Source organism: Leopardus geoffroyi, chromosome C3 (genome assembly GCF_018350155.1).
Source record: "Leopardus geoffroyi isolate Oge1 chromosome C3, O.geoffroyi_Oge1_pat1.0, whole genome shotgun sequence".
NCBI classification, from domain to species: domain Eukaryota; kingdom Metazoa; phylum Chordata; class Mammalia; order Carnivora; family Felidae; genus Leopardus; species Leopardus geoffroyi.
The window spans coordinates 147,363,154-147,424,101 of NC_059338.1; the positions used below are offsets into that span (position 1 = coordinate 147,363,154).

The 60,948-nt window shown below is 40.2% G+C and overlaps 3 protein-coding genes across 4 annotated transcripts in view; 1 reads left to right on the forward strand and 2 right to left on the reverse strand.

The window, feature by feature from the left end:
* The window catches only part of LOC123586281 (cytochrome b-c1 complex subunit 10-like), a 1,240-nt gene extending 165 nt beyond the window's left edge, over positions 1-1,075 (reverse strand). The window contains exon 1 of the mRNA XM_045455310.1: positions 1-1,075. This exon is cut by the window's left edge and continues 165 nt beyond it. Within this exon, the coding sequence (XP_045311266.1) occupies positions 559-729 (171 nt within the window). The 5' untranslated portion in view covers positions 730-1,075 and the 3' untranslated portion in view covers positions 1-558.
* Positions 1-6,986, reverse strand: part of MRPL15 (mitochondrial ribosomal protein L15) — a 9,442-nt gene extending 2,456 nt beyond the window's left edge. The window contains exons 1-3 of the mRNA XM_045455306.1: positions 6,790-6,986; positions 5,747-5,901; positions 4,983-5,148 (exon numbers count right to left, since the gene is read on the reverse strand). Of these exons, the coding sequence (XP_045311262.1) occupies positions 4,983-5,148; positions 5,747-5,901; positions 6,790-6,897 (429 nt within the window). The 5' untranslated portion in view covers positions 6,898-6,986. The remainder of the gene's footprint in view (positions 1-4,982; positions 5,149-5,746; positions 5,902-6,789) is intronic.
* A 15,381-nt stretch (positions 6,987-22,367) lies between these two features.
* Positions 22,368-54,319, forward strand: LYPLA1 (lysophospholipase 1). 2 transcript variants are annotated; one of them, XM_045455308.1, is made up of 9 exons: positions 22,368-22,513; positions 24,004-24,035; positions 39,056-39,121; positions 40,900-40,947; positions 42,198-42,268; positions 45,245-45,318; positions 47,466-47,567; positions 48,936-49,112; positions 52,606-54,319. In XM_045455308.1, the coding sequence occupies exons 4-9, from the start codon at positions 40,907-40,909 to the stop codon at positions 52,657-52,659; spliced, it is 519 nt and encodes a 172-aa protein (XP_045311264.1). In that variant the 5' UTR covers positions 22,368-22,513; positions 24,004-24,035; positions 39,056-39,121; positions 40,900-40,906; the 3' UTR covers positions 52,660-54,319. The 2 variants fall into 2 exon arrangements, with proteins under 2 accessions (XP_045311264.1, XP_045311263.1); XM_045455307.1 differs by lacking the exon at positions 22,368-22,513 and adding an exon at positions 22,799-23,051.
* The last annotated feature ends 6,629 nt before the right edge of the window (positions 54,320-60,948 follow it).

A 60,948-nucleotide genomic window follows, 5' to 3' on the forward strand; every position in this document is an offset into this window, starting at 1 on the left:
CAAAATGCCTACAATGTTACAGTAATTCCAACTCTAAATACCTCTGCTTCCAGGTCCTACCAAACAACATTCATTTCTTTTACGTTTGTTTAGGCTATCTTGTTTTACCAACTTTCATTCTCCGTAAGCAAGGACGACTACGTTTTCATCCTACATATTTAGTAGACAGCAACACAAGCATCCATTCCCGGTATTTCATTAATAGTGGACTGTTTAATCCCGACAACCCCATGACAAAATTATTGCTACACCAACTTCATAGATGGGGACACAAAGCACACAGAGGTTAAGCAACTTGTCAAGATCACACAGCTAGGATTCTAACCCAGGGAGTCCAGTCACAGCACGTGTTTTGTTTTGTTCTTTTTCAGAGCAAGGTTTAATGCTGTGTGTATCCAAACATGAAAGCCATTTTCACAAACATGGAGTCCTAAGTCATGCTGTAGATATCCCTGGGGCCTTTCCTGAGGGCAGGGGCTGTTCCAGCTACAGCAGGAGCTAACATGGAAGGAGGCAATACCAGCAGACATCAGAGGGATCCAAGAAGGGTCAGTTTACCTAATCATCCTTCTTAAACTTGCCATCAGTATAGGGCACCCAGCCCAGAATCAGCTGGCAGCCCATGGCCCATACCAGCCCTACCGTGCCCACAGTGCCCCACATGCCTGCTGTAGGAATCCAGGCTGTGGCCAGCTCGTGGTAGCACAGGCCCAGGAACGTGCCCAGCATCGCAGTGCGGGCCACAGCTCAGGGTGACGCCTGTATTTGTGTTCTTACACACAACATTCTACCACACTGAGATGGATAGAAATTTCTCTTCTTTATCCCTAAGTCAGCAAGAGGCCAAGAAATTTTTAATGATGGGATGAGTGGGCTGGAACCAGTGGAAAAATAAAAATCTGACAACAGAGGGGCCTGGCTGGCTCAGTCAGTAGAGCATGCAACTCTTCATCTTGGGGCTATATCTGAGCCCCCTGTTGTGTGTAGATTAAAAAATAAAATCTTAAAAAAAAAAAATCTGGAGCACCTGGGTGGCTCCGTCAGTTAAATGACTTTTTTTTTTTTTAATGTTTATTTATTTTTGAGAGAGACAGAGACAGAATGCAAGTGGGTTAGGGGCAGAGAGAGAGAGGGAGACACAGAATCGGAAACAGGCTCCAGGCTCTGAGCTGTCAGCACAGAGCCCGATGCGGGGCTCGAACTCACGAGCCATGAGGTCATGACCTGAGCCGAGGTCAGACGCTCAACCGACTGAGCCACCCAGGAGCCCCTAAATGTCTGACTCTTGATTTTGGCTCAGGTCATGATCTCCCAGTTCATGGGTTCGAGCTCCACATCGGGCTCTGTGCTAACAACGCAGAGCCTGCTTGGGATTCTCATGCTCTCTGCCCCTCTGCCCCCATCTCTCTCTCAATAAATAAATAAACCTAAAAAATTAATTAATTAGTTAATTAATTTTTAAAATTCTGACAATATCTGATCTTGGAGGGATCAGCTGCCTCTTAGACAAAAGATTCATTCTGCTTTTACTACTGATTTTATCACAGCCTCTAAAAGGACAAAAAAAGTAAGAACTTTTCCCTAGAATAATCAACGCTAAAAAAGGTAGACTTGAACTTCCTAAAGTTCTGGTTTTGGTCATTTTAATTAGGCTGTACTACATTTTACTCTAATTTCAAAACAGATTCTGAATTAAAAGATGGTAGTATTACTATTTTGTGGTAATAGAATTTTTTTTTGCTATTTTGGTGTGGTTGAATCAGGCTGGCTCCCAATCAAGTTCCTTTTATTAATTATGAAGCTTTAATGTACTTCAAAAACACTCCTTTGGGGTGCCTGGGTGGTTCAGTCAGTTAAGTGTCTGACTCTTGGTTTTGGCTCAGGTCATGATCTCACATGGGATCATGGGATCCCAGGGCTCGTCTGTGGGATTGAGCCCTGCTCTGTCAGTGAAGAACCGGTTTGGGATTCTCTCTCTCCCTCTGTGTCCCTTCCCCACTCACACTTGCTCTGCCTCTCTCTCAAAATAAATAAACATTAAAAAAAATAGATTCCGGGGCGCCTGGGTGGCTCGGTCGGTTGAGCGTCCGACTTCAGCTCAGGTCACGATCTCACGGTTCGTGAGTTCGAGCCCCGCGTCAGGCTCTGGGCTGATGGCTCAGAGCCTGGAGCCTGCTTCCGATTCTGTGTCTCCCTCTCTCTCTGCCCCTCCCCCATTCATGCTCTGTCTCTCTCTGTCTCAAAAATAAATAAACATTTAAAAAAAAAAAAATTAGGGGCGCCTGGGTGGCGCAGTCGGTTAAGCGTCCGACTTCAGCCAGGTCACGATCTCGCGGTCCGTGAGTTCGAGCCCCGCGTCGGGCTCTGGGCTGATGGCTCGGAGCCTGGAGCCTGTTTCCGATTCTGTGTCTCCCCTCTCTCTCTCTGCCCCTCCCCCGTTCACGCTCTGTCTCTCTCTGTCCCAAAAATAAATAAACGTTGAAAAAAAAAAAATTAAAAAAAAAAATTAAAAAAAAAAAAAAGATTCCACCCATTCCATCAAGTAAGACAAATATTCCACCAAATAAGATGCATATTCTCACATTTTTTTCCATCTATGATACTGGTCTGCATTTTATTAATCAATGGCACCTCTGACTCAATAAAATAAGGTCTTGGGGCGCCTGGGTGGCTCAGTCAGTTAAGCGTCCAACTTCAGCTCAGGTCATGATCTCACAGTTCACGAGTTCAAGTCCCATGTCAGGCTCTGTGCTTACAGCTCAGGGCCTGGAGCCTGCTTCAGATTCTGTCTCTCTCTCAAAAACAAATAAATTTAAATAAATAAATAAACAAATAAAGTCTTGCCATATTATTTGTGAATTTTAATTACTATTCCAAATTGTCCAACTATTTCCTTTTCTTGGGCATTAGAGTTAATTCTGGTGTTTTCAGTATTATAAATACTATTTTTAGGAATGTCTTTATATCAGTTAAGTTTCTTTTTTTGTTATTCCTTGAAAACATATATTCTGAAATTGGTAATTTTGTGCTATGGATTAATTATTACCATTATTTATTGCAAATCTAAAATCCAGAAAAGGTCAACCAATTTACAGCTACAAATGACTGTAACTGTACCTACTCAGCTGTTGCCCTGGTGTAGTTTTCAGGATTATTTTCCTAGTTAATATAGATACATGCCTGAAAGCTGTTGGAATGTGCTGTTTACTGGCTGACAAGGTCACAGATTTTTCCATATTAATTTATATGTATATTCCCTTATATACCCAGAATAGAATACTGAGGCTTAACTGAGTATTTTGTATTTTATTTTCAAATCATTTTATTTGGAAAACTTTTATCCACAAGGTTCATTTTTTCAAAGGAACCTAAAAGATTTTTCCATAAACACATGCCTCCCTCTAGTGGACACTAAGTCACTTACATAGCTGTATTATTGACCTACAAGAAACAAAAGTATTAATAAAGAAATTTAACTGCTTATGAAACTCTTAGCCAATTTCTATAAATAGAAAAAGGTTTTGCTGCAGTTAGAATTAGACTTGATTCTGGGTGCCTGGGTGGCTCAGTCGACTGAGCATCTGACTTCAGCTCAGGTCATGATCTCACAGTTCGTGAGTTCAAGCCCCACATCAGGCTCCCTGCTGTTAGCACCGAGCCTGCTTCAGATCCTCTGTCTCCTTCTCTCTGCCCCTCACCACCCCCCTCAAAAATGAATACATATTTGGGGCGCCTGGGTGGCTCAGTCGGTTGGGCATCCGACTTCAGCTCAGGTCATGATCTCGCACTCCGTGAGTTCGAGCCCCGCATCGGGCTCTGTGCTGACCACTCAGAGCCTGGAGCCTGTTTCAGATTCTGTGTCTCCCTCTCTCTCTGACCCTCCCCGTTCATGCTCTGTCTCTCCCTTCCTCAAAAATAAATAAACGTTAAAAAAAAAATTTTTTTTTTTTTTAAAATGAATACATATTGAAAAAATGAGAAAAAAAAAAAAGAATTGGATTTGATTCATTCCTTGTCTCCATAAAACTATTATCAGCCAGTATTTCCAATACTGAAAATATAGCAATGAACTAAAGTACCTGTCATTACATTTAGACACAGAATTTACATTATAGTGTGAAGAAGAGTATGAAAAAATAAATGCATTACTTGGTAATAAAGGTCAGGTGTTTATACATTCAAAGAAAAATACTTTGCACAGGGTAAAGCAGACAAGAGTATGGGGGGGGGGAGGGAGGAGTTGTGAGTATTCTTTTATAAAAGGATGTCAGAAAAGATCTCCCAGATATGACATTTTGAGCAGAGAATCAAAGGGAGAGAGCCAGCTGAATCGATACACAGCAGAGCACCCCAGAACCAAGTACAAAGGCCATGCCAACTTCCTCAAACTACAACTGAGTATAACACAATGTAATGGTTATATGATAACTCAAAAGAAATAAAAATTGGGGGGGGGGGGTGCCTGGGTGGCTCAGCCAGTTAAGTGTCCAACTCTTGATTTCAGCTCAGGTCGTGATCTCGAGGTTCATGGGTTCAAGAGCCCAGCATTGGGCTCTTCGTTGACAGTGGGGGGCCTGCGTGGGATTCCATCTCCCCCTCTCTCTGCCCCTCTCCTGCCCTCTCTCTCTCAAAATAAATAACCATTTAAAAAAAAAGAAAGAAAGAAAGAAAGAAAAATTGGGGCACCTGGGCTGACTTCAGCTCAGGTCATGATCTCACTGTTCGTGAGTCCGAGCCCGGCTTCAGGTGACATCAAGCCCCACTCCGGGTAAGTTTGAGCCCTGCTCCAGGCTCTGCACACACTCACTCTCACTCTCTCTGTCTCTCTCTCTCTCTCCCTCTCTCTCTGCCCCTCGCTCACTTGCTCTCTCAAAAAATTTTAAATTAATTAAAGAAATAAAAATTAAAAAGGCAGAGTGTTGATTATATGGTAATCAGAAATAGCCGTCTAGGTGACACCAACAAATCTCATCCAGACTTACCTCCTCCACCAGCTGGACACCATAATCCCTTTTAAGTGGCTGGATGGTCACACCTCTCCCATTGACAAGCTGAGTTAAGTCAATAGGTTGAGTAGGATCCACTCGACCCAAATCAATAAGATACTGCAATCTATTCAGACTCAAAGGCTGATACTGGCGTCTGAAGCTACAAAACAAAGTAACAATTGGAACACTCAAACGGCTCTTCCCGGAAGTTCTTCCGATCAACTCAAAGCTTTGTCCTCTATTTTCCTCCCTCGATTTACATGATTTAACAAAAATAAAACCATCCTGAGTGCAACAAAATCACATAATATCGCTTGCTTTTTGGCAATGAAACAGAACCAGAACTTCATTTCACTAAAAATAATTTGCCTCTCTAAGCATTTACTTCACTCATTTAAACAAATTTGTCAAATGTGACTTATGCATTAACGGAGCTCAAAGTAACAAGAGGAGTTGTCACTTATTGGGTGACTACCCAGGTTTTTATATACATTATTGCTAAGCCTCTAACCAACCACAAGAGCTGATATTACCATCTCCTTTGCCAGGTCTGAGCATCAAGTCCGGGCTTTTTTCCCCTCCTAATCCAGGCCAAATTTCATTACCAAAAATGATTCAGAGAAACAGCAATAAAAGTTTACCTCAAAGTGAATTTAAATTTCTACCAAGCAATTGTTTTTTTTTTTGTTTTGTTTTTTTTTTTGGTGACTGTCAGTGAAAATTCGGGATTTTTACCTTAAAAAGCAAAGCAACCTTACCTATGACCTTCATTAAACCCATATTTTGGAATTCGAATGTAAAATGGAGTCTGGCCTCCCTCAAAACCCAATCTGGGCCGGGTTCCTCTCTGCCGCTCTCCCTTATGGCCTCTGCCACATTTTCGACCTCTTCTCTGACCTCTTCGCCGTCTTTCCTACAAGGAAAAGAAACGCCATTCATTTATCCAATCAACCAGTACTAACAGCTAACACTATGTGCCAAGCTCTGTTCTAACTGCTCTAACCTCCGCTTTTAAGTTAGCATCCTTGCCTCTGTAAATGTAGTGAATTCTTGTAACCAAAGTCCAAATTGTGTTTCAAAGGAAAACTTCCAAGAACGGAATGGAGGTAAGGACTCTAGGATAGGCTGGAAATGAAAAAAATCCTAGAGTCAAACATCCACAACAAACAAGGTTTACACGGTATTTAAGAACACTTATTTTGTAATTAAGTGTAAACACATAATCGTTACCCATGTGTATTATTTAAACCTTAATTTGTAAAGAAAGTATTTTTTTCCCAAATTAACTTCCTGTCACTTCGTGAAAACGAACCGATTCTTTAAATAATAGTGTGTTGGCGCTCAGTGCCGGGTTGTGAGTTCCAACCCCACGCTGGGTGGAAACAAAATATTTTTAAAGTTAAATAAATGACAGTATGTCAACTGACAGCTTTTCTAGCTGTATTCAGTGATTTGCAGAAAAGACAACTACCGTAATCAATTCAAATCTTTCCCACGAAAATAAAGTTAACGGGAAAGTAGCTCATCTTAAATCCAACTCTGAACGAGGCCATCATTTTGTGGCTCCTGCGACTTCACGCCTCCGCCGTAATTACAGAATCACGCTTTACCATATGAACCTTATTACGAATTGGGACCGTGTTACGAATTGGGTTCTCCGTGCAGTTGAGAACAAGGGCTCGGCAACCCTACGTTTATCCCAACACCCTCCGCAAAGAGTGCGGGAGAACGATGGCGAGGGACAGGCCGCTTCCATCGCCCCTTCCCCCTGCGCGTCCTCGCACCGCCACCAGCCATTTACCGGTTTCCTGGAGCCTGGATTCGGCTTTAGGTTTGCCAAGCTCACACGTGGAAGGGCCCGGAGCAGGTCCAGAGCCCCTGTCCCACCGCCCTGCAGGGGACCGGCCATGACCCGCACAGCCAAGGCCCTCCAAGGGCGCCCGGGGTCGCCTCGGAGCCCACGTGGTCTCCGGGCGCTGCTTTACGGCCGCGGTCCCGCCCCTGTCGTACCGCAGGAACTGCTGCGCTCTCGGCCGCTGGGCTCGCCGGTGTCTGGGAGAGAGCCCTGGTAGCGTCCGAAGTTTTGCAACTTAGTCTTTGCTGCTCTACCTCGTTTTCTGGGTTTTAGTTCGCTGGGGGTGTGAGCGTAGTTTGGGAGACCGTGCCTTGACCTCGTCCCTGAGCCTACGACGTTTTCCCCGGCTTTAGAAAAGCGCGCATTGAAAACGCCATGCGTTAGGGAATCTTGGGAGTCCGTGTTTGGCCTGGCACGTTTTGTCGTGTCTTGGCCTCTAGGAAGGAGACAGTGTCTTCCCCGAGCTCCGCGTGGAGCCCAGACCAAAGTAACGGGAGCGCTAAGCCTTAGCTTTGAGCTTCGCCTGGCTACACGCGGTGAGAGACAAAAATAATACCCGGGGTCCAGCTCTTAAAATGCCTGGCTCGTACCGACCTGTGAGTAAGACTCGAACTATGCGTTCTCATCCCGGTGTATCTACACTACATTGCTGTGCCTGAGCTGCTAACTGAGATAACTAATTTCGCTTATTGTTTAATGATGTTAGCGCTTGGTTATGTGTCAGGCACGTGTTAAGTCAGCCTTATTCGGTTTATCTAAACAACCAGTCGTAGAGATGTTTTTATTTTTTACAGACCAAGAAGGTAAGGCTTGGCAAGGTCGAGTAGCTGGACCAAGGTCTCACGATAAAAAGCAGAGCCAGGATTCAAACTTCTACTACCTCCTTACAAAGTAGTATTTTTTATCATATAAAATTGAGTATCTGCAGCACAAAATACATAAGGTTATTTTCATTCAAAAAATAGCAACTTCCCTATTTTTGCCTTGAGGGGATGTAATGTCAAAGACCATGTTCCCTCCTTTTGTTTTATTCTTTTTACATTTCACTGTCTTGCTGTGGAGTTGTTCTTCCTGGTTGCTATTAGTTATACAGTAGTGAAGTTGAGAAATTTGGGGAGGCGAACTACTTCTATGTTTGACAAAACCTTTCTGAAGTTATTTTGAATGAAATATAAAAGAAGGAAGATGCATCCATTTCTTTAAGCATATTTATGAGCACGTCACTAACTAACTTGTTACTGAGAAATATACAAAGATGAAATCAAATAGGATCTTGCTTCCAGGTTTTTTTGAAATCTACAACAGGAAATTTGTCAAAATTGAGGGTTTGTTTTTTTTTTAAGATTTTATTTCTTTTTTAAGATTTCCTTTTAAGATCATCTTTTTTTTCTTATGTTTATTTACTTCTTTTGAGAGAGAGAGAGTGAGCAAGCACACGAGCCGGTGAAGGAGAGGCTGAGAGAGGAGAGAGAGAATCCCAAGCAGGCTGCACACTGTCAGCATAGAGCCTACTGCAGGGCTCCAACTCAACCCTGAGATGACCTGAGATGGAATCAAGAGTTTGATGGTCAGCTGACTGAGCCCCCCAGGCACCCCTGAAGTCTTTATTTTTAAGTAATCCCTACACCCAGTGGGGCTCAAATCCACGCCCTGGAGATCAAGAATCGCTTGCTCCACCAACTGAGCCAGTCAGGAGCCCCAAAATTGAGTGTTTTTTAAAAAGTCAAAAAAAAAAAAAAAAAAAAAGTAGGTCTCTTGTAGACCTAACAGCACAAATAGAAGAAAAATACAACTATGAGCTCTCTAAAACAATATGAAATACTCTATTTGGAAGTACAAAAGAAAATACAGAAAACAATAGAAACTAGTTCCTGACTTTAAGGGTTTCAATTCGATATATTTCATCATCTTTTTGTTAGAAATTTCATACTTCTGGGAAGAAAATTGCAAAATATACTGCAGAAAGATTCACAACTTTTTTTTTCTCTACCTAGAAAATCGTTGCTTGAATTAAGTAGTGAATTTCTGGGTGAGTGTTAATACTAATAACATTTTTAAACATATGATAATTTTTTTTTTTTTTTAATTTTTTTTTTAACGTTTATTTATTTTTGGGACAGAGAGAGACAGAGCATGAACGGGGGAGGGACAGAGAGAGAGTGGGAGACACAGAATCGGAAACAGGCTCCAGGCTCGGAGCTATCAGCCCAGAGCCTGACGCGGGGCTCAAACTCACGGACCGCGAGATCGTGACCTGGGTGAAGTCGGACGCTTAACCGACTGCGCCACCCAGGCGCCCCTAAACATATGATAATTTTTATTGAATAAATGAGATACAGGAAATATAAAACAGTGTGCTGTACTTCCTGGAAGTAGATGTTTTTAGTCGTGTAGGTGATATAATGTTATTGGGGCACATTAGTTAATAACAGTGGAAATAATTGTCGTAAATTGTGGGCTATATGTTTGTTTATCCCATATCCAACATGTTGAGGAAGCATATAAAACTCTCAATTTGATGAGTATCATCGTGTTGTGAAAATGTAAATTAAGGTTGTGTAATAAATAGGTCATTAATCCTTAAGCCTGTGTAAGGTTTACATCATCATTATTGTATGATAGTATTTTTCAGCACCCACATGATTGGGGCATTGCAGTAATATATATTAAACACCCACAAGATTGAGGTGTTGCCCTATACCCTGTTTAAATCATTGAGAAGACTTTGTAATAAAATATTTCAGGGGGGTGTGGGTGGCTCAGTCAGTCAAGCCTCCGACTCTTGATTTTGGCTCAGGTCCTGATCTCGTGGTTCATGAGTTCAAGCCCCATGTTGGCCCCTGTGCTGGCAGTGAGGAGCCTGCTTGGGATTCTCTCTCCCTTTGCTCCTCCCCTGCTTGCGTACTGTCTCTCAAAATAAATAAATAAACTTTAAAAAAAAAAAAGTCTTGGGGCGCCTGGGTGGCGCAGTCGGTTAAGCGTCTGACTTCAGCCAGGTCACGATCTTGCGGTCCGTGAGTTCGAGCCCCGCGTCGGACTCTGGGCTGATGGCTCAGAGCCTGGAGCCTGTTTCTGATTCTGTGTCTCCCTCTCTCTCTGCCCCTCCCCCGTTCATGCTCTGTCTCTCTCTGTCCCAAAAATAAATAAACATTGAAAAAAAAATTAAAAAAAAAAAAAAAGTCTTCATAAAAAGAAAACATTTCAGTGACTGCTTAAGGTCCATCCTGATTCCAGTCCCAGTTAATAATGACTACTGCATCATTATATAAAAAGAATGAAATGAATCCTGTAAAGGTGGTATAATTTGAAATTCCTTGTGAAGTCCTCTTTCTCACACATTCCTAAATAATCTTTTGCCACTTATCCAAGGACCCTAACGGTCCATCAACATAGATTAATTCCTTTGAACTCATTTAAAATGAAAATTCTCGGGGTGCGGGGTAGCTCAGTCGGTTAAGCATCTGACTTCAGCTCAGGTCATGATCTCGCAGTTAGTGAGTTACAGCCCCGTGTCAGACTCTGTGCTGACAGCTCAGAGTGTGGAGCCTGCTTCAAATTCTGTGTCTCCCTCTCTCTGCTCCTCCCTTGCTCGTTCTCTCTTTCTCTCAAAAACAAACATTAAAAAAATTTTTTTTTTAATGAAAATTCTCAAAGTGGGTAGAGAATGAGAGTTGGGGACGTGAAAATAAAGGGATAATTTTATCAAATAAGGCAGTTTACATGAACCATAATAAAATACACTAGGAAGAGGCTAATCAACTTACCCCTCTGTTTCTGAGATTAAAAAGCAACAAAACAAAAACATGCACATAAACTCTCCTCCTAAATGAGATCACACATTAAAGAATATTTCGGCAGGGATGGGAACAAGAGGAAAAGAATTTCCGTTATTAGATTATTACTGACTTTTTCTGTGACCCAAGAACAAGTCATTTTTAGAGTGCAACCAAGAACAGGCTTATTTTGTTTATCAAAGTTGAGAATTGGAAAACAACTAGAGATGAGAGTTTCCTTAGTGAAAAGAGGAGGAGCCCAGGTGCAGGAGAGCAGTAAATCCCTTTGATACTGGGAAAAAACAATACCAAGAGGGCATGGGAAGGGGATGGAAATAAATGTCACCCTGATAAAACCTACCTAGTTTTATCAAAGGTTGGCCCTGACTTATAGGTCTTCATTTATACTTGAATAGTTTTTGTTTTAATTTTATTAAAGTATAGTAATGCATTCATTTGTTTGGAGAAAAATCAAATAGTACAGAAGAGTCTCATGAGAAACAGTTTTCCATAGGCAATCAACTTTTAACTTTCGTTTTTATTTCATCAGGTGAGTACCTCTATATTTATAAATTAAACTATCTCTACCACTAATTGTTTTATTAATTTTTGACATTGTATATTCACTTGTCTTAAGATAGATGAAGATTTAGATAATTTAAACTATTTCCTAGTATTTTAGTTTTCTCTATGGTAACTGTAATTCAAATAATGTGAGTACTTTAAATATCTATCTCTTGAATTGTCAATTGTCAAAAGCATACAGAAACTCCTCACTCTGTGTAAGATGAAGGCATTGACTCATCTAACCTCTCACACTTTTTGGCCCCTTCTACTTACAACATCTTTTAGCCATATATATATATATATATATATATATTTTTTTTTTTTTTAACATTGTCATGGATATAAATAAGAAGCTACAACAATTACTGTATCTGCTCTCTCTCTCTAGAGCAATTTTCAGTGTTTCTCTTTCCTGCCCATAAAGAACTAGCTGTCAGGCTAACAAGCTTTCTTTAAATTCAAGATCACAGGGGCGCCTGGGAGGCTCAGTCGGTTGAGCGTCCAACTTCGGCTCAGGTCATGATCTCATAGTCTGTGAGTTCGAGCCCCACATCGGGCTCTGTGCTGACAGCTCAGAGCCTGGAGCCTGTTTCGGATTCGTGTCTTCCTCTCTCTCTGACCTTCCCCCGTTCATGCTCTGTCTCTCTCTGTCTCAAAAATAAATAAACGTTAATAAAAAAAAAAACAAAAAAAATTTAAATTCAAGATCACAGACCCCAAATTGGTCATCCTATTCCAGTCTCCCAGAATACTTACTTTTTCACTCTCCACAATGACTACTTTGTATCTTCTTTCTCAGCCAATGATTTTCCTTTCTACTTTACAAAAAGAACTCATGAGCTCAGGCATTTTCCCACATCCCACCATTAAATGTACAATCCTTCCCATCATTGCATGTATTCTCTATATCCTGTTAAAGACAAGGAAGTGGCTTCCTCCTGCTAATGGTCAGTCTTTCCAACTGTGATCTGGACTTCCATGCCTCCTACCTGCTTAAGGATTTTGTTGTTTTGAATATCCTCTATCTTTCCCACATCAGCATCATCAATCTCTCCTCATGCCAGGTGGTCTCATGAGCGTATAAAAACGCATGACTAGCATTGATTAAAAAAAAACTATACAACTTTTCTTTATCCCATCATCCCTCCACATGCCTTCACCTGTATCCATCTTTCTGCTTGCTCTCATAGCAAAACTCCTCAAAAGAGTTCTAGGTAGGCTATCTCTATTTCCTCTTCTTTAATCCTATGTTTTCCTACGAATAACCTCCATGTTGCCAATTCTGGTAAGAAATGCAAATCAAAACCACAATGAGGTATTGCCTCACAAATGTTAGAATGACTATTGCCAAAACAAAACAAAACAAAAGATAATAAGTATCAGTAGGGATGTGACGAAATTGGAACCCTGTACGCTGTTCCTGTTCATGGGAATGTAAAATGGCGCAGGCACTTTGGAAGACAGTATACAGATTCTTTAAAGAATTAAAAACAGAACTGCCATATGATCCAGCAATTCCACTTTTGGGTATATACCCAAAAGAATTGGAATCAGGATCTCGAAGAGATATCTCCTATGTTTATTGCAGCACTATTCACAATAGCCAAGATCTGGAAATTGCCCAAATATCCAATGTAAAACAAATGGATATAGAAAATGTGGGATATTGAAACTAATGTAACATTGTGTGTCAATTATATTCAAAATTTTTAGACTATGTGGGCTATACATATAATTAGATATTATTCAAACTTAAAAATTAAGGAAATGCTATCATTTTTGACAAGATGGATGGACTCGGAAGACATTATGTTAAGTGAAATAAATCAGTCACAGAAGGACAAATACTGCATGATTCCTCCTCTATAATGTATCTAAAATGGTCAAATAAGCAGAAAATAGATTGGTGGTTGCCAGGAGATCGGAGTGAGTTTGATAGGAGTTGAGATGGGAGAGTTGTTTGATGGGTATAAAGTCTCAGTTTTCCAGGATGAGTATGTTCTGGAGATCTACAACATTCAACACTCTGTTGTTAACAGTGTGGTATTACGCACTTGTTAAGAGGGTAAATCTTATGTTAAATATTCTTACCACAAACAAAAAGCCAGGGGACAAAGGAAATTTTTTGGATGTGATGGATATTCTTTTCAAGTTTACTTATTTATTCAAGTAATCTCTACACCCAACATGGGGCTCAAATTCACAACCACAAGATCAAGAGTCACAATGCTCCTGCAGCCGAGCCAGCCAGGCACCCTGGTGATGGGTTTTCTTATTACCATGGTCGTGGTGGTAGTAGCACAGGTCTAAGCTTCTATCCAAACCCATTAAAGTGTATACATTACATGTGTACAATTTTTGTATATTATACCTCAATAAAGCTGAAAAAAATGGAAATTCTCTGTTCTTTTAAAGGAGTGCTTTGCATCATTCAAGGCAGTTGCTCACTTTGTCCTTGAAATACTTTGTGTAGTTTCTGGACCACCCACATTTCTGGTTTTCTTCTTCCATCCTGGTTGATCTCACTCACTTTTACCGAGTTGTCTTAAACTATCTGCTCTCTAAATGTTGAAATTTGTTTTTTCTATTCAGATATTCTCTCAAGGTGATCTTAAATGGTTTATAGATTCTCAGATTTATATCTGTATCCCAAATTGGAGTTCAACTTGTATGTATCCAGCTCCTTAATTGATATCTTGACTAAGATGTCTAAACATCATCAAAAGGGGATTCTAGATTTCCAACACTCTACCACAATCTTCCCCAAATTCCTCTTCCCTTATATTCTCCTTGTCAATAAATGGCACCTCTGTTTCCCTAGTTATTAAAGCCAAAACCTAAGAGTCATTCTTAATGCCCCTCTTTCCCTATTTCATCCATCAACAACACCTATCACTTTTACCTGTAAACATAATGCTGGTTCAAACCACCACCATCTTGCCTAGAACAATGCTGCAGTCTACTGATGACTATTTTCACTTCCACTCTTGTGCCCTTCCAATCCATTTTCCAAAAAGTCAGAATGTCATTACCCTTCAGTGACTTCACATTGCTCCTGAGTAAAATGCAAACTTCTTACCATGGCCTATGAGAATCAGGCTGATCTGATTCAATTTCATTCAGTGAATGAAATAAGTCTTTTTTTTTTTTTTTAAGTTTATGTATTTAAGTGGGGGAGGGGCAGAGAGCGCCCTGAGCAAGCTCCACACTCTGTGAAGCCTGATGCAAGGCTTGATCTCATGACTGTGAGATCATGACCTGATGCAAAATCGAGAGTTGGGTGCTTAACCAACTGAACCACCCAAGCACTCTAGGCAAGTCTTCTTATGGAATTTTCTGGGTTATTTCTTTTGCGGGGGGGGGGGGGGTGAAATACAATAAATAAGTACAAATAAAACTATTTCTCAGAATAAGGAGTACCATGGAGACAATTAGGGGATTTTGTTAGGGAATAACTGATATTTGTGTTGTCTTTTAGACTGAATGGTCAAATATTGCCTCTCTGAAGGGACATTTGAACCAAAGGACACAAAAGATTTTTTCAGCATTTTCTAAGAAAAGGTTTATTTCTTGATTACATTATAAGCCCAGTGAAGATGAGCTGGGAACTCTATTCCTTATCTTTCTAATCCTAGGACCCAGGATGAGAAAGCAGCCATATCATGAAACCTGCAGGTTGCTATGACAGATGGAAAGAGGATTCTGGGGGGCTCTCACACCAGGAATGGAAATCTCTAGTCTGAAAGTGACACATGGCTCTTCTACCTACAATTTATTGACCGGACCTACTGACATGACCTCACTTAAAATCTGGGAAGTGCAATCCTACCATGTCCTGGAGGACAGAGAATCAGAAATATTTGAAAAAAAAAAACAAAACCCACCACCTATAGAGTCCTTCATGTTCACAAAGGAAAGTTTATAAAAGGGAAAGGTATAGACGAGTAGTAGCAAGAGTTCTCCTACAACCATACAGTGCCATAGTGTTGCTAGGTGTGGTCCCTCTGGTAGATGTAAAATAGAAACAAGATGGTTTGGTGAGCCTTTCCAAGTCTTGCTGGTTATCCAATCCTAAGACTCAGGAAATGATTTCCTACTATTCTACAGAGCTGGAAGAATGAGCCCACAGAATACTACCTAATTCTCCCTACTCAGGATTGCAATTTGCTCAGCTTCAGTCTCACTGCCTTAAACTATTCTGGAAGTCAAGAACAGTCTGGAAATATGTATATTCTCCACATCAGCATTATAGAGCAAAAATCAAATAAATGGGCACAAGACTGGCTCGGTGTTTTTTTTTTTTTATGGCAGATTATTTAATTTCAAGACTATTTCTTATATATTACACATACATTTGCAGAAAGAGTAAAATGTTCAATCAAGGTTATAAATGCCACTAAGACATATATGTTCTTTCTTCTAGCATTTTTATGGTTTCTTTGTCAAAAACAAACAAACAAACAAACAAACAACAACCACTTAACCCTTTGTCCTATTTGAAATCTTTCTATGGTGAGATATTTCAAGACCAATGTTAAATACAACTAACAATAAGCTGAACACCTATGTGCCCACCACCTACCTTGTGAAATAAAATAGTATATTTATAGTTGTAAGTCTCTTTTTATACCTAACCATATTCCTATTTCTCCCAACTTCCCCAGAAGTAGTCACTATTCTGAACTTAGAATTTATCCTTCCTATGCATTTCTTTGTACTTTTACTCTATCTCTATATATCCATTATCAACATATAATATTTTGAGATTTTTGGCTTCTGGCAATGATGGGGCAAGAACTGACTAATAATATTTAAAAATAACAAGATTTATCCTCCCACCACACACAACTAAGCAACCAGACAAAATATACAGCATAATGGCTGGTGGATATTAGACAACAGGCACTTCTCTGAGAGAAATGAAACAAAAATTTTGAGTTATATTATTGTTCCAACTGATGGCGTGGAGCGAATTTCCAGGCTACATCCAGGGAGGAAGTACCCAAACAGAGCCCTCTAGTCTCCCAGAGGTGAAGAGACAGAGTCTGTACCGGGAAAGCCTACTAGCATTTATGGGATCAAGTTCAAGAGAAGAGAAAGCTGCACAGGAAAAGCTCCAAATGTGCATATTAGTCAGCACATGTGTGTGAAGAAAACACTCAAGGCCAGTGAACGGCCATGATGAAAGATGCAAGCAGAAGCTTTACCAGAGTTCACACAGGGCTAGGAATACTTTATCTTACCACTAGCCAAAAAAAAAAAAAAAAAAAAAAATTCCTAACACAAGGACATTCTCAAAATGTTACTGCATAAGGGCTGGGACCAAATTAGCCCTTCAGTAAAGGCTGTAGTGGACCCGCCTCGCAAAGCAAAAATGCAAGCCTCAAATAGACCAACTTAACAAGTGACTTAACTGCATTCCCAAACAAAGGCCGAAAATATTTTAGGAAAAAAATTCAGAAACTCCAACAACTAACAAAATAACGAAAATAAAACCCACAATATTTAGCATATTGTAAAAGAAAAAATTACCTATATGCAAAGAGGCAAGAAAGAAATGAAATAAAAAATCAAAGTAGATCCAGGGGCGCCTGGGTGGCTCAGTCTGTTGAGAGTCTGACTTCGGCTCAGGTCATGATCTCACAGCTCGTGAATTCAAGCCCCACATCGGGCTCTGTGCCAACAGCTCAGAGCCTGGATCCTGCTTCGGATTCTGGGTCTCCCTCTCTCTCCCCCTCCTCCGCTCATGCTCTCTCTCTGTCTCAAAAATAAATAAACATTAAAAAAATTTTTTTAAAGTAGATCCAGAAGTTACAGAGATGATAGAAACAATTGGCAAGAGTGTTTAAACAGAATAAATATAGTTCATATGTTCAAGATAGAGGACCGATGAGCATTTTAAGAAGACACAGATGTTAAAAAAATATCTATTGCCCAGCAATGTAAATATACTCAACCCTACTGAACTGTACACTTATAAATGGTTAAGATGGTAAATTTTAGGTTATGTGTTTCACCACAGTTAAAAATTTTGCTAATCCAAAAGACAACAAACAAACAAAACTACAAATAAATGTCTAGAGGTGAAAAATATAATGTCTGAGAAGAAAATGGTATGGGTAAAATTACCAGCAAGTTATACACTGTAGAAAAAGAGCAACAAACAAAGACTTAATAGAAATCATTTAAAATGAAACGGAGGAGATACTGGGGAAAATAAAGCAAAGAGGAAATTATAATCTTTTCGATGGACAATCAGCCATATGCAAAAAAAATCTCAATCGTTCTTTCATACCTTATGAAAATATAGTTCAAGATGGATCATAATAAATCTCCTAAATATAATAGCTAAAAGTATAAATCTTCTGGAAGAAAACATATGAGAAAATGTTAGTGATGTTGGGTTAGGCAAAAATTTCTTAAAGCATAAACTAAACTAAAAGGCATAAACTATAAAAGAAAAATTGATAAATTTGACTTCATGAAAACTAAAAATTTTAGTCTTTAAAAGGCATATAAGAAAATGAGAAGTTCAGCCACAGATTGGGAGAAAGTATTTTTTTAATGTTTATTTATTTTGAGAGAGAGAGACCAAGGGAGGGGCAGAGAAAGAGAGGGAAAGAGAGAATCCCAAGGAGGCTCCACACTGTCAGTGAACCAGTGTCATGAACCGTGAAATCATGACCTGAGCCAAAATCAAGTGTCAGATGCTTAACTGACCGACCCATACAGGTGCCCCTGGGAGAAGTGTTTTTATTTTTTTTATTTTTTTATTTTTTTATTTTTATTTTTTTTATTTTTTTTAATTTTTTTTTTCAACGTTTATTTATTTTTGGGACAGGGAGAGACAGAGCATGAACAGGGGAGGGGCAGAGAGAGAGGGAGACACAGAATCAGAAGCAGGCTCCAGGCTCTGAGCCATCAGCCCAGAGCCTGACGCGGGGCTCGAGCTCACGGACCGCGAGATCGTGACCTGGCTGAAGTCGGACGCTTAACCGACTGCGCCACCCAGGCACAGAGAAGTGTTTTTAAAACATGTCTCTGGCACAGTATTTGTCCCTAAGTATTTGTGTAATTCTTACAACATAATAATATTGAGACAACCCAGTTAAAACATGGACAAAAGATGTGATCAGATATATAAAATAACTATTTTAGAGAATATTTTACCAGGTTTTTGAAGAGTTAAGTCTTCACCTTCTACATGATTGAGCAGTCCCACTCCTAGAGAAATGGGAGCATATGTTCACAAGAAAACTTGTACACGGTTGGTAATAGCAGCTTCTTTGTAATAGCCCCAAACTTGAAACAACTCAAATGTTCTTCAGCAGGTGAACAGATAACAACGGTGTGTCGTGGGATGCTACTTAGCAATTTAAAAAGTGAACAGTTGATACAATACGGATGGATCTCTAAATAGTGATGCTGAGCGAAAGAAGTGCTAGAAAATGATCAGGTCTCTTGAAAGAAACAATATATGGTATCTTAATGTGCTTTTAAACTTCTTACAAAATTTCATTTTTTTTTTGTTTGTTTTCAAAAAATTCAGTGTTGTTTTTGGGGCACCTGGGTGGCTCAGTTGGTTAAGCGCCCAACTCTTGATTTCAGCTCAGGTCATGATCTCATGGTTCATGGAATCGAGCCCTGCATCAGGCTCTGTGCAGACAGAGCTTGGGATTTCTCTCTCTCTCTGCCCCTCCCCGCCCCCCCAAATAAATAAATATTTTAAAAATTTCAGCATTATTTTTGAAATCTGCTCATGTTGCTGTATTTATCCACCATTCATACATTGTCACCTTTTTATAATATCGTATGAATATAACCATGAATTCATCCATTTCCTGTCAATGAGTGTTTAGGTAACTCTTGGTTTTTCACCTTACAAAGTGATGCTTTTAACATTCCTATAAGTCTCTCTGTGCACATATATGTGAGGGTTTCCAAGGTATGCCCCAGAGCAGAGTTGTCAGGTCATAGTTGCTGTTAACGTTAAAAAGTAAAAAACTGCTGGTTATTTTACCAGCAAAAGATGGGTTTGTTCAGGAATAAAAGCGAATTATAACCTGGGACAAAGACACTGTGGCAAAACCAAAGGTAAGTCCGGGGAACAAAGGAGAGGTAATATTATTCTTTTTTTCTTTTAAGGAGAAAAGGGGTACGTTGGGAAGGTTGCTATAAACTAAAAGTGCATTTGAGTACATTGGGAATTTGACATCTGGTGCCTTCTCATTGGTTGAGTTGCCTGGGGGGTGGAGAGGTGGAGGGAGGAAAGTGGCTCTTGCTCAAGCTGAAGTAGCAGAGTAGTAGCCACCGGCAAAATGAAGCCCAAGTAAGGTCAAGTCTATCTCTTCCTGTTGGGTCTGCAACTGACTAGGCATGGTAGGGTAGAGCTCCCCCTGCCCAAACCTCCCCACTCTGTTTTAGTGAGGTTTCTTGTTACTGATTTTCTCACATTGCACATCTGCAACTTCACTAGATCTTTCCCAACTGTTCTGCAGCTTTATTCCATTTTTTCTTTACCAGTGTGTGCAATTTAACATGGTTCTGTTCTTTCCAGTAACACAAGTCTAAAGTAGTAAATTGTTTTAATTTGTCTTTCTTTAATAATTTGAAAAGTGGGGCACTTCCTTGTATTAGTCATTTGGATTTTCTCTTCTGGATATTGCCTACAATTTGGTGGGAGGAATAATGGAGAAGCCATCTGAATTTTCTCTCAAAGGTAGCCAGTTATTCTGCTATCATTTACCGAAAAACTCATTTTTCTATTGATTTGAAATGTCACCCTTAACATATACCTATTTCTCTTATGTTTCTTTTTTTCTTGCAGTTTTCATTCCATTTTACAACTAAATTGACTCAACTAAGGCAATTCAGTAAAGGATCCGATCTACTTGTACTTTCTTACATTGGTAATTTACTCTTGTAGCCAATGTAATTCTAGGTGATATTGATGGGCAGGGAAAACACTTTTTCTTCTACTCTCTTAGGTTCAGTACCTGCAGCCTGGCAAGCTGAATTGACAAAAAAAACGGATTAGTAGGAGAAAATAGGAGAAAAAGGGTTATTTCATATGCCTGTGTTGGGGACCTCACAGAAATGACACAAAAACTCTAAAGAGTTGGAGCACCTTGCTGGCTCTGTCTGTGGAACATGTGATCTTGATCTTGGGGTCATGATTTTGAGACCTACCTTGGTCCTTGAGATTACGTAAGGAGAAAAAAATAACACACAACTCTAAAGAGGTAGTCAGACATAGAGGCTTATGTACCATTTGAAGAAAGGGAAATAAATTTATGGAGAAATGATAAGACAAACAAAAAGGGTTTTGAGCTTCTAGGGTTTGTAAATTATGGGAAGGTAAATTTGTGGGGGAAGTAATGAAAGATAAAAGTTATTTAGCAAAGTTTGTGAAATAGCACTTTGGTGCCAGCTTTCTCTGTCTTCTTTGTGGCCATAAACCTCCCCCCAGGAGAGGAGATTTATGACCGTCCTGTTCTTTTTTTTCTTAATGTTTATTTATTCTTGAGACAGAGACAGAGTGTGAACAGGGTAGGGGCAGAGAGAGAGGGAGACAAAGGATCTGAAACAGGCTCCAGGCTCTGAGCTGTCAGCACAGAGTCCGACGCGGGGCTTGAACCCACAAACTGTGAGATCATGACCTCAGCCGCAGTTGGATGCTTGACTGAGCCACCCAGGCGCCCCTTAGAGTTTCTGTTCTTAAAGGAAACCCCAAGATGGCTTCTTTCTCCATCTATTGTTTCTCAGCGGCCTTAAGGCAAAATGATCAATATTGCCAAATGGCAGAATTTGGGGCATGAATTCTGACCCCCTTCAATGTCACATGTATGGTAGGGTTGGTACCTCAAATTGCCATATTTCTTTTTTTATATTCCTGGATTTTCCTGCATGTCTATTCTCCCACGCGCATGAATTTTAGAATTATTTTATGAAATTAGAAAATTTGATTGGGATATTCAAAAATAATTGTTATCAAAGTATAAACTATTGGGATTTTAATTGGAAGTACATTGTGTTAGTAACTCTGAGCAAATTAATAACCTTATAACAGTGCATCTTCCTATCCAATTATTTGCTCTCGTACCTTGGTGCCTTCATGCTTTTTCTGATATAGGTCTGATACATTCTTGTTAAATTTTGCTTGAATACATTTTTTTAAACAACTTCTATTGCAAATATTTTGTCTTCCATTAGATATTCTAACCAGGTATTGTTTGTAGACGGAAAAACCACTCATTTTTGTATATTGATTTAGTAATCAGCTATATTGCTAAATTTTCTTGTAACTACTCTTATTAAGTTTTCCCTATTTTCTGTTAATTCTGAAAATAACTATAATTTTGTCTTTTTTCCACTATAATTCTTTCATTCCCTTACGGGAGGAAAAGAGAGATCAATTAATTAGAACATTAAGGTTCTTTAGAGGATGTATGACTTGGGAGAATCTTGCAGGAATAGTAGCATTTGGATAGGGAGGGAGGGGCAGGTGACTGAAATACACGAAATTGAGCAGTTCAACTCTGCATTGTTGGAAGTTAATCGTTAGAACGGATTGGTGCCCCAGGGAACTATACATATTACATCATAGAAAAAGTCACATACTAGGGAATATGTTGTGGTCACAGTAAGAACTAAAGTTTTTCTCTATTTAGATCACAACCAAATACTTAAAAGCCTGACGTAAACACGTATACTCCTATGTGAAATGAGTCACATTATCATTTTCAATAAGTGAGCACCAACTTAACATTTTTGAATTCTCAGCACTCCAATCCAAGATACGAGTCATAAAAACAGTACCAGTAAGATCCCCAACCCTTCAGCATTCTGGTTACCATGTGAATTAAAGTGGAGTGGGTTTTTGAAACCCTTTTGTTCACCAGCTTCCTTCCCTACCTTAGGTGCTACTCTGTAAAGATTGTATAGATCCTTTAAGTTTCTCCACTGAATTGCTAACTTCTGAAGGTCAAGGCATTTTGGTTTTAAGCGTTTCTGCCTCTTGTCGCCTCCCGGATACACAAAGTGATATAATTTGAGCCACCGTGCAGAAAAGGGGCCATCCAATCTTGTGCTTAAATCAGTACAGTGTTAATATTCGTCAGTCATAAATTGTGGATCCACACAATTGAGTGTTTTCCTTTTCAGGTGAAGTTTAAAGGAGGAGGGGAGTCGACCCCCAAACTGCACACTAGGAGAGCCCCGAATGGAAACACGGCAAAAGCTCCACCGGCCTCTCCCAGTCCAGTCCTTCTTGACTCTTACGAACTGAGTACAGCCCTGGCTTCAGGAGACAAAGGAATATCCGGGACTGGGTACGACGACTGGCTTCGGGGATAATTATTTTCATTACGGGGCCCCAGGAGCGGAGGATAAAGCTGGGCTCCGGGGACCACGCTGCTGGCCTGGGCCTCCGAGCCTTCCCCGGGGTGCCCGGGACGCCCCACGGGCAGGAGCGCCGCGTGGCCACCCGCACCGAGCGCTCGCGGGCCGCGGGGCACCAGAAGGTCCGCTTCGGTCGCAGCCAATCGGGCGGACGGAGAAGCCGGGCATTGTGACACGCCGGACGAGCGGGCGGCGGGGGAGGGGCGGGCCGACCGGCGTCTCGCAGCGCGGGCGCGCGCGGAGCCGGCGCTGGGCGGCCAGGCGCCTCGTTGGCGCGCACGCGCCTGAGCGCGCGCCCGGAGGGGCGGGCCGGGACTCGCCGCTCGCACGCCCTTGGGCCGGGGCCGGGCGCCCGCTCTCCGTTCCGCCGCCGACGCGCGCCGTCAGTCGAGCCGGTGTATGTGCGGCAATAACATGTCTGCCCCGCTTCCCGCCATCGTGCCCGCCGCCCGGAAAGCCACCGCTGCGGTGAGTGGCGGCGGCCAGGGTTCGGAGGGGCCCGCTCGGCCCGCCGCCGGCTGCCGCCTCTCGCGCGGGGTCGGCGTCGCAGGCCGGTGGGCGACCGGTGGGTGGGCGCGCTCCGCCCTGCCCCTCGTTGGGGGGTGGGGGGGTGGGGAAGAGCGGCTCGGCGCGGGCGGAGGGCGCGTGCGGAGCGCGCCGGGGTCGCGGCCGGCCCGGAGGATTCGCCTCCCTCCCGCTCAACGGCCCCCGAACCCGAGTCCTCCGCATTGCGGAGCGAGTGCGGCCCGCCGGACCCCCGGAACCCTCCCCGCCGCCCCGCCCCCCCCTCCCCCCCGTCCCAGCTTGGGGACAGTGGCGTTAGCGGACAAGCGCCTTAACACGAGGTGGCTTTCTAACATGCTTCTGTCTCATTTCTGATGAAGTGATGCTTTATTTTCTTACCTCGCACTCTTGCTCTAAATTAAAGAAGTTTGAAGATTTCGTGTCTCCCAAAACCAGAGGTGCTGTTTTTTGGTTTGGTTTTGTTTTTTGTTTTTTGGGGTTTTTTTTTTGTTTGTTTGTTTTTTTTTTAGGAAACTTGGGTATGAGGATCTCAAACTTTTTATCCCCGCCCGGAAGTTCCTTTTTGCGATGGAAAAATTCGGCACCCTATGCGAAGCTTGCATGGTTTGACTGGAAAGAGACAAAGTCTTTTTCTTAAAATGGGTGGACATTTGCACCTAGGAATGTCTACTTGGGACCTGTTTTAAGTGCCAAAACGCCACCTTGATTATCTTAGGAACTCGGGGAGAGAAGTTAAAGATTTTCGTCACTTAAGAGGTCTGTAGAGATTGATGAACTTGCTGAAGGCAGTGCTCTGTGATTGCGGCATCATCCACCGTAACCGAGGCCTCAGTGTCTAACGCTTCTCTGTGGTTTGTTTAGGCATTGCTTATTAATTTTCCCTCTTCTCTTTTAGGTGATTTTCCTTCACGGCTTGGGAGATACAGGGTAGGTACCGCTGGTAGTAAGAGTAATGAAATGGGGTTATGCAACCCTACTTACACCATCAAAGGTTTGTTTAAGGCCTCGAAGATTGTATAAAAAGAAGATTGCTGTTAGTCCTACTTCTTACAGCCCAGGAATAAGATACAACCTTTTCATTTTTGAATTTTTCTCTCATCATCTTAAATTTGTCATGTTTCGTCTCCTGTTTCTGGAACATATTAAAGTTGCAAACTCTTCTCCGAGTTGCTGGGGGTATTGGATGCAAGAGATAGGCAGGAATGTTTGTAGAGACAGTGTGCAATTGAGAACTTTCTCCAGGAGTTAAAATTGCAGGACGGGCTGAGAAGTAGTTGGTTTTGATAAGACGCATAATAGCAACGTGAGGTCTACGGTGTTCTGATTGAGAGCTTAGATAGTCCCTTAAAAGAAGAAATCAGTTGAAGTGCAGGGGAGACCACTCAAAGATTTATTTGGAGGCTGATGAGCCAAATTTTGTTGTGCTAACTCTAGTCACATGATTTATCTTTCCCTTAGGCTTTTTCTGTATTGAGAGGTGTGTGTTTTGGAAAGGTTTTTGTTTTTTTTTTTTTTTACTGTTTTGTTTTATTTATTTTATTTTTTTTTCAACGTTTATTTATTTTTGGGACAGAGAGAGACAGAGCATGAACGGGGGAGGGGCAGAGAGAGAGGGAGACACAGAATCGGAAACAGGCTCCAGGCTCCGAGCCATCAGCCCAGAGCCTGACGTGGGGCTCGAACTCACGGACCGCGAGATCGTGACCTGGCTGAAGTCGGACGTTTAACTGACTGAGCCACCCAGGCGCCCCTGTTTTGTTTTATTTTTGAGACAGAGAGACAGAGTGCGAGAGGGGGAGAGGCAGAGAGAGAGGGAGACACAGAATCCGAAGCAGGCTCCAGGCTCTGAGCTGTCAGCACAAAGCCCGACGCAGGGCTCGAGCTCATGAACCGGGAGATCATGACCTGAGCTGAAGTTGGACGACTGCATCAGCGAGGTGCCCTGAGAGGTTTTTGTTTTTAATGTAAAGCAGTGATTATCAGGGGCACGTGTCTGGCTCAGTCAGTAGAGCCTGTGGCTCTCTCTTGGTCTCAAGAGTGGTGAGTTCAAGCCCCACATTGGGTATGGAGCAATAAACCAACCAGTGATTATCAATGTGAAACTTGGGCAAAATTACAGAACTGGAGGAAAACTGAAGATAGATAAATTTTGGATAAAGTAGCCAAAAACCATTAAATGTTCTTTCCAAGGAGGTGTTGGGCTAGATGAATTGTTGAAAGTGACTCCTAATATTCTTTTATGTCTACTAAGTAGAGGTGCATGACACATACCTTGTATGGAGCTGGGGAACAGGTTGCAGGACTCTTTCTGGCAATCATGTTGTCTTGTGAAAATGACAGACTTTTTTTTTTTTTTTTTTTTTTAACTCTTATTTAACTGAAGAGAGTCTCACAGCTCTTTTACAACCAATCCCTGACAAGTCAAGGAGGAACTTGCTACCCTGTAACTTTCTCTTTAAGGAGATCCAGGCCTAAAGAATCAGTCCAGGGGCGCCTGGGTGGCGCAGTCGGTTAAGCGTCCGACTTCAGCCAGGTCACGATCTCGCGGTCCGTGAGTTCGAGCCCCGCGTCGGGCTCTGGGCTGATGGCTCAGAGCCTGGAGCCTGTTTCCGATTCTGTGTCTCCCTCTCTCTCTGCCCCTCCCCCGTTCATGCTCTGTCTCTCTCTGTCCCAAAAATAAATAAAAACGTGGAAAAAAAAAATTAAAAAAAAAAAAAAAAAAAAAAAAAAAGAATCAGTCCAAGAGAAGAAAGCTTCAGTGTAGGAAGATTCTCTGTAGACCCCAATTTAGCCAGATTCCATCCATGAGCTGAAGTTAAAGACTGAAAATGATGAAGGAAATGTGAGATTAAAATTACCAAGAGCATCCAGGCATCTTGACCAAGAATTAAGTTTATGTAAAAAATTAAAGGTCTCCAATTCTAAAAATACTTCATGAGATAAAAGCTGACTCTAAATTGGTCCCATGAATACATGGTGAAATTCAGAAGCAATCAATCTGACAAGTGGCAATTTAATGTTTAAAATATGGGTTAAATTGGCAGATGATGGGGATTAAGTGATTTTGTTCGTTGCTATAAAACTGGGCAGGTTTTGCCTTTTTTTTTTTTTTTTTTTTCTTTTTGGTTAAGACTTTTGTAGAACCAGCCAAGGTATACTGTCTGGTAACATAGGTCTCCAGGTCTGTGTCTTTTAGATTCCTCATGAAAAAAATGGTGACCAAATATGATTGGGAGACCCATGTAATTCTATATTTTGACAATTCTAATATATAATTTCCCCCACATTTTTGTTTCTGAGACTGGTGCTCATTTTACTACACGTGTGTTTATTGTGGTGGTGATTTTTTTTCCCCTTAAAAAGCTGTTTTTTTCAGTGGTGTCTCTTATTTACATTATGTCTTACTGTCCAGGAAATATGAAGTGGCATATTGTCCTCTTGAAAAATTTTCTAGCATATGCACTAGCATGTTTAAAACTCTGAAAAGTTCTGCTGTAAAGAAACACCTATGATAAAATGTTGCTAATAACATGTATAATAAACTGTGAAACTCGTATTCAAAGAAATATGTTTTAGACTATACTGTATGGTGTGAGATCACAGATTTCCTTCTAAAATAAGAGTAGCTGTTAGGATTATGAAAATGTTATATTAGTATTGTAAACAAATTCAAACTGTAAATATGAGAGGAGAATGAAAATTAGTTGAAATCCAAAAGCCCAGAAGTACTTATTTTTGATAGCAATTTAAAAAATGTTGCATTTTGAAGTATTTTCAAATTTGTGGAAGAGTTGCAAGAATAGAGATTGCTCAATACCTTTTACCCAGATTCACTAATCTCTGTCTATTGAATAGGTTACTATGTTTGCTGAACCCCCTGAGAGTAAATTGAAGTTATCCTGATTCTTTATTTCCAAACCCTTTAGCATGTATTTCTTAAGAACAAGGAGAGTCTTTTATGTAACCCCAGAACAGTTCATCACGTTTGGGAAATTGAACACTTGATATCATTGTCTAATACAAGAGTTATTCAAACTTCACCTGGTGATACGTCCTGTTCATTGCATCATGTCAGCATGCAAATGATAGCATTTGTCCCCTTGTTGTTTACTTGGATCACTTGAGCATGATGGCATTTTCCGGGTTTCTCTACTGCAGTTATTGTCCCTTTGTAGTTTAAAAAGCAACTTGTAGGGGGGCGCCTGGGTGGCGCAGTCGGTTAAGCGTCCGACTTCAGCCAGGTCACGATCTCGCGGTCCGTGAGTTCGAGCCCCGCGTCGGGCTCTGGGCTGATGGCTCAGAGCCTGGAGCCTGTTTCCGATTCTGTGTCTCCCTCTCTCTCTGCCCCTCCCCCGTTCATGCTCTGTCTCTCTCTGTCCCAAAAATAAATAAACGTTGGGAAAAAAAAAAAAAAAAAGGCAACTTGTAGGGAGATACTTTGAGACTTTGCAAATTGTACGTTAAGCTTTCACCTAATGTTTTTAGCATCCATTGATGATTCTTGCTTGACTCAGTTGTTAATATGATACGATTTTCTAAGTCTGTCACTCTATGTTTATTAATTTGCCCCTACCCATTTTTTTGTACGGACTATAAATTTAGGGAACGGCATTTCATCATTGTTACTGTGTTTTGAAATTTTTAGCTCTTTGTAAACAACTGTAAATTTACATAAATGTTTAACAGAAGTAGTATTTAGAGCTCCTGATGCTCTTCCTCTCAGATTACCCAGTTGTTAACATCTCTGGAACAATTGGGACATACTGAAGAAGTATTGCCTCATTACTCTATAAAATTGCAGTGTGTATCGTGTAAGTACAGGAACATTCCTACATCACCACAGTTACCCGTCAATCAGGAAGTTAATATTGATCATCAGATATCTTGCTTTTGTCATCACATTTTTCTTGATTTGACCCAATCATGTCTCTTACGGGCCCCAGATCCAATTCAGGATCACATGTTATGTTTAGTTATCATGTGCCCTTAGTCTCCTTCAGTCTAGAGCAGTCTTTCCTTGTCTTTCATGACTTGACACTTTTTGAGAATACGGGCCAATGACTTTGTGGACTGTCCTCAGTTTGGGTTTATGTAATGTCTCCTTCTGACTTAAGCCTTTTTTGACAAAAATAACACAGGTGTTGCTGTGTTCCTCTCTATGGATTGTATCAGACACATACTGTGTTGGTTTTTGTTCACTGGTGATGCTACATTTTTTCACCTGGTTAAGATAGTGTTTGCTCCATTTCTCCACAGTAAAATTAATAAGTGTGTTTACTTAAAAATATTTTGTGGGGAGATGTAGCAGACTATGAGTCTGGAGTTCTTTCTTGTCCGGCAAGAGAGCAGATGCAGAATTGAAAGGCTAGTGTTCGGGAGGAGACAAGAGCCCTGAACAGGGGTTTTGTCTCCAGATTTATTGAGCTCATAAGATATTACTCACGTGGTGAACGTGAAGAAAACAAGATCTTACACACGTGAACGTGGGGAAAATAGACTAATCATTAACTTCTGTGGAAGAAGCAAAGGGTCTGGAGGGCAAGTGGAGTTTGTAATCAAAGAACAGTAGTATATTGGCGTCAGATGGACAGTAGTTTCCTGCAGGTGATGTAATAAGCTACTCCTGACCCCATTCTAATGTCCTGCTAGCTATCCTCGGGTGCTTTCTCCCCCATGGTGGCGGCTTTCCACTCTAAGCTTTTTTCTAACCCATTTATGTAAGTAGAACCTGTTTCCCCACAGGGAGATGCTTCGATATTATGAAAACATGTTTCTCGCCAAATTTTCACCTATGGATTTAGTGTCCATTAATGATTCTTGTCCATACCTATTATTGTGAAAGTTCCAAATCATGATCTTTTCAAAAAATCCTTCATTCTAGATTTATTCATTGGCAACTCTCCCTTCTCCCTTACTTATTATGTATACATATATTCATTTATTCATTTTAAAGTGTCAAATCAGGACAGACTCTTGGATTGCTGTTTTACTCTGAGGGTTACAAACTTAAATCTATCATTTTTGACGTCAAATCATCTTGTAGTTGGCTAGCGGGAGCCCCTTCAAGCTGCTCTTATGGGACATGTCTCCATCATTCCTTGAGCACTTCCCTGCTTTCTGATACAGCAAGATCTGTTCCAGGATCATCTTATATTTTTCCTACTTCAGTCCCGGGACTCAGCCATTTTTTTCAAGAGCTCTGGTTCCTTTTCGTGGAGTATTATTTAGGAACCTAGATCTGAGTGCCGGATGTGCTTGTTGAAGGAATCGTTACTTCTAGATCCTTTCCGTAGACAAAACTGGAAGTGTAGCTACATAACATACATGTGTGGACACGCATCTATATCAGTTTTGAAATTTACATATATTAAAATTTGGGGCTTTATACTGATTTCCTCCAGTTCCAGTCAGCACCACTGGGATTATGCTAGCCTTCCCTCTTTCCGTATTTGTAACTCCATAAGAAACCTGGCTTCTGTTCTGCAGTTTTGGCCAGTAGTGTGGTTTGGCATTGCCTCATCACCCCTCCAGGTGCCCCGCCCACAGCTTTCCTTCATACATGGGAACTACCTCCACACCTGACCGCCCCCCTCGCCCCCACACCGCTGAATGTGACACTTGAAAGCTCAGTTCCAGGGAAGGAGAAAAGGCCAGGTGGAAAACTTGGCCCTCTTCATGTAAACTTCCCTCCATATGTTCCAGGAGTTACTGGTCTGTATTACCAATCTACATGAGAATTTTCTAGGCTGTGGAGATTTTAAAGCTTAGAAAAGAAAGTTTCAAAAGAAAAAAAAAAAAAAGACAGGGGCGCCTGAGAAGCTCAGTCGAGTAAGCAGCTGACTCGATTTCGGCTTGGGTCAGGATCTCATGATTCGGGAGATCAAACCCTGCATCGGGCTCTGCACTGGTAGTGCGGAGCCTACTTGGGATTCTCTCTCTCTCTCCCTCTCTGTCTCTGCCCCTCCCCTGCTTGCACGTGCTCTCTCTCTCTCTCTCTAAAAATAAATAAACATTAAAAAGACAAAAATAAAGTTTCAAAGACAAATGTTTAAGTAGATTAAGTCTTAACTGAGAGATCAAGTAAGATAAAAAATAATATTGAATTGGCAACATGGGTATATTTTGTGACCGTTCATTTGCAGGTCTTTTTGTAATCAAGAACTAAGAGAATTATAGAGTGGGATTTGGGGATCATTTAGTTACAAGGACTAGAAAACTGTTCAACTAGTTTATACAAAATTTATGGAAGGATACAAGATAGCTCATTAGCATATAAGCTCCAAGAAGGCAAAGATTTTTTTAATTTCATTGAAATAAAAGTCACCTGAGAACACAGGTATTTTCTATTTAACTTAATACTGCATCCTCAGGGCTTGGACGCTACTGGATACGTAGAAGAACTAAGTGCTGAGTAGATAAATGAATGAATGAGGAATTAAGGGGCAAGACCTATAATGGGAATTAGTCACCAAGTATATTAAGTTTCCTAGGGCTGCCATAGTAAAACACTACAAACTAGATGGCTTAAAGCCACAGAAATTTATTCTCACAGTTAAAGAAGTTAGGAGTCCAGTGTCAGGGTGTCAAAAGGACTACAAATGCTCCCTGCAAAAGCTGTTGGGGAGAACCCTGTGCCTCTTCCAGGTTGTGACAGTTCCTTGGCTTTTGATAGTTACTTCCAGTCTCTGCCTCCCTCCTCACATGACCATTTTGCTGTTAGTCTGTGTACTTTCCTCATTTTTTTTTCTCATTTCTAATAAGGACACCAGTTACTAGATTTAGGGCCCACCCTAATCCTAATAAATCCCATCTTGATCCTTAACAGATTACATCTGCAAAGAGCCTATTTCCAAGTAAGGTCACGTTCTGATGTTCCAGGTGAACATGAATTTTGGTGGGTACGATTCAGTCAACTGCATGCACCAAAGTGCCTTTCATCTCTCTGCCTTTCATCCCCTTGTGGTCTCTTACTTTTGCTTCTTTCTGTGTATTTGCACAATTTCCTCAGCTGACACATTTTTCTGATCAAAATGGACCACCCCAGCTCTGACTTTATATCAACCCTAATTCTGGTGGTAGCTCAGTCAGTTAAGCGTCTGACTTTGGTTCAGGTCATGATCTCATGGCTCATGAGTTCGAGCCCTGCGTTGGGCTCTGTGCTAACAGCTTGGAGCCTGGTGCCTGCTTCAGGTTCTGACTCCCTCTCTCTCTCTGCCCCTCCCTGGCTCGAGCTCTGTCTCTCTGTCTCTGTCTCTCTCTCAAATAGAAACAAACATTTTAAAAAACTAAAAAAAAAAAAAAAAATCTGACCTACTCTTGGGGCGCTTGGGTGGCTCAGTTGGTTGAGCGTCTGACTTTGGCTCAGGTCATGATCTCATATCTTGAGGGTTCAAGCCCCACATCGGGCTCTGTGCTGACAGCTCAGAGCCTGGAGCCTGCTTCAGATTCTGTGTCTCCCTACTCTCTCCCCATCCCCCACTCAAGCTGTATCTCTCAAAAATAAGTAGACATAAAAAAAAAAAAATGAATCTGACCCACCTTGGGTCGTTTTGCTCTTAGCCAGATAGTTGGTAAGACTCATTAGGACAGATAGGAGAGATTCTGTAACTGATGTGCTACTGGGACAGGGATGGTAATAAGTAGTGCTTCTTGTACAAACCTGGAATCTTTGTTTTTAGTTCCACACCATATTACTATGGAGTAGTGAGGATAATGGAAATAGACTTTACTTTGTTGAGTCTTTTCTAAAAGCACAATTGAGAAATAAAATAGTGTGAATTTGTGATATTTCTTGGGATATGCCTGGAAATTTTTTTTGGACTCAGAAAACCTTTGTATGTGTATGTGTGTGTGCACGTTTTGTTTTCTTTTTCTGTTTCAAATAAGTGAAATATATTCTGATTGATCTAGGTTTCTGAACAGTAGGTTGTTCATTTAACTGAAGCTTTGTGTCGACTTCTTGAATCTTGAGGTTTCCACTGACTTTGAAAATTAACAAAAGGACTGGAAACAAGTTGGCCATACTTTTGTATAATTCAGTTACAGTCAAAGATCTTTAGGGGCGCCTGGGTGGCTCAGTCGGTTGAGCATCTGACTTCGGCTCACGTCATGATCTCACAGCTCATGAGTTTGAGCCCTGTGTCTGGCTCTGTGCTAACAGCTCAGAGCCTGGAGCCTGCTTCAGATTCTCTGTCTCTCTCTCTCTCTCCCTCTCTCTCTCTCTCTCTGGTCCTCCCCTTCTCGTGCTCTCTCTTTCTCTCTCTCTCTCAAAATAAATAAACAGTAAATTAAAAAAAAATTTTTTTAAAGAAAAATAATAAAAATAAACATTCAAAGAAGATTTTTTATAAGCGATGGGGAGATTATGGATGGGAAAACTAAGGACTGGAAAAGCATTGATTCTCATACTTTAATATGCATAAAAATCACCTGGAAGGCTCAATGTGGTCCCCACCACCAGAGTTTCTGATTCACTGGGTCTGGGATGGGGCCCGGCAATTTGCATTTCTGACAAGTTCCCAGATATTATTACTGATGTGGAGAGAACACTTTGAAAGCCACTAGTCTGAGCTGTCTGTATCCACGCTTCTACATAGAGGCAGAGTTGGACTAGAACTCAAGATTTCTGTTCTTTTTCTCATAAGAGTTCTTAGTATTTCTTGCGTAGAAGAGTGGTTGGCAAACAGTGGGCCACAGTTCAGTTCTGGCCTGCCCCTTTTTAAAAACTTCTTCAGTTGTTAATGTTATTTATTGAAATATGATTTGCATATCATAAAAGCAACTCTTTTAAAGTGTACAATTCCATAGTTTTTAGTATATTTACAAAGTTGTGGAACCATCACTAAGGTGTTAATTGCAGGATATTTTCAACATCCCCCAAAGAAATGGCACACCCCTTAGCAGATATTCTTTATTCCCTTCCCTGGCAACCACTAATCTCCCTGTGGTTTCTATGGATTTACCTCTTCTGGATATCTCATATAAATGGAATTGGACAATATTTGACCTTTTTGGTATGCATTCTTTCACATAGCATGTTTTTCAGGTTCATTCATGTTGTGACATGTATCAGTACTTTATTCCTTTTATTCTCAAATAATATTCCATGGAGTGATAGCCATGTATTGATCTTATGAATATACCATAGTTTTTAAATTTATCAGTTGATGAACATTTGAATTGTTTCGTCCTCTTGGCTGTTATGATTAGTGCTACTCAGAACATCCATGTGCAAGATTTTACATGAATATAGGTTTTCCGTTCACTTGAACAGTTGCTGAGTCAGTGGTAACTGTTTAACCCTTTGAGGAGCTCCCAGACCGTTTGTTGTCCACAGTGGCTGTACCATTTTCCTGTTCTACTAACAGTGTAAGAAGGTTCTGATTTTTCCACATTCTCACCAGTATTTGTTATTCTCTTTCTTTTGGATTATAGCCATCCTATCGAGTGTGAAGTGTTTGGGTTTTTAATTGCATTTCCTAGTGACTGATGAAGTTGATCATCTTTTCATGTGCTTATTTGGCCATTTATATATCTTCATTAGAGAAATATCTGTGCAAGCCCTTTGCCCATTTTTAAAACCAAGTTGTCTTTTTTCTTGTTGATTTTTAAGACTTTAAAAATATATGCTAGGGTCTCCTGTGCAGCTCAGTCAGTTAAGTGTCCAACTTCGGCTCAGGCATGATCTTGCAGTTTGTGAGTTCGAGCCCTCCATTGGGCTCACTGCTGTCAGCTCAGAGCCTGCTTGGAATGCTCTTTCCCCCTTTCTCTCTGCCCCTTCCCCACACCTACTTGTGCGCTCTCTCTCTCTCTCTCTCTCTCTCTCTCTCAAAACTAAAAATAATAATAATTAAAAAATAAAAATATATTCTAGGAGAGCCTGGCTGGCTTAGTTGGAAGAGCATGTGATTCTTGATCTCAGGGTCGTGAGTTCCAGCCGCACATTGAATGTAGAGATTACTAAAAATAATAAATAAACTTAAAAAAATAAAAATAAAAATATATTTTAGATAATGGAAACCTCATGTATGTGATTTTCAAATATTATCCCCCAATCTAAGGGTTATCTTTTCACTTTCTTGATAGTGTACATTAAAGCACAACAGTTTTAATCCTGATGAATTCTAGTTTATCTTTTTCTGTCTTTGGTCACTTGTGCTAATCATTCCATATCTTTGTTGCCAAGCTTCCCCAATTGTTTATCTTTTACTACATTGTACAACTGTGCTTGCATTCAAGCTCTTTCTCTGTCTCTATATATATATGCTCATTATCTAGTAATCAGAAGTCTTTTTTTTTTTTTTTTTTGAGGGAGAGAGAGATACATGGCCCAACTGAGGGACAGAGAGAGAGAGAATCCCAGGAGGGGCGGGGAGAAACAGAGAGACAGAGAGAGAGAATCTGAAGCAGGCTCCAGGCTCTTAGCTGTCAGCACAGAGCCTGATGCAGGGCTTAAGCTCATGAACCGTGAGATCATGACCTGAGCCCAAGTCCGATGCACAACCAACTGAGCCATCCAGGCATCCCCTAATCCATTCAGGTTTTGCCAACTTTCCCAACTATGTGTTTCCTTCCTGGTCTAAGATCCTTTCCAGTAATTTGTGTTACTTTTAGCTATCATGTCTGTTACGAAACAGTTTATTAGTCTATCTCTCATTTCCTTTATATATAGATGTATATATAGATTTTTAATTTTTTTAATTTACCTGCAAGTTAGTTAGCATATAGTACAACAGTGATTTCAGGGGTAGATTCCTTAATGCTCCTTACCCATTTAGCCCATCTCCCCTCCCACAACCTCCAGAAACCCTCTGTTTGTTCTCCATGTTTAAGAGTCTCTTATGTTTCCCCCCTCCCTGTTTTTATATTATTTTTGCTTCCTTTCCCTTGTGCTCATCTGTGTCTTAAAGTCCTCATATGAGTGAAGCCATATGATCTTTGTCTTTCTCTGACTAATTTCACTTAGCATAATACCCTCCAGTTCCATCCACGTAGTTGCAAATGGCAAGATTTCATTCTTTTTGATTGCCAAGTAATACTCCATTGTGCATATATACCACATCGTCTTTATCCATTCATTCATCGGTGGACATTTGGGCTCTTTCCATACTTCGGCTGTTGTTGATAGTGCTGCTATAAACATGGGGGTGTATGTGCCCCTTCGAAACAGCATACCTGTATCCCTTGGATAAATACCTAATAGTGCAATTGCTGGGTCATGGGGTAGTTGTATTTTTAGTTGTTTGAGGAACCTCCATACCGGTTTCCAGAATGGCTGCACCAGCTTGCATTCCCACCAACAATGCAAAAGAGATCCTCTTTCTCCGCATCCTCGCCAACATCTGTTGTTGCCTGAGTTGTTCATGTTAGCCATTCTGACAGGTGTGAGGTGGTGTCTCATTGTGGTTTCGATTTGTATTTCCCTGATATTGTGTGATGTTGAGCATTTTTTCATGTGTCAGTTGGCCATCTGGATGTCTTCTTTGGAGAAGTGTCTGTTCATGTCTTTTGCCTATTTCTTCACTGGATTATTTGTTTTTTGGGTGTTGAGTTTGACAAGTTCTTTATAGATTTTGGATACTAACCCTTTATCTGATATGCCATTTGCAAATATCTTCTCCCATCGGTTGCCTTTTAGTTTTGCCGATTGTTTCCTTCGCTGTGCAGAAGCTTTTTATTTTGATAAGGTCCCAATAGTTCATTTCTGCTTTTGTTTCCTTTGCCTCTGGAGACGTGTTGAGTAAGAAGTTGCTGCGACCAAGATCAAAGAGGTTTTTGCCTGCTTTCTCCTTGAGGATTTTGATGGCTTCCTGTCTTACACTGAGGTCTTTCATCCATTTTGAGTTTATTTTTGTGTATGGTGTAAGAAAGTGGTCCAGGTTCATTTTCATAGCCTTTATATTTTTAAAATACAGAGCCTTACCTTTGTATATTCTGTAGAATGACCCTCAACTTAGTTTTAATGTTTTCTCATGACTGGGCTCGCGTCATGTATTTCTTTTGGCAACAGTTTGAGATATACCGCACAATTCACCCACTTGAATTCTGCAGTTCACCCTTTAATATATTCACAAAACTGTGCAGCCATTTTTATTCCAAAAAGAAACCCTGTACTCGTTATCACCCTGAAACCCGCCCCCCTATATTCTCAGCCCTAGGTAACCACTATTTTCTATACCTATAGATTCACCTATTCTGGACATTTCGTATAAATGGAATCATATAACATGGTCTTTTGTAACGGCTTTCTTTACTTAACCTAATGTTTATAAGGTTCATCCATGTTGTAGCATATGTTAGTACTTCATTCCTTTTTCTTGTTGATCATATTTCTTTGAGTAGAATTGCTCGTTCATATGGTAACTTCATGTTACCAGCAGTACATGAAAATTCTGATTTCTCCCCATCCTCATTAACACTTGTTTCTGTCTTTTTTTTTTTTTTAAGATTTTATTTTTAAGTACATCCAACATGGGACTCAAAACTTACTACAACCTTGAGATCAGAGTTTGCATGCCCTGCCGACTGAGCTAGCAAGGCACCCCTTGTCTTTTGATTATAGCCATCCTAGAGGGTGTGAAGTGGTATTGTGATTTTATTTGCATGTACCTAATGACTAATAATGCTGAGCATCTTTTCCTATCCATGTTGGCCATTTGTATATCTTTGGAAAAATGTCTTTTCAGGTCCTTTACCTGTTTATGTTTAGGTTGTCTTTCTGTTTGTGGGTTTTAAGAGTTCTTTATATGTTATGGATCCTAGACCCTTACTGAATGTATGTTTTGCAAATATTTCTCCCATTCTGTAGGTTGTCTTTTCACTTTCTTTGTAATGTTCTTTGAAGCATAATGGTTTTGAATTTTGATGATTTTTTTTTGAAAATTTTGTTGTTGCTTGTGCTTTTGGTATCTAAGAAATCATTACCCAATCTAAGGTTACAAGATTTCCATGTATTTTCTTCTGGGAGTTTTATAGTTTTATCTCTTAGGCTTAAGTCTTTTGAAATTGGGAAGTGTGAGGCCTCCAACCTCACTCATTAAATTTTTTTTTAATGTTTATTTATTTTTGAGAGAGAGACAGAGACAGAGCACGAGTCGGGGAGGAGCAGAGAGAGAGGGAGACACAGAATTTGAAGCAGGCTCCCGGCTCTGAGCTGTCAGCACAGAGGCTGATGCAGGGTATGAACCCATGAACTGTGAGATATGACCTGAGATGAAGTCAGATACTTAACCGAATGAGCCATCCAGGTGCCCCCAACCTTACTCGTTTTTAAGATTGTTTTGGCTCTTCTGGGTCTCTTGCATGTCCAAATGAATTTTGGAATTGGCTTGTCAATTTCTGCAAAGCCAGCAATGATTCTGATAGAGATTGCATGGACTCTGTAGATCAGTTTGTGTGTACTGTCACCTTAAGAATATTAAGTTTTCTGGTCCATGAACATGAGATGTCCATTTACATAGATCTTTAATTTCTTTCAACATTTTTGTAGTTTTCAGAGTGAAGTCTCATATATGTACACACACATGAACTCACATATAAACACACATTTAGGGGCGCCTGGGTGGCTCAGTCAGTTAAGTGTCCAACTTCAGCTCAGGTCATGATCTCGCAGTTTGTGGGTTCAAGCCCCACATCAGGCTCTGTGCTGACAGCTCAGAGCCTAGAGCCTGCTTTGGATTCTGTGTCTCCCTTTCTCTCTGTTCCTCCCCTGCTCACACTCTCTCTCTCTCAAAAGTAAATAAAGATTTGAAAAAAAATTAAACACACATTTACACATGCAAGCAACTCCTACAACTCTAGAATAGTGCCTGACTTAGTGTTGTTATATAAGTGTAAATATTACTACAGTTGTTACTGATTTTTCTATATGCCTTTAACACTTTTGGGAGAGGTGTATTAAAATAGAAGAATAGTTAATACCAAAGCACTCAACATTTTTGTATTTGTTTATTTAATTTTAAATTGTTTTTTTAATTTTAAGTAGCCTCCTTACCCAACATGGGGCTTGAACTCATCACACAAGAGTCGCATCCTCTACCACCTAAGCCAACCAGGTGCCCTGCATTTAACATTTATATCTGGACTATTTCACACAAAAAATGTCCTAAGTTACTTTTTAAAAAATGTTTTTAATTTCTTTTTTTTTTTAAAAATAAGCTCTGTGCCCAGCATGGGGCTTGAACTCATGACCTAGGGATCAAGAGTCCGTGCTCTACCAAATGAGCCCAATAGGCGCCCCTTAGGTTACTTTTCCTTTATGCTTTAATAGAAGTAACATGTAGGAAGTATCAGTTACGATGTCAAGTGTAAACAAGTAGGTACTGTATGTATGTATGTATAGTATGATCCCATTTTTGTAAAATCTGTATCTGTTGCTTAGGTGTTATGCGTGAAAAAAATCAGAAGGAAGTGCACCAAAAGATTAGCTGCTTATTTGCAGCTCGAAGGATTGTGATTTACTGTTTTATTTTTTTTTTAGTTTTTCTCGTATTCCATTTTGAACATGTATAATACACACAAGGAAAGAATGTTAATTAAAGTTATTTTCATTAGAGTAGAAGCATGTAGAGATATTAGACAACTGATTTACTTCTGAGGTTTCTTCCATCATATAAAATATGATTTATATTATCTGTCTTGTCTACTTTGTTGTGAGGTTATAGAGAGATAAATATACCTGTATTTTGTAAATAGTAAAGCCCTGTGGAAATCCGTGAAAGAAAACACACTGCTCTTCAGAAATCAGGAGAGCTCATCTTTATTTGTAGACAAAGCTTAGTAGCCTTTGGGTTGTTGTGGCGTTTTAATAGCATTGACGGCCCATACTTTTATGGTATTATAAAGAGCTACATTTATCCTTGCAAGTTTTTTAAAGTACTATTCCGTTACTAATTTATTGGGATTTAAAACAGTATCTAATGGCATTATTCACATAATTTCCCTACCAGGCATGGATGGGCAGAAGCCTTCGCGGGTATCAGAAGTTCACATATCAAATATATCTGCCCGCATGCGTAAGTATTTTAATCTTTACATTTGTGAGTCAGAATCTGGAGAGGAATCATTGTGATAGCTTTACTTTTCTAGAAAAGCATTTAAATATAATTTGTTTTTGTCCTTTTAAATATTTGGTTTAAAAGTAAAGATTAGTAAATTCTTTCAAACTAAACTGGTGACTTGGCTACATAGAATTTTTTTCCTGTTATGTTGGGAAATTTAAAATAATGTTCTCTTGAAGGTCAGTTGAACTGAGAACCAGAAAAATTCCTTTAGATATACAAACATCTGAGATCCAAGGATATCCACAAGGGGATTTATTTACTTGTCAAGTTTGTCTTTACTATGTTGGAAACACTCCTAAAGTTTATCAGCTAAAGGCATTGTGATACACCGTGGGGAAAAAAACCACAGGTTTTGAAGTCTCATAGGTTTGGTTTTAAATTCTGGAGATGCTTGTGGATGTCAAAAAGAAACTATAAAGTTTTCAGGAAACAGACAATTGCTGAGATTGGCAACATTTTAGGTCAGAATGTTGCCGAGAAACAGTCACCATGGAGAAGACAACTGTGATTCGAGTTCATGCTAGTAGGTTAGTTCATCCTCAGAAGTGGTGGTAGCAGTAGAGCTGATAAATGTGAAAGAAGAAATGGAAGGAGGAAACATATCTGATTAGGTAAGAATACATTCTGTCCCCTTTGTATCCTTAAACAGGTGGTTCATCTTACCTCTGTAGACTACCAAATACTCTGGCCAGGGTTACTGTGTCCTCTATTCTGACTCATGTAAGAGACAGTTCTTTTTTTTTTTTTTTTTTTTTTTTAGTGTTTATTTTTGAGACAGAGAGAGACAGAGCATGAACGGGGGAGGGGCAGAGAGAGAGGGAGACACAGAATCTGAAACAGGCTCCAGGCTCTGAGCTGTCAGCACAGAGCCCGACGCGGGGCTCGAACTCACGGACCGCGAGATCGTGACCTGAGCCGAAGTCAGACGCTTAACCGACTGAGCCACCCAGGCGCCCCAGAGACAATTCTTGATTAATTAGAATGTTCTCATGTGTTGTGATTGGCCCCAAGATTGAATTTGATTTAAGGCCATTTCCCAACCTAGGGAAATTCATGTTCTCAAAGAAATTGTGATAAGATTTGTAACCTCTAACTAAGGTAGACTTGTTTTATGAATCAGGAGGATAGTGATGAGATGTAGTTATAGTGTATTTATTTCTCTTTCCTTTTTTATCTAGCTACATTCAGGTTATCCAACAGATTGTCCATCAAAGACTTGAACTGAGTGTAGTGGACACTTTGGCAAAACGTCTATCTCCCATATTTATTTAGAGGTCTCTTAAGCAACTACATAGCTGAAACTTAGAAAATAAGCAAAAATATAATCTGAGCATATGGGAATTGATGTACCATATCTGTGTGGTAAATTGCTCGTTTCCTTAGACTTAGCCAGAGTCTTATATTTTATGCATTTCCAGCTGTCTTGGTTACACATTTTTGTAAGAAAATGTCTGGCTTGAAAGTATTAAATAAGAGTGTTGAGAAAGGAAAATGTTTTTATTTGCCAAGCATGGTCCTGAACACCTGCTGCTCTGTCTTCAGAACACATTTGGAGGATGTGTAGAGAAAATGATGCAATGTGGATGCGGTGACACAGCTCGGTGTTGAAATTGTAGCATACAATTTTGTGTAAGCCTGAAGTAATTCTCTATCCTTCAGTGATGGAATGTATCAGGTTTTATGCCTTGTTATATTCCTCTCACTTTGCGGTTTTTTTCTTTCCTATGTAGACCAGTTATGCCTGTAACATTGAATATGAACATGGCTATGCCTTCCTGGTAAGTAAGAATTATTCAATAAGACCTTTTTATTTACACTTAGTTTTTTTGTTTTTTATTAGAAGTGCTTTTGCATATAGCAGTTTTTAATTAGCTATTTTTAAGTTGCAAAGTTACATAATTAACTTTACGTTTAACCTTTAATTATTTAAATTTTGTATTTTAGATTCAGGGGTAAACTTGAGGAGCTGTGCCAAGAGGTAGAGGAATGGGAGAGAATAGGTAGATAGAAATAGTGTAGAAAATATCTCCTACTGCCTGATAAACCTTTGTTGGTTTGAGTGACCCCATGTGGCATAACTCTGATTAAGCCACAACCTTACACCCTTCCAACTTCTTGCTTTTGTGGAGAGTTGACAAGTTTTTAAGGAGACCACTTCCTCTTCCGCACTCTCAAGATATTTTCACATTCCCTGTATGTTTTATAGTCAGGAAGTAGAGTCAGTTCTTCGTTCCTCTAAGCTACTTCCAGTCTATTGTCCTCTTGTCCTCTCTACTTGTTGCCACCCATTTCTTACCCACCCCTTCACTTCCTTTCTGCCTACCCTGGATTTCTTGGCAGTTTTCACAGGTTCCTGCCTATTTTGCCCTTTGGTTCTTTCATCTTCCTTCTCTGGCAAAACTCCTATCCAGAACCACAATTTCTAGCGAACGTAGCTAGAGACCACAATGAGAGGATATAACCCAGTAGGGAAATGGAAAGGGCCTGACAGAGAAGAGGAAAGCTTCCTTTGGGGCTCTGGTGTGAGGTACCTACAATGTACGATGAAAACGTTTTGAAGAACGTGGCTAGAGATCAGTATAATACCTCTGCTTAATAGCTATGAGATAGTGCATGAGAGAGTGACGGCGTAAAGTAGCTCTGTCCCATTGGACTGACCTATGGTGCAGTAGAAGGGGAGGGGAGTGGCTGGAACTCATTGCAGACTTTTTAGGGGAGTATGCATCGCAGTTCCTGCTTGGGTGTAGGACTGGATTAGGTATTTTCTTAGATGTTCTTACTCTAAAATTATGTGGCAGTGTGATTTTTTAACATTAGAATCTGTATCTAGTTGGTGAAAGGAACGTGTAGAATGTCATATTCACACATTTAAGTTCTATTTTGGCCTCTGTAGACATTTTAATTTGAGTTTCATGTTCATGGTTTGCCCTTTTAATCCAGACTACCATGAGTTTAGTGAAATGTACTTACCATAAATACCTATTTTTAGAATCAAATAGCTCTTTTAAGATTTTGCCGTGTTTTCCAGGTTCGATATTATTGGGCTTTCACCAGAATCACAGGAGGATGAACCTGGAATTAAACAGGCAGCAGAAAATGGTAAGTACAGAAAAATTTTACGAAGACAAAAGAATTCTTATTTTAGTGGCTTCAGTAGTTTTATTGATACTGATGAAATCCGGTGTACAATTATCTGAACTTAGTAGGTGATGCTATTTCCTTTCTTTCTGATCACACTCTTAAGTTGTTTGCCAAATGGACTCCCTTAACTGTAGGCAACGAAGGTGAGGTGAATAGGGAAGAATGGTCTTTATCAAACTTAGTATCTGTGGATACATAATTTTGCTTTTATTTACAGCAGCTAATAGAGAAAATGGCAACTTAATCGTTGTGGCCAGTTATCTTCATTAAGGAGACTTGAATTAATGATGGATGTAATGATATAATCATGTGTGATGCAAATTATGTTAGTGGTTAATTTTCGTGTGGTAATAATGATAGATGCCACTGATTGAACACTTAGCTGTTTAAAAAGACAGGTAATTCTTGTACGACTTAGCAGTTGGGGTGACCTTGAGGAGTAAAGCTTTGCGAAATTCAGGGGAAGTGGTCCCAGCACTGCTTGCCGGTGGGCAAGCAGCTACCAGTCGCCAGGCCCCCACAAGCCTTCTCTCCTCCCAACTGGGCCTTTTCTGCCACTTCTGCTTCCTCCATGCCACTGTAAATAAATCCCTCAGGTTTCCCAGCACTTCTTTTATTTCTTAACCCCCTGTTCCTATTTTCTAGCCCATTCTTCCATGCCATAGTCAGGGTGTTATTGCTTTTCATGCTCAGTCTAAGAACTAAACTTTATATAAAAAAGAAAATAATTTTTCATTCGGGCGTTTGTTTTTTGCAGTGTTTTAGAAAAAGCAGATTTTTATTTATTTATTTATTTATTTTTTTAATTTTTTTTTTTCAACGTTTATTTATTTTTGGGACAGAGAGAGACAGAGCATGAATGGGGGAGGGGCAGAGAGAGAGGGAGACACAGAATCGGAAACAGGCTCCAGGCTCTGAGCCATCAGCCCAGAGCCTGACGCGGGGCTCGAACTCACGGACCGCGAGATCATGACCTGACTGAAGTCGGACGCTTAACCGACTGCGCCACCCAGGCGCCCCCAGATTTTTATTTTTTGATAGAAAGGAAGTATGAAATTGGAAATTCTGATCTTAAAAAATGAAACTCTTGGGGCACCCGGGTGGCTCAGGAAGTTGAGCACCCGACTCTTGATCTTGGCTCAGGTCATAATCTCATGTTTCGTGGGTTCAGGCACTATGTCAGGCTCTGTGCTGACAGTGTGGAGCCTGCCTAGGATTCTCTCTTTTCCTCTCTCACTGCCCCTCCCCTGCTCGCACTCTCTCTCCCAAAATGAATACATAAACTTAAAAAAATAAATAAAATGTCACGTTGTAAAAAAATTAAACTCTTGCACATATGTAAAAAATGAAAGGACAGGGGCGCCTGGGTGGCTCAGTGGGTTAAGCATTTGACTTCAGCTCAGGTCATGATCTTGCGGTTCATGAGTTCAGGCCCCGTGTCGGGCTCTGTGCTGGCGGCTCAGAGCCTGGAGCCTGCTTCGGATTCTGTGCCTCCCTCTCTCTCTCTGCCCCTCTCCTGCTTGTGCTCTTTCTACCTCTCAAAAATAAACAAACACTAAAAAAAAACACATAGCACTGATTATAAAGAAAAATTTGAGGAGTCAGCAGTTTTATAGTTAATGAGTTGTGTCAAAGTGTTCTGCAAAACAAAAGAACCCTTTGATTTTTTTCGTACATCATTTAGTGGCTATGAGAAAAATTAGAGTTTTAAAATAATAGAAATGAACTTTTTTTTTTTAATGTTTATTTCTTTTGAGAGAGAGAGCGAGCAGGGAAGGGGCAAAGAGAGAGAATCCCCAGCAGGCTCCGCTGAGAGCACGGAGCCCAACACGGGGCTCAAACCTGAGAACCGTGAGATCGTGACCTGAGCCGAAATCAAAAGGTGGACACTTAACTGACTGAACCACCCAGGTGCCCCTAGTAGAACGAATGTTTTATTTATTTATTTATTTATTTATTTATTTATTTATTTATTTATTAAAAATGTTTTTTTTTTTAAACGTTTTATTTATTTTTGAGACAGGGAGAGGAGAGCATGAACGGGGGAGGGTCAGAGAGAGAGGGAGACTCAGAATCTGAAACAGGCTCCAGGTTCTGAGCAGTCAGCACAGAGCCCGACACGGGGCTCATACTCACGGACAGTGAGATTGTGACCTGAGCCCAAGTCGGACGCTTAACCGACTGAGCCATCCAGGCGCCCCAAAAATGTTTATTTTTGAGAGAGAGTGCGAGCAGGGGAGGGGCAGAAAGAGAGGGGGACAGAGGATCTGAAGGAAGCTCCATGCCGACAGCAGACCGCCTGATGTGGGGCTCAAACTCATGCACCACGAGATCATGACCTGAGCTGAAGTCAGATGCTTAACTGACTGAGCAACCCAGGTACCCCTAGAATGAACTTTATAAACACTGTAAATCACAAACCATGTAATCTACATTTCTTAGGATTTAAAATGGCAACCTGAGGTACAAATTCCTATGATTCATTGAAGAGAGAGAAATATAGAATGTATATGGGCAGAATTGACGCAGGTAAAGGAATATCCATTGATTGGTAAGAGAAAGAACTTTTGTTTACAAATGACATAAATAATTGGACAGGGGTGTCTCACTGGCTCAGTTGAAAGAGCGGAGTATGCGACTCTTGATCTCAGGGTTGAGTTCAAGCCCCACATTGGGTGTAGAGATTACTTAATAAAATCTTAAAAAAAGAAAAAAAAAAGGAAATAATTGAACTATTTAAGTAACACCTGCCAAATATGAGTTTTATAATGAAAATACATCCTCCTTTTATATTTTAATAGAGTGCTTCAAGTTTTTCACGTATTATTCACCTTTAACATACCTTGTGCTTTTCTGTAATTAATTTATCCTGTTTAAAATGGTATCAGGCTTAACTTTTACAGTGTTGGTGATTTAATTTTATGTTGTTTTTAGTAAAAGCTTTGATAGAGCAAGAGATGAAGAATGGCATTCCTTCTAACAGAATTATTTTGGGAGGATTTTCTCAGGTAAGGTAAAGTTTGGGTGATATGTCATTGGTATATTTATCTAGAAAATCTGTGGTTTCCATCCTTTTCTATGGAGGAGTCTTTTTTTTTTTTTTAGTAGATGTAGAATCTGTTACGCTATTGTTAATGCTGAATTAAGTTCAAATGGATTACATATAGTTAATTACAAGAGTGTTCTCTTTTGCTTTTCTAGTTTTCTCTCTTCAGCTATTGCCTTTCCCTTCTAAATTATATCTTTAAAATAAATTTATTTGGCAAATTGATAGGAACTTGGAATGTATTTTCTTAAAATACTAATACACACATAGCTAGGTTTCTAAGTTGATGCTATGTACCCCTTTAAACAAAACTCTAATTTATAAACACAGGTATAATTCCCCTCTCCTAGGAGGAGACTACTGATAGGAACAATACATTAGAAGACAGGAGAATTTCTTCTCTCTTTCTGTCACAGATTCCCGGTGGTTGAGCCCCATAGACTCCCCCTGCAATCCCCTTGAGACAAGATCTAAGTAGGGGCTCCCACAAAGTGACCCACAATGCTGGGGGATGCTGGTTGTCCCCGTTGCGTTCTTTCTTCCCACTGGAGGAACTGGAGGCTCCGGGGAGACTCTCTGGGTGGCGCTGCACTGGTCAGTGTGTAACCACTTCTCTTCCCTTCCAGTGTGATCTTTCTTGGTCTCTGTGGGACAGGGGTGCCTCCGCCTCCCCTCCGTGTGCTAGGATTCTCTCAGTGGTGCCCTGTCCATGATTAGATGTTAGTTCTTGTAAGAGGGAGCAAAGTTAGGAATGACCTGTGTCCCATCTTGGTGACGTCACTCTGTCATCTTTCTTCTTTTCATCTTGTAAAATAGATTTTAGATTTAAATATGTGATGTTTATTTTTGGTATCTTCTTCTTTCTATACTTTTTCTCCTACCTTCTATACTTTTTCTGCAGACGTAGTTACCTCATATTGACCTTATGTCTTTATTTCACCTATCCCCACATTGCTGTAGCTTCTAATCTGTGAATCTTCTAAATCAACAACTTAGTGTTCAGACTGAATACCTGAATTTGGGCAATGTTAGAATTATGGAATTAATTACGGAATTATTTAGAAGTTAAAATCTAGTAGACAGTTTGTTGATTCAATATGGTAAAAAAGATGTTACTGATTTGGTATTTATTGAAGTTCAAGATAATGTCTATTGTAATACACATTGTGCCATAAATATAGGTATAGAAATGAATGCTTGATTCGAGTAGGAAGCTAACATAGGAGGCTATGTGGTTGGGATTCATTGATTACAGAAAGCAACTCCTAGTACCGTAAGCCAGAAAGAGCAAGTTATGGGTCCGTGGGGTCACGTCAAGGAAACCAAGGATGAGAATGAAGCAAGGCCTCAGGAAATATCTAAGACTTGGAGAGCCGTCATGACTTTCTCTCCATCTTCCTTGTTTCTCTGCCCATCTGCTTCCTTTGCCTGTTCATCTAGAGTTGGCTTTTTCTGCCATCGCAGCCTATAACTTTGCCAGTTCTTGAGTTTACGTGTTACCATCCCAGCTGCACAGAGACAGACTCACAGTCACTGAGTTCCAGTTTCAAAATCTCGAGAAAAAGAACTTGACTGTCTCGGATGAGTTGGAATCTCATGTTCTCATGGGCCCCGGTGACCCGTGGGGATGGTCAGAGTGACATGGCATCCAGGTGACTAATGGGAATACAGTTCCCAGAGTGCAGGGTATTTAAGCTGGGGTGGATACTCTAAAGGTATCTGCTACAGGGTCCTTATTGTCTTGAATTTTTTAGAAAAGAGTACCAAGTTACAACTAGATTTGATTTTATACCTAAGACTTTTCAGAGGAGAAAATAAGTAACTAAGTTTAGAATATTCCTAAGGCATCTGTAAGTGCAAATATACTGTTAATTCTTTCTCAACTGATTGGGTGGTCCCTGTGTTCTAACAGTGATCTTCAATGTAGAGAATCTTATCCTTTAGGACATGGTGGAGTGGGGTGTTTGTGTTTCTAGGAGCTTGTCTGATCTGACTTGACATCAGTCACCGGGGTTGATTTTTTTCTTTAATGGACATTATTAATAACAAGAAATCAAGTTGCTGTTAGCAGAGCATGTGTTCCATTGACTTTCTCTGTTGTCTTTCCAGGGAGGAGCTTTATCTTTATACACTGCTCTTACCACACAGCAGAAACTGGCAGGAGTCACTGCCCTCAGTTGCTGGCTTCCACTACGGGCTTCATTTCCACAGGTAGCCTGATTGAAACTTGCAGCATAAGATTACTGAGTTAAGGCAGATAGTGTTGTGAGAGGGTCATTTTTTTTTTTTTAATTAATAAACTGTATATTTTTAGAGCAGCTAAGGTTCACAGCAAAACTGAGCAGAAAGCACACACAGTTCCCACATGTCCCCTGTCCCCATACGTGCACAGCTTGTGAACACCCCGCAGCGTGGTGGTGCGTCTTTGATAATCAGCAAACCTACACTGACACACAACATTATTACCTAAAGCCCGTAGTTTACATCAATCATCCTTTCTTAAAAAGGATTTTCCTAGACTTTTGTGATCTGTATACTATACTGTCTTTACTGTAGATTGCATAGAATGGGGTAAAAAAGAAGTCCTTTTGTCATAAATCTTCTATTTGAAGTATTTGATACATTTTAAGATACTTACAAAAGGGGAATTTTTTACACATAGAAATAACATTTTTAAATATTCAATATTCTTATTGCTTGCTAGCAGAATTTTACCATAGAATATAATTTCTTTTTTTTTTTTTTAACGTTTTATTTATTTTTGAGACAGAAAGAGACAGAGCATGAATGGGGGAGGGGCAGAGAGAGGGGGAGACACAGAATGGAAGCAGGCTCCAGGCTGTGAGCCATCAGCCCAGAGCCCGACGCGGGGCTCGAACTCACTGACAGTGAGATCGCGACCTGAGCCGAAGTCAGATGCTCAACCGACTGAGCCACCCAGGCACCCCAGAATATAATTTCTAAGTACTCTATAGTGTAAAGCAGTATATAACACACATGGGAGGTGTGAACATTTATTTTCAGATTCATCTTTAAATCTAGGATTTTTTTTTCTTTATCATTATATAGCGTTTGTTTGGTGTCTTACACGTAGTAAGTGCTGCTGATTAACCGTCTTATTTAAATCAATTAAATAAGATCCAGCTAAAGTGTACCTCTCCTGTCAAGACACTGAATATAATAAAGAATAATTAAGATACGGTCTGCTTCAAGGAACCAGTTCGTTGGCAAAATAATAATACAAGACAGGATAATCATGTGTCCTGTAAAAGTTTATTTTTTTTAATTTATTTTTTATATGAAATTTATTGTCAAATTGGTTTCCATACAATACCCAGTGCTCGTCCCAACAGGTACCCTCCTCAGTGCCCATCACCCACTTGCCCTGTCCTGTAAAAGTTTAAATAAAGAGTTGTGGGGAGCATAGGGATGGAAGGAATTTTATTCCCGTGGCTGAATAGAACCTGTGATGTAAGTAATAACATATGTACGTGCATATCTATCTGCAGTTGTAAATGCCTGGCGTAATGCTGTATACATTTGAATAAATGATACTGGTTTTTTTGGTTTTTTTTGCAGGGTCCTATCAGTGGCGTTAATAGAGATATTGCTATTCTTCAGTGCCATGGAGATTGCGACCCTTTAGTTCCCCTAATGATTGCTTCTCTTACTTCTGAAAAGCTAAAAATGTTAGTAAACCCAGCCAATGTAACCTTCAAAACCTACCAAGGCATGATGCACAGCTCATGTCAGCAGGTAACTGGAAGCAGAGACATATTTACCACTTTTCCGTGTGATGTTTTTAACTTAAGTAGCATTTGATTCCTTGGGTATTTAAAGGAGTTAATTAATGAATTCACATTGAATCATAGGTGAGGACTTAGAGTTTCTTCAATTTGATTCAACAGATATTCACTGTTTTTCCTATTACATGCAAGTTTTGTGCATAATTCAAAGACAAAAAAGTCCTTTTTATTGCAATTTAAGCTAAATTAATTAAAATTTAATAGGGGAGAAGGGTATATATCCAAATGTGTAGAAAGCAGAATGCGATACGTGTTATATTAGAAGTTTTTAAAAGCATTCTAGAAAACTGAGAAAAGCTGAGATTCCTTTTGTTTTGGGAAGTACAGAGATCATGAAGGAAGAGCTGGATTTGAAAGAATGGGTAGGATTTGGATAGCAGGTGTACAGAGAAAAGACTGGGGTAGGGAAAGCAAGCTGACCATTTGGGCCATAGTCTTATGAAAAGTTGGGTGTCCTCATAAAGTAGTTATAAGGAAGAGTTTTAGGGTAACGGAGGAGACGATAATAATGATTGAGTTTAGTGAATGTACTGAGATTGATGTACCCCCATCATAGCAAAATGGGAAGTTGGAAATACTTGTCTGGAGCTCAGGCCTGTAATAGAGATTTAGAATAATGGCCAATATTATTGATCACTGAAGAATTACCATGGGGGAATATCAGGAAAAAAGCTGAGGGGTAGAACTTGTTTGAGGGGGGTAGGATTAGAAAGGAGTTAGGTGTTGAATGAGAGTACGAGAGGAGAGAGTTTCAGAGCGGTTGGGTGCCTGGCTGGCTCAGTCAGAAGAGTGTGTTGCGACTCTTGATACTGGTTTTGAGTTTGAGCCCCAAGCTGGGTGTAGAGATTGCATACATATATACGTACATGCGCAAACTTTTTTTTTTAATTGGTTAAGGAAATTAAATAATAATTTTTTTTAATTATTTAAGGAAAAAAAGAATTTCAGAGTGGAAGGGAAGAGTGTCCCATGATTCAGAGAACAATTAAGGAAAAACAGGCCAGGAAGAAACTATCCCATAGTAAGCCATCTGTGACCTTGGATGCTTGGAAATGGAGCCTGCAGTGGATTGAGTGAACTAGATAGGGATAAGGACCTTTATTAAAAAGGTTTTTGTGAAAGGGGGAAAGAGTAGGAAGGCTCTTTAGTGAATGGGAGAAGAAGACTCCCATGGGTGGGGAAGAAGGAGGGAGAAAATGAAGTGAAGAGAAGATAATAATCTAATGGGAGAATCTTAGGGAGATCAAATATTAATGTAGTTTAAAGCCCTAAAATGGGTAGTGCTTGCCTTCAAAGAGGAGAACATCACTTAAGAATCTAGACTAGGATGGATGAATATAAACAAGGATTGTTGAGGTGGGTCATAGTTGAGAGCTCACTTGAGATCTTCTTTGTCTTTTCAGTAAAGTGGGAGATATGGTCACTTGGTAAGAGTGAAGGAGGCCTACATTGGTTTGGAGGCTTGAAAAGGTCTAGAATAAAAACTGATTACCAATCGTTAAGGTAGTCCAACTTAACTTAGCTTTGCAACCACTGAGTGGGTCTGAATCATTTGCTTTAGGGGCAGAGAAAAGAGGTATTAATATGATTTATCCAGAAAGACAAGGGGGCCTAGGATTCTAGGGTGTTATTGAGAACATAGTTGAAACTGTCAGCAAGTTTTGAATCCAGAAAGCAGGTGGGCTGACACTCAGGATCCAGGAGGGACTGGGGATCTAGAGCAGTGGTTTTCTTTCTTTTTTCTTTTTTTTTTAATATGAAATTTATTGGCAAATTGGTTTCCAGACAACACCCAGTGCTCATCCCAACAGGTGCCCTCAATGCTCATCACCCACTTTCCCCTCCCTCCACCCCCACGTTCCCCTCCCTCCACCCCCCTTCAACTCTCAGTTTATTCTCAGTTTTTAAGGGTCTCTTATGGTTTGCCTCCCTCCCTCTCTCTTTTTTCCCCTTCCCCTCCCCCATGGTCTTCTGTTAAGTTTCTCAGGATCCACAGAAGAGTGAAAACATATGGTATCTGTCTTTCTCTGCCTGACTTATTTCACTATCACACTCTCCAGTTCCATCCACATTTAGAGCAGTGTTTTTCAAAGTAGGCTTTACATTACAAATCCCTGGAGCCTAATAGAAATGCAGACACCAGAACTTCAAATTCCGCATTTCTTTTTTTTTTTTTTTTTTTTTACCTTTATTTATTTTTGAGAGAGCGCAAACGGGAGGGGCAGAGAGAGAGGAAGACACCAAATCCCAAGCAGGCTCTAGGCAGGCTCTGAGCTGTCAGCACAGAGCCCAGCACGGGGCTCCAACCCACAGACCATGAGATCATGACCTGAGCTAAAGTCGGATGTCTGACCGACTGAGCCACCAATCAAACTCTGCATTTCTGATTCACATCGGGGGTTAGCAGGTAAACTCAGGTATCTGTGTTTGTATAGATGTGTTTTTAAAATAAAAGCTCTAAGGGCGCCTGGGTGGCTCAGTCGGTTGGGCGTCCGACTTCGGCTCAGGTCATGATCTCGTGGTCCGTGGGTTCGAGCCCCGCGTCGGGCTCTGTGCTGACAGCTCAGAGCCTGGAGCCTGTTTCAGATTCTGTGTCTCCCTCTCTCTCTGACCCTCTCCCGTTCATGCTCTGTCTCTCTCTGTCTCAAAAATAAATAAACGTTAAAAAAAAAAAAAAAAAAGCTCTATTGGGGCACCTGGCTGGTTCAGTTGGTAGAGCATGTGACTCTTCTGAGATTTTATTTAAGTAATCTCTACACCCAGTGAGGAGCTTGAACTCAAAACCGCAAGATTAAGAGTCTCATGCTCTACTGACTAGCCAGCCAGGTGCCCCAAGCATGTGACTCTTGATCTTGGAGTTGTGAGTTCAAGGCTCATGTCAGGCATAGAGCTTACATACAAAGGAAAAAAAAAGTAAAATAAAAGCTGATGATTCTTTGCAATCACATTGGAGAACACTGGACTGAATGATTAGGAGCAGAAAGTGAGAAGAGATAAAAGGCACAAAATATTTTATGCTATGGGTTTAGCATTTCATTCTAATGAGGGAAGGCTAAAAGCTAGGTTTTTCCACCCAAGCTTAGTTGACAGTAATTGTGTCCTTACTGATACTTCTCGGGATAGGTGTTGTCACTCCTAAGTCCCTTTGTCCGCACTCAGCCCCAGTGTTTTGTTCAAGTAGAGCAAAGTGCAGACCATTTTCATGGGACCTCAAAATAGTTGGGAACTATCATTTGAACGTACAATAATAATCATAGTCACGGGAAATGTTCTGAAATTTCTATCGTAGCCTCATTTCTCTGTTACAACTTTTCATTTAATAGAAGAAGTGAAAATGTGGTTTCGCCTTACCTAGGCACACTGCAGATTTATTTGGTGGTATTTTAGTGGGGATTTAATTTCTGATTTTGTAACAGCTTGTTAAATCACTTTATTCCAAACAGGAAATGATGGATATCAAGCAATTCATTGATAAACTTCTACCTCCAATTGATTGACGTCACTAAGAGGCCTTGTGTCGAAGTACACACCAGCATCGTTGTAGTAGTGTAGAAACCTTTTCCCGTGCCCAATCTTGAAACTTCGGAAGTTTGCAGTGTTAAAATGTTTTGCAAATACGCACCGATAACACAGACTACGTAATAATATCTCCTTGTGGGAAATAATGGTCTTTTAAGTTTCTATACGTGTATTTGTATGATTCAGAATATACTAGTATTAAAATAGGTGAAGCAGCTGACTTTTTCCCAAATGTAATTCAGCAAAATAATAAAATACTGTAACCAGATTTTTTATTACATCATTTGAAAATTATCAGTATGCTTAATGAGAATTTGTTCAGGTATAAAGGAACAGTTAGGATATGAATTATTTGTGCATCTTGTGACTTAGTCTACAGACTTACTCCAAAATGTAGACACCATGCATTATCTGTATTTTTATATATGTGTTCCTTACATACTTAATGATTGCACTACATAATGAGAGTGAGGTGTTACTGCATTATTCCCAGTAACGGGAGTAATGCTTCTAAGTGTCAGTAAAGAGTAATATTGCTCTCTCCAGTTAATGGCCCTTTTATTTTGGGGACCAGGCTTTACTTTCCCTGATATCATTTCTATTTAAGGTTTTTTTTCCTCTCCAGAAAGGTGTTTTCTTTTTTATCCTTCATAAAAGACCAAATATTGGCTCCTTGCTGTAGACCTCTCCTGCCAATACATGCTGTAATTTGACATTCTGGATCACAGATTTGATGGTATTTTAAATGTATTTACACTTACATAAAGACACCTGGCATCACTTTAAACTTCCTACACTACTTACTTCTTAAACTATACCTTACTTAGTCCAAAGTTAGACCGATATAGTTATTAGAATCTTCAGTCTAGATAATTGGAATAATTCTGTGGTTGTATTTTTCTGTAATTAATGGAAGGGTAATTACGTCATATTCTAGTATGTTCTCGAATATTTAAGACAGATTTTAAAAACTGTAATTTCTAAGATGATTTGCTCTAAGATGATTCTCTTCGTAGCATAGTTTTAGTTTGTTTTGTACATATGTTTGAAACCAACTACTGTAGGAAATGAACAATCCATTAGAAAAATTTGCTTTATTTTTATCTGCCAATGGACTTATTTGAAGACTTCACTGTAGTCAGATTTTTTTATTTGATTTTACATAGTTGAATTTTTCAGATTATTGGTAAAAATTATTTGAAAACATGTATGGGTGACAACAATGAATCACAACTCAATACATATGGTGTAGTTACCACAGTTTAATATGTAGCAAAAATGTACACTTGATATTTCTGATCTGTTGTTAATTTTTCTGCTGTATTCCAACTGACTAAAACAGTGTTAGGGATGCATCTTTATAATTGGGTGCTAATTGATAATGGAAATAATTTAGTAATGGATTGTACAGAATGTTAATAATGAAGCCATATGTTTATGTCTGGATTTAAAATTTTTAAACAATCATTTACTAAGTCATTTTGCTTTACCTTGAAGAATATAAATTGTTGTTTCAGTTATATAAATCAACAAGATCTAATTTATGGCAAGAAATATTCTGTTGAAATGTGCTGTTATGTGGGACGATGTAAATCTTTTTCATGGTTTCTACCAATGTGAAATAAAATTTAATTCTGACTTTTCTGTGACTCCTTTTTCAAATACTGTGTTTAATATTTGGATTTACCTTCAAGTGGCCGTCTGTACTGAATGACAGTCATAAGAACATATATTCAGAAGAGAATTTTTAATGATGGTATGGTTAGCCTGGAATGGAATTAGGCATGAGAAAAGCTTCTCTTGTTACTCAGTTTTTTTTTTAAGATTTTTGTTTTTTGTCGAGAGAGAGAGCAAATGGAGGGGCAGAGAGCAAAGGAGAGAGAAAATCTCAAGCAGGTTCCTTGCTCAATCGCACAACCTGAGATTGTGAGCTGAGCCGAAATTAAGAGTCAAATGTTTTTAATCGACCAAACCATCCAGGCATCCCTCAATTTTAATGACCTAAAAAAAATTCTGAAGTTTGGTTTTCAGTGTTTTTAACCTACTTAAGTTCGGTTTGGGGTTTGCCAGTCTCTTCCTTATTTGCAGTATGCATGGTATTTTTAAATTAGTGTCATGAGACGGTTATCCAAATAGTTTTTTCTCCTTTTATTTCACCATTAACTTCTAGCATGCCCCAATAAAGGAATCCTTTCTGTTGTGGCTCTTAAGCGGTCCTTCATTTTCTGCTTTTGTTTGTTTTTTTAAAGATTTTTTTTAACGTTTATTTATTTTTGAGACAGAGACAGACAGAGGGTGAACGGGGGAGGGTCAGAGAGAGGGAGACACAGAATCCGAAACAGGTTCCAGGCTCCGAGCTGTCAGCACAGAGCCTGATGTGGGGCTCGAACTCACGGACTGCGAGATCATGACCTGAGCCGAAGTCGGCCGCTCAACCGACTGAGCCACCCAGGCACCCCCATTTTCTGCTTTTGAATACTTAAAACGACCAGTACCGTTTTTGTGAAGCAGCTTGTTCTATTTTTGGACAACCCTGATGGGTAAGTGGGTTCTGGACCAAAACATTGTGTGCAACCTCAACTCTTTGAGACTTCACAGCTGTACCTTATTTCATGTGATAATCTTTATTTCGTCATCCTTTTTAAACTGTTGTGTTCACAGATGTGGTCAGAGTGTGGTATTATTACTCTATTGACAGATAATAGCAGTGCCTTATGTATATGTAAATAATTGGGAAATGTGTCTACTGTTGGAATCAGTCTTATTGCTACTTTTATTTTTTTAATTAAAAAAAATTTTTTTGAGAGAGAGCAAGCACGAGCAGGGAAGGGGCAGAGAGAGAGGGAGAGACAGAATCTGAAGCAAGCTCCAGGCTCTGAGCTATCAGCACAGAGCCTGATGCAGGGCTCGAACTCACGAAACCATGAGATCATGAACTGAGCTGAAGTCCGATGCTTAACCCACTCTGCCACCCAGGTGCCCCAAGTTTAAAAAAAGGTAAAAGTAGAAACATGACATACATCTGCACTCCTAACAACATACCATTTTATTTTGTAAAAATTATTAAAAAGTGAAGATGCAGGGGCGCCTGGGTGGCTCAGTCGGTTAAGTGTCCTACTTCAGCTCAGGTCATGATTTCATAGTTCGTGGGTTCGAGCCCCGCATCAGGCTCTGCTGACAGCTTGGAGCCAGCTTCGGTTTCTGTATCTCCCTCTCTGTGTCCTTCCCCTGCTTGCTCTCTCTCTCTCTCTCTCTCTCTCTCAAAAACATTAAAAAAATTTTTTTAGGTGAAAATGTAATTTGTTAAGTACTTGAGATAGTCTAGGCACTATAATAGTGTTTTATAGCCTTTATTTTTTTATTAAAAAAATTTTTTTTTTCAACGTTTTATTTATTTTTGGGACAGAGAGAGACAGAGCATGAACGGGGGAGGGGCAGAGAGAGAGGGAGACACAGAATCGGAAACAGGCTCCAGGCTCTGAGCCATCAGCCCAGAGCCCGATGCGGGGCTTGAACTCACGGACCGCGAGATCGTGACCTGGCTGCAGTCGGACGCTTAACCGACTGCGCCACCCAGGCGCCCCTAGCCTTTATTAATATAATCCTCACATCAACCTTATCTTTATAGGAGAAACTGATAGCTAGAAAGATGAACTGTTTGCCTATAGTTACAGAGCTATTATGTGTAACAAGCAGGATTCAGAATGCTGTGCCTGACTCCATGGTCTGCTACACTGCTGTATGCCCCCATGATTTCATTTAAACGCTGTAAACAGGGGCACCTGGGTGTCTTGTTCGATTAAGTGTCCAACTCTTGATCTCAGCTCAGGTCTTGATCTCGGTCGTGAGTTCAAGCCCCATGTTAGGCTCTACGCTGGGTGTAAAGCCTACCTAAAAAAATGCTGTAAACAAAACAACTTCTTCCATACAATTCAGAACACCTAGAATTGCCAAAGAACACAAAAAACAAAATGATGGTAAACCCCAGCCTACCATAAAGAAATTACAATCTCCAGTGCCCAGGGAGAACTGAAAAGGAAACGGAAAACCCACATGGTACACCTGACTTTGGGGCTCAGAAAATAACTCTCCGTTACACAGCCAGGACCGTTTTAAGAGCTACACTCTTCACCACAAAGTAGACTGGAAAAACAATCTGACCCCTCAGGAAGGGACGGGGGAAGCTTGTCTTATTTTGGCCTGGGCTCTGGACTGGGAGAGGAGGGAGCTCTTCCCTTGAAATTGTTTAGCTGGAAGCTTGTATTCATATATATTTGGATCTTGAATTAATACTATTTATGTGGCCTGGAAACACATAAGCTCATAAGTTAATGCGTCAAGCATCTCCTTGGATTGACTGCCCCTCAAGCACCTGGAAGAAACTTTTTTTTTAACTTTTTCTTTTAACATTTATTTTCAAGAGGCAGAGAGAGAGACAGAGTGTGAGTGGGGGAGGAGCAGAGAGAGAGGGAGACACACAGACTCCGAAGCAGGCTCCAGGCTTTGAGCTGTCAGCACAGAGCCGGACGCAGGGTTCGAACCCACCAACCGTGAGATCATCACCCGAGCTGAAGTCAGACGCTCAACCGACTGAGCCACCCAGGCGCCCCTGGAAGAAACAAATTCTTTACGGAGAGTGACATCCTCAATGTAGGCTGCATAAATTGTCTGCCAAAAGTGAGCTCAACTTTCTTCCCCAAAGTACAAACCATAGGAGGGAACAGTCTACCTGCCACAAATGAATACAAGTGGCACAAAAGAGAAAAAGATCATTAGACTCTTCAGGAACTTTAAGAAATAGAATAGAGAGTGTTGAGAGTGTTAATCAGAATAAACAAGTGTAAAGACAGTACCAGAAAATTTATAGAAACAAAAAACAGCCACTCGAGTGAAAAATATATCAAGTGAGAAGCATTTATGACAATAAAATATTTGAAACAACCCAATGTGGAATTAAAAAGCCCAGCTAGGGGCTCCTGGTTGGCTCAGTCGATTACACCTCTGCCTTTGGCTCAGGTCATGATCTCATGGTTAGTGAGTTCGAGCCCCGTGTCAGGCTTTGCACTGACAGCTCGGAGCCTGGAGCCTGCTTCAGATTCTCCCTCTCTCTCTGCTCCTCCCTCACTAACGCTCTGTCTCTCTCTTTCAAAAACAAACATTAAAGAAAAATTTTAGAAAGCATAATGAGTTACCAACAGGTTTAAACTAAATCCCTAATGAGGCATTTCATGGTGGAAACACAACTGAACACTATAGAGAAAGATCATCGTGGCAATTAGGAAGAGCCTATTCAGACTGTCCATATACAGTACACTTAAGAAAAACAATGCTAGGGGCGCCTGGGTGGCGCAGTCGGTTAAGCGTCCGACTTCAGCCAGGTCACAATCTCGCGGTCCGTGAGTTCGAGCCCCGTGTCGGGCTCTGGGCTGATGGCTCAGAGCCTGGAGCCTGTTTCCGATTCTGTGTCTCCCTCTCTCTCTGCCCCTCCCCCGTTCATGCTCTGTCTCTCTCTGTCCCAAAAATAAATAAACGTTGAAAAAAAAAAAATTAAAAAAAAAGAAAAAAAAAGAAAAAAAAAAAGAAAAACAATGCTAGAGGTCAGAATAATGGAACAATATCAAAGTTGGAGAGAAAATGGCGGTTTGGAACTTTCTACATAAGTAAACTCATTTAAGAGCAAGGGCAAAAGAAAACCATCTTAAAATATGTAGAAAGTTTAGAAGGAAGAGCTTAGTGACAGAACCTTTAAAAGATGTTCTTTCAGAGGAAGGAAAACGGATGAAGAGGAAAGGAGAGCTACAAGCAATGGGGAACAAAGTATAAACTTTTGAACTGATTGCAGAAAACTAATCCTAATTTGGGAGCTGAAACACGAGATAAAAATTAAGTATATGCGAAAGTATTATAAAATGGTACTTTATACACTAGCAATATTTCCAATTCCTCAGAAGAAAAAAGGAATACTTCAGCGTCAATTTAACAAATCATGTACAGGATTTGGAGGCTGAAAACTACAGCAGGCTGATGAAACACCTCAAAGCAGATCTAAATAAATGGGAATCTATATCACGTTACGGATCAGGGGATTCAACATAGTGACGATGTTAATTCTCTCCAAATTGATAGAAAGTTCAATGCAATTTCTATCAGAAACTCAGCAAGATTGCTGTTGCTATACACAAGATTATTCTAAGATGTATACGGAGGGGCGCCTGGGTGGCTCAGTCGGTTGAGCGGCTGACTTCCGCTCAGATCATGATCTCGCGGTCTGTGAGTTCCAGCCCCGGGGCCGGGCTCTGTGCTGACAGCTCAGAGCCTGGAGCCTGCTTCGATTCTGTGTCTTGCGCTCTCTCTGCCCCTCCCCTGCTCACACTCTGTCTCTCTCTGTCTCAAAAATAAGTAAAACATTAAAAAAAATTTTTTTTAATGTGGATGGAAAGGCAAAGGAACTAGAATAGCTTAAACAATATTGAAAAACTGGGAGAAATCTACCAGATATTGAGACTTATTATATAGTAACAAATCGAAACTAGGTGGTATTGGCAGAGAGATAGACACAAGATGAACTGAACAAAATAAAGCAGAAATAGCCCCCCCTCAAGAGCAGCCAAGTGAATTTTGACAAAGGTACAAAAGTAATGCAATAGAGGGATGGTGGTCTTTTAACAAATGGTGCGGGAGCAGTTGGATATCAACTAGCCAGAAAAGTGAACCTTATACAGAAGTGAACTCTGTATAATGAATCATGGATTTAAATGTCAAATATGGGGGCGCCTGAGTGCCTCAGTGGGCTCAGGTCATGATCTCGCCGTTTGTGAGTTCGAGTCCCGCGTTGGGCTCTGTGCTGACAGCTCAGAGCCTGGAGCCTGTTTCCGATTCTGTGTCTCCTTCTCTCTCTGCCCCTCCCCAACTCATGCTCTGTCTCTGTCTCAAAAATAAATAAACATTTTAAAAAATGTCAAATATGAAACTAAAAATTATAGACAAAAACACAGGAGAAAATCTTGGGACGTAGGGCTTGAAGCGTTTCTAAATAAGACACCAAAGTAAAATCCTTAAAAGAGAAAAATTTAATTGGACTCCATCAAAATTTAAAACGTTTTTGCTCTCTCGAAGCTCCTGTTAAGAAGATAAAAAGACAAGCTAAGACTGGGAGAAAATATCTCCAAACCACATATCCACATGCCCAGTTTCTAGAATATATAAAGAATTCTCAAAACACAACAGTAAAAAAGAAGAAGAAGAAGAAGAAGAAGAAGAAGAAGAAGAAAATAATAAGCAAAATTCACAAAGACATATTTTATTGAAGGGGCTGCATGGATGTCAAATAGGCTCATGAAAATATATTCAACATTTTACTAAACCATTAAGGAAATGGAAAATTAAAACCACAATAAGATTATTGCCATATACCTATTAGAACTGCTAAAATAAAAAATGACAATGCCCAGGGTGCCTGGGTGTCTCTGTCGGTTAAGCATCCAACTCTTGGTTTCAGCTCAGGTAATAAACTCAGTTTGTGAGTTCAAGACCCACATTGGGCTCTGCACTGACAGTGCGGAGCCTGCTTAGGATTCTCTCTCTCTCTCTCTCTCTCTCTCTCTCTCTCTGCCACTCCTGCACTCTCTATCAAAATAAATAAATAAACTTAAAAGTAATAATGACAATGCCAAGTGCCAAAGAGGATGCAGAGAACTCAGATCTCTCATATGTGGCTGGTTGGAATATAAAATATCATAGCCACTTTGAAAGTTAGGTAGTTTCTTTAAAATCCAAATAAAACAGACCGAGCAATTATAATCTTGGGCATTTATGCCAGAGAAAGGAAAGCTTATGTCCACACAAAAACCTGTACATGATTATTTATAGAAATTTTATTCAAGTCAAAAAGTAGAAACAAACAAAATTATGGTACATCCATACCATTGAATACTGCTTGCCAATAAAAAGGAATGAATTACTGATGCACACAACAACTCTGATTGATCTGAATGGCAAAAAACAGCTAATCTCCAAAGGTCATATCTGGTAGGATTTTATATAACTGTCAAAATGACAAAAGTGTAGAAATGGAAAACAGATTAGTGGCTGCTGGGGGTTAGAGATGGTTGGGGGAAAGTAATGGGTATGACTAAAAAGGGATATCATGAATGAGATCTTGGTGGTGATGGAATACTCTGTATCTTGATTGTGGTGGTAGTTACACGAATTAATACAGGTGATAAAAGACTGTGCACATAAGTGTCAATTTCTGGGTTTTGATATTG

Coding starts and splice junctions, on each gene's coding strand:
- LYPLA1 (XM_045455307.1), top strand. CDS start 22,983: ATGTGCGGCAATAACATGTCTGCCCCGCTTCCCGCCATCGTGCCCGCC. Junction 47,568..48,935: donor TACGGGCTTCATTTCCACAG/GTAGCCTGATTG, acceptor TTTTTTTTGCAG/GGTCCTATCAGTGGCGTTAA. Junction 49,113..52,605: donor TGCACAGCTCATGTCAGCAG/GTAACTGGAAGC, acceptor TATTCCAAACAG/GAAATGATGGATATCAAGCA.